At 41.3% G+C, this 61,271-nt stretch overlaps 3 long non-coding RNA genes across 3 annotated transcripts; 2 read left to right on the forward strand and 1 right to left on the reverse strand.

The window, feature by feature from the left end:
- Nucleotides 1-5,870: 5,870 nt before the first annotated feature.
- LOC121062127 lies at nucleotides 5,871-52,919 on the reverse strand. Its single transcript, XR_005815422.1, has 3 exons — nucleotides 52,827-52,919; nucleotides 6,779-6,938; nucleotides 5,871-6,130 (listed from the first exon to the last, which is right to left on the reverse strand). It is a non-coding gene; the product is annotated as an uncharacterized LOC121062127 (long non-coding RNA).
- LOC121062128 lies at nucleotides 8,766-14,470 on the forward strand. The gene is made up of 3 exons (XR_005815423.1): nucleotides 8,766-8,846; nucleotides 9,307-9,478; nucleotides 12,240-14,470. It is a non-coding gene; the product is annotated as an uncharacterized LOC121062128 (long non-coding RNA).
- LOC121062129 lies at nucleotides 47,746-51,780 on the forward strand. Its single transcript, XR_005815424.1, has 2 exons — nucleotides 47,746-48,543; nucleotides 51,528-51,780. It is a non-coding gene; the product is annotated as an uncharacterized LOC121062129 (long non-coding RNA).
- Nucleotides 52,920-61,271: the final 8,352 nt, after the last annotated feature.

The following is a 61,271-nucleotide window of genomic DNA, read 5'->3' on the forward strand; positions in this document are numbered from 1 at the left end:
GGATGGTGACTCCACCACGTCCCTGAGCAGCCTATTCCAATGCCTAACAACCTTTTCTGTAAAAGTTCTTCCTAATATCCAACCTAAACCTCCCCTGGCACAACTTTAGCCCATTCCCCCTTGTCCTGTCACCAGGCACTTGGGAGAATAGACCAACCCCCCCTCGCTACAATCTCCTTTAAGGTACCTGTAGAGTGCAATAAGGTTACCCCTGAGCCTCTCTCTCTCCAGATTGAACAATCCCAGCTCCCTCAGCCGCTCCTCGTAAGACTTGTTCTCCAGACCCCTCACCAGCTTCGTTGCACTTCTCTGGACTCGCTCGAGCACCTCCATGTCCTTCTCGTCGTGAGGGCCCAAAACTGAACACAGTACTCGAGGTGTGGCCTCCCCAGAGCGAGTACAGGGGGACAATCACTTCCCTAGACCTGCGGCCTCACTTTTTCTTATGCAAGCCAGATGCTGTTGTCCTTCTTGGCCACCTGAGCACCTGCTGGCTCACATTCAGCCAACTATCAACCAGTACTCCAGTCCTTCTCTGCCAGGCAGCTTTCTAACCACCCTCTCCCAGCCTGTAGCTCTGCTTGGGGTTGTTGTGCCCCAGGTGCAGGACCCGGCACTTGGCCTTGTTGAACTTCATACAGTTGGCCTCAGCCCATCAGTCCAGCCTATCCAGATCCTCCTGCAGAGCCTTCCTACCCTCGAGCAGATCGACACACGCACGTAACTTGGTGTCATCTGCAAACTTACTGAGGGTGCACCCTATCCCCTCATCCAGATCATCGATAAGATAGAGAGAGCTTTAAACTAGGCAAGAGGGGGACGGGGCTCAAAGAAGGCTTGTTGGAGCCGTGCCGGGGGAAACAATGGCTAGGCTGGGGAAGAAGGCGATGGCCCAGCTGAAGTGCATCTACACTAATGCACGCAGCATGGGTAACAACAGGAGGAGCTGGAAGCCATCGTGCAGCAGGAGGGCTACGACTTGTTTGCCATCACGGAGACGTGGTGGACCGCTCCCACGACTGGAGTGCTGCAATGCCTGGCTATCGGCTCTTCAGGAGGGACAGGCAGCACAGAAGGGGTGGTGGCGTGGCTCTCTACATTAGAGAATCTTTTGATGTTGTGGAACTCCAGGCTGGGAATGATGAGGTTGAATCCCTGTGGGTTAGGATCCGCGGGAAGGCCGGCAAGGCTAGCGTCCTGGTGGGGGTCTGTTATAGACCGCCGAACCAGGATGAGGAGACGGATGAGGAGTTTTATAGGCAACTGACAGAAGTTGCAAAATCATCGGCGCTTGTCCTCGTGGGGGACTTCAACTTCCCTATATCCTGGAAACACAACACGGCACAGAGAAAGCAGTCTAGGAGGTTTCTGGAGAGTGTGGGAGATAGCTTCCTGATGCAGCTGGTCAGTGAACCTACCAGGGGTGGTGCCCCGCTAGACCTTCTCTTCACAAACAGAGAAGGAGTGGTGGGAGATGTGGTGGTCGGAAACCATCTTGGACAGAGTGACCACGAAATGGTAGAGTTCTCTATTGTTGGCGAGGCCAGGAAGGGGACCAGTAAAACTGCTGTATTGGACTTCTGGAGGGCTGACTTTGAGCTGCTCAGGACGCTGGTTGGCCGAGTCCCTTGGGAGGCAGTTCTGAGGGCAGAGGAGTCCAGGAAGGCTGCGCGCTCCTCAAGAAGGAAATCTTAACGGCACAGGAGCAGTCCGTCCCCACGTGCCCAAAGACGAGCCGGCGTGGAAGAAGACCGGCCTGGCTCAACAGAGAGTTGCAGCTTATGCTTAGCAGGAAAAAGAGGGTTTATAATCTTTGGAAAAAAAGGGCAGGCCACTGAGGAGGACTACAAGGATGTAGCGAGGCTGTGCAGGGAGAAAATTAGAAAGGCCAAAGCTCATCTGGAGCTCAACCTGGCTACTGCCATTAAAGACAACAAAAAATCCTTTTACAAATATATCAATGCGAAACGGAGGACTAAGGAGATCTCCATCCTTTACTGGATGCGGGGGAAACCTGGTTACTAAGGATGAGGAAAAGGCTGAGGTGCTTAATGCCGCCTTTGCCTCAGTCTTTAGTGGCAATACCGGTTGTTCTCTGGACACCCAGTGCCCTGAGCTGGCGGAAGGGGATGGGGAGCAGGATGTGGCCTTCGCTATTCATGAGGAAATGGTTGGCGACCTGCTAAGGAGCTGGATGTGCGCAAGTCGATGGGGCCCGATGGGATGCACCCGAGGGTACTGAAAGAACTGGCAGAGGAGCTGGCCGAGCCGCTTTCCATCATTTATCAGCAGTCCTGGCTATCGGGGGAGGTCCAGTTGACTGGCGGCTAGCCAATGTGACACCCATCTATAAGAAGGGCCGGAGGGCAGACCCGGGGAACTATAGGCCTGTCAGTTTGACCTCAGTGCCAGGAAAGCTCATGGAGCAGATTATCTTGAGGGTCATCACGCTGCACTTGCAGGGCAAGCAGGCGATCAGGCCCAGTCAGCATGGGTTTACAAAAGGCAGGTCCTGCTTGACGAACCTGATCTCCTTCTATGACAAAGTGACGCGCTTGGTGGATGAGGGAAGGGCTGTGGATGTGGTTACCTTGACCTCAGTAAGGCTTTTGACACCGTTCCCCACAACATTCTCCTCAAGAAACTGGCTGCGCGGGGCTTGGACTGGCGTACGCTTCGCTGGGTTAGAAACTGGCTGGATAGCCGGGCCCAGAGAGTTGTGGTGAATGGAGTCAAATCTGGTTGGAGGCTGGTCACAAGTGGTGTCCCCCAGGGCTCGGTACTGGGGCCGGTCCTCTTTAATATCTTTATCGATGATCTGGATGAGGGCGTCCAATGCACCCTCAGTAAGTTTGCAGATGACACCAAGCTAAGTGCGTGTGTCGATCTGCTCGAGGGCAGGAAGGCTCTGCAGGAGGATCTGGATAGGCTGGAGCGATGGGCTGAGGTCAACTGTATGAAGTTCAACAAGGCCAAGTGCCGGGTCCTGCACCTGGGGCGCAACAACCCCAAGCAGAGTTACAGGCTGGGAGATGAGTGGTTGGAAAGCTGCCTGGCCGAGAAGGACCTGGGAGTATTGGTTGATAGTCGGCTGAATATGAGCCAGCAGTGTGCTCAGGTGGCCAAGAAGGCCAACAGCATCCTGGCCTGTATAAGAAGCAGTGTGGCCAGCAGGTCTAGGGAAGTGATTGTGCCCCTGTACTCGGCTCTGGTGAGGCCGCACCTCGAGTACTGTGTTCAGTTTTGGGCCCCTCGCTACAGGAAGGACATGGACGTGCTCGAGCGAGTACAGAGAAGGGCGACCAAGCTGGTGAGGGGTCTGGAGAACAAGTCTTACGAGGAGCGGATGAGGGAGCTGGGGTTGTTTAGCCTGGAGAAGAGGAGGCTCAGGGGCGACCTTATTGCTCTCTACAGTTACCTTAAAGGAGGCTGTAGTGAGGTGGGGATTGGTCTGTTCTCCCACGTGCCTGGTGACAAGACGAGGGGGAATGGGCTAAAGTTGCGACAGGGGAGTTTTAGGTTGGATGTTAGGAAGTACTTCTTTACCGAAAGGGTTATTAAGCATTGGAACGGGCTGCCCAGGGAGGTGGTGGAGTCACCATCCCTGGAGGTCTTTAAAAGACGTTTAGATGTAGAGCTTAGCGATATGGTTTAGTGGAGTGCTTAGTGTTAGGTCGGAGGTTGGACTCGATGATCTTGAGGTCTCTTCCAACCTAGAAATCTGTGTCTGTGTCTGTGTCTGATAAAGATATAGAAGAGAACTGGCCCCAGTACTGGCCCTGGGGGACTCCACTAGTGACTGGCCTCCAACTGGATTTAACTCCATTCACCATGACTCTTTGGGCCCAGCTACCCAGCCAGTTTCTAACCCAATGAAGCGTACGCCAGTCCAAGCCAAGAGCAGCCAGTTTCTTGAGGAGAATGCTGTGGGAAATGGTATAAAAAGCCTTACTGAAGTCAAGGTAGACCACGTCCACTGCCTTTCCCTCATCCACCAAGCGCATCACTTTGTCATAGAAGGAGATCAGGTTAGTCAAGCAGGGCCTGCCTTTCATAAACTCATGCTGACTGGGCCTGATCGCCTGGTTACCCTGCAAGTGCCACGTGATGACACTCAATACAATCGTCTCCATGAGCTTCCCTGGCACTGAGGTCAAACTAACAGGCCTATAGTTTCCCGGTTCAATCTTCCGGCCCTTCTTGTAGATGGGCGTCACATTTGCTAGCCACCAGTCGACTGAGACCTCCCCTGATAGCCAGGACTGCTGATAAATGATGGAAAGCGGCTTGGCCAGCTCTTCCGCCAGTTCTCTCAGTACCCCTGGGTGGATCCCATCTGGCCCCATCGACTTGCATACATCTAAGTGCTGTTGCAGGTTGCCAACCATTTCTTTGTGGATTGTGAGGGCCACATTCTGCTCCCCATCCCCTTCCACCAGCTCAGGGGACTGGGTATCCAGAGAACAACTGGTCTTGCCGCTGAAGACTGAGGCAAAGAAGGCATTAAGCACCTCAGCCTTTTCCTCATCTCTCATCACTAAGTTTCCCCCCCGCATCCAGTAAAGGATGGAGAGTCTCCTTAGTCCTCCTTTTCGTGTTAATGTATTTATAAAAACATTTTCTGTTGTCTTCAACAGCAGTAGCCAGACTGAACTCCAGATGAGCTTTGGCCTTTCTAATTTTGTCCCTACACATCCTTACAACAACCTTATAATCCTTCTGAGTGGCCTGCCCTCTTTTCCAAAGATCATAAACCCTCTTTTTTTTGCTAAGCTCTAGCCACAACTTTCTGTTCAGCCAGGCCGGTCTTCTTTCACACCAGCCCGTCTTTGGGCACATGGGGACAGACTGCTCCTGGGCCATTAAGATTTCCTTCTTGAGGAGTGCCCAGCCTTCCTGGACTCCTCTGCCCTTCAGAACTGCCTCCCAAGGGACTCTGCCAACCAGTGTCCTGAACAGCTCGAAGTCTGCCCTGCGGAAGTCTAAGACAGCATTTTCTGGTCCCCCTCCTGACTTCGCCAAGAATAGAGAACTCTACCATTTCGTGGTCACTCTGCCCAAGACAGCTCCCGACCAGCCCATCTCCCACCAGTCCCTCTCTGTTTGTGAACAGAAAGTCCAGCAGGGTACCTCCCCTGGTAGGCTCACTAACAAGTTGCAACAGGAAACTATCTTCCACACTCTCCAGAAACCTCCTAGGCTGCTTCCTTTGAGCTGTATTGCATGTCCAGGATATGTTTGGGAAGTTGAAGTCCCCCACGAGGACAAGAGCTGATGATTTCACAAATTTTGCCAGCTGCCTGTAGAATTCCTCATCCGTCTCCTCATCCTGGTTTGGCAGTCTGTAACAGACCCCCACCAGGATGCCTGCCTGTTGGCCTTCCCGCTGATCCTAACCCATAGGGACTCAATCTTATCATTCCCAGACAGCCTCGAGTTCCACAACATCAAGACACTCTCTAATATAGAGAGCCACACCACCACCCTTCTGTGCTGCCTGTCCCTTCTGAAGAGCCTTATGCCAGCCATTGCAGCACTCCAGTCATGGGAGTGGTCCCACCACTTTTCAGTGATGGCAACCAAGTCATAGCTAGCCTGCCGCACGATGGCCTCCAGCTCCTCCTGTTTGCTGCCCATGCTGCGTGCATTAGTGTAGATACACTTCAGCTGGGCGATTGCCTTCCCCCCCCTGCCCTGACATTGTTCTCCCTGGCACACCTCTAACAAGCCTTATTCCCTCCCTGTCCCCCTTCCTACCTAGTGTAAAGCCCTCTCAATGAGCCCTGCCAGCTCCTGCGCTAGTGTCTGTTTTCCCCTTCAAGACTTCTTTAGAAAGGGCAGGATTTGCTCTGAAGACTGCAATTAAGAACACTATATTATCACATATTTAATTCTATTGGAACATAAATGAGCTATAAAATTTAAAAAGCTTTAAGAAGTAAAACACTCTGCGGTTCTCAGGGCTTGCTGTTTCTACCCTGAATAGTCAATGTTTGCAGATTTGTCTTCATAGTCTTTAGCATTCATCAGCCATCCAGTCTTGCTAGAGAACTCCTTCTTCAGAAACTATTGTATGGGAAATCATCTGTCTCTTCATTTGTTATGCTCTGGGGTCAAGCCCCAATCCCTTCTGATATGAGGGTACAAAAGGGTTGTCAGAAAGTAAGGCTAGACAATTAGACACGCTCCCTTCCCTTCCCTTCCCTTCCCTTCCCTTCCCTTCCCTTCCCTTCCCCTTCCCTTCCCTTCCCTTCCCTTCCCTTCCCTTCCCTTCCCTTCCCTTCCCTTCCTTCCCTTCACCCTTCCCTTCCCTTCCCTTCCCTCCCTTCCCTTCCCTTCCCTTCCCTTCCCTTCCCTTCCCTTCCCTTCCCCCCTTCCCTTCCCTCCCCTCCCCTCCCCTTTCCTTTCCTCCCCTCCCCTCCCCTCCCCTCCCCTTCCCTCCCCTCCCCTCCCTCCCCCCTCCCCCTCTCTCTCCTCTCCTCTCCTCCTCTCCTCTCCTCTCCTCTCCTCTCCTCGAGCCTCCTCTCCTCTCTTCTCCTCTCCGCTTCTCTCCTCTCCTCGAGTCACATCTCCTCTCCTCTCCTCTCCTCTCCTCTCCTCTCCTCTCCTATCCATTTTTAAACAGCTTATTGAGTAATGTAGAGAAATAACCAATTGCCATCTTCCATGCCAAATTGTCCATAAGGATGATAGTCACTTGATCTATAAAATTTGTTGATAGAGACCTCACTTGGTTATAGGAGAGATTAAAAAACTAAACCCCATGCTGTTGCCATACCATGAGTGATATGAGAAAGAAACAACGGTTTTGTATTTGAGCTCTGCATCACTGCTGTAATTGCACAGAGTTGAGGGAACCCAAATCACAGATCAATGCACATCCATTGGTGACAAAGATGCTTGTCCTCCATTGGGATCTCGCAGGTCACAATGAGCCACTGAAGTCAGCAGAAGTAAATAGAGGCAGGGGCTTGTACTTCTGACATACAAACCTGTAGTCACTAAAGTAATTATTCATGCTCTCAACAGCTTGAGAAACCTGCTGTCATTGAAATGATATTGTAGTGAGTCAGAGCATGAAAGAGACCCTGAGTTTATTGTTCCCTACACCAGGGAATACACTCCTTGATATCAGTTCAACCCAACACCAGATCTGTGCTAACTGCAGAGCATCTGGTACTCATGTAGGTTTTTCCAGGCAGGATAATGGACTCTGAGGAATAACTGTAGATATTTCCAACACCTTTAGGTACCTCACTGTTTTACTCTGTCTATGGCAGAATTTGCTTTAGAAGAGTCCTGCCTGGGTGTAAAGTCACTGTGCAATTTCTGCAGGAGGAAAGGCAAGTAGAGGGATTAAATCTTAACAATAATGTGAGTTATAGCACTATGAAATGTGTGCTTCCACAGAGATGCCTGGAGAAGATAACTGCTCTGGGGAGATCTGAGGTGGAGACAATGCAGCTACGCTGAAAAAAACTCAACTAAACATTAGATGATATAGGATTGGAATATGAGAGTTCATCAAACCTATTCCACTGCATTGCTTCCCACCAGGCCAGACTCCTTCCAAGAGAGGATCTAGTTGAGAGCACACATGGAAGGGTATGGTAAGACAGTAGTTCCCTGGAGACCTGGTTAGTCCAGCTGCACTGGATGTTATACAGAAGCAGGTTAAAAATATGGCCCCTTCTCTAAGAAATCAGTCTAATTGGAAAAGAAGAGACAAGAGGTGGACAGAGACAGACACAATGAGCAAATACAGTGGTATCATGACCCCTAAAGAGAGAGAATTTGCAGCAGTCACACAAAAGAGCCACATGTTTTCACTGTTTTCTGTCAGGTGATTCATTACAGAGAAATGCTTGTGGAGCTAGAGGAAACTTGATGGCTTCTAAAAGCAGGCTAAATTAACATGGGAGTTAGTGTGAAAAAGTAACTTGACACAGGCTACTTTCAAACCTGCTGAAATTCTTTGGATTGATCAAATATTTTTGAAATAGAGTCAAATACTGTGTTTTTAGGAAATGAAAGAGACTGTATACACAAATGTCAAGACTTTTGAAAGCTTTAGATTCCTTATACTAAGGGAAGTAAAGCTATTGGGATCAGCAATATCTCAAAATCAACACACATGCTTTAATTGTGGCCATTTAAAATGTGGGATGAGAAACAGACAAACACAGTTACTGATGATGGAAGGAAGGCTGCTACGCTGTTTGTTATTTTCTTTCAGAGGTGAAATACACTTATAAAGTTGGTTTTTCATAAAGAGAATGATACAGGAGAACCTCCTACACCACTGTGGAAACAATCTGGTGCCATCATGCTCATGGAGGATATAATTTACCCTGAATTAGGATGTTGCTTTAGGTAGCTTGGTCCATAAAACAATATAGAGACCTTCCACCCCAGCCCCCCACCCCAGCAGCTTTGCAAATCCTTGTCTCTGAGCTTTTCAGATTTGTTGTGGTTTTGACTTCCTACAGTGGGTTGAACTTCAGTCTGGAACAGACAGAGCCCCTGAACCACAGAAGCTAGATAGCAAGCCATTTAGGGCTTCTGTGGCTTGATGACTCAGTACCCTGAAGTCAGTTTATCAGTGCAGCTCGGGCAGTCAACTTTTTTATGTAGTTTGTGTAAAACTATTCCCATAAGATCTTATAGAAAGCTGTGGTAAATTCTGGATTCCTGTTGGGAAACTAAGAGCAAACAAACCACACCTACTTTTACTAAGAAGATAGTTAGTATAAATTAAGTAACTCACTCACAGTCACAGAACTATAGCTGAGCAGAGCTGAGGTTGACAGATGGACTCTGGAAGCATTCTCCAGCTCTAAGCTGTGGTAAGTCTTAAATGCTGCCTTTGGTAAGAGTAGTAGGAGAGAAGATCATAGGTATAAACCTTCCTCAGCTAAGAATAGGTCTCTTTATCCAGGAGTGAAACAAATCTACAGCTTGAAGCTTTGTGGAAACATTGTTTGCTCTCTTTATTTTTTTTTTTTTTTTGAGTTGCTTTGGTACATCTCCTTGGAGAATATTTTTAAAACAAAAGGCTGTGTGTTTTTTATCACTTACTGAAAAGTTATCATTTATTTTTCACATGTAGATAGGGATTTTTCATATCCTGGACCAACACTGAGCTGCATGGATGCTTATTTCTCTCTATTGGCCTTAAAAAAGTATGTAGAAGGCCTAAGTCATACCTCAGCTTTTAGTTTGGGTGGCTGAACTAAGATGTTACTACAGTCTTACTTCTCATTTGTTTGTCTTTTTTTCTGCTTACATAAATTGTTAAATCTTCAGGGAAAACAGTCCTTGCAAAATGCTGAGCACATATGGCTGTTGTGGCTGGCCTTTGAATGGTTCAACAACCAAAAGCTTCAAACTTCAAATAATAGCCAACCCTCCTTGCTGTTGCAACTAGCAAATGTGAAGGGCAGGAAATATAATGACATGATTCAACTTAAAAGATTTGGTAATGATTCATTTCAATTCAAACTATCTTTTTAATTACAAATCAACTAGAATATCCTGTTGCAATGTCATTCTGAGCTGAAGCCTGGAATTATTTAAGAAGATCAAGTCAGACATCTCAACAGCTTAAAAAAAAATGTTATTATTCTAGCCCCTTCCTCTATGATCCCTTAAGAAAACCAATCTTCTAGTCCATGTGATTCACTCTTGATAAATCAGTATTTCCAATGGGAAATAAATTGGTTACTTGACAAATTCCCAACCAGTTCTAACAAGAACTGGCAAAGGTCACAGTCTGACAAAAACTTGCTTTCTGTTAAAGTATTTCCCCTTCCACTGAGGTATCTCTGGGCACCCATTCTTGCCTTTCACTTGTTCTTCCGTCTGCTGACATCAAAACCACCCTGAAGGAAACACCTGCCTGAGTTCCTCTGCTTGGGAAAGTCAGCAGAAACTTTCTCATGGTGTTACAGTGGAGTTTGGACAGGGAAACTTCTGAGTTCTTTTCATCAGTCCTTGGATTTCCTTGCCCTGCCCTGCTCTAGGGCCAAGGTCTTTTGTCAACCCATCTTAAGTTAAAATTTTTTGCAACATATCAGTAGCTGCCAGCAATGGAAACTCAATGTCTGTTATAACCCAAGGGACATCTTGTAAGGCTGGAAAGAAATTATCAAGAAAATGAGGTAAAACTTGCATAGTGGACATATCCATCAGTCTGTTATCCTCCATAAGGACCATCATAAAGTCAGGTCATTCTTGTGCTATATTCACGTAGGTACAGGATGAGACAGGCCCTGTTTCAATAATGTAGTTAACTATGGTGAAGATGAATGAGTAGTATCCCAGGAATTATTATAAATTTTCTCAAATGCACAACCACGGCAAATTGAGAGATTTCTACTGAAATTTGATGTAAGCTAGACAAGTTTTTTTTTTTTTTTTATTCATCCATTTGAAAATTTCTCCAGTCTTTGAGATTGTTGGACATACTTATTCTTCCCTGATTATGAGGGGGAAGTTGATTCACAGAAGAGGATAGGAATATAAGAGAGAACTGAAGTGAAGTGAGGAGAGGGATCATTTAGGTTATAGTCTGTATGTTTCTATGTGTTTATGTGTTATATGTTGCAGGAATTAACAGGTGACACTATCAGATACTGAAGTGAAACATAGGAAAGAATTTTTAGAGTATGCCAACAAATTATGGAACCTGGGGCTATGGGATATAGTGAAAGCTAGAATAACAAGTGACCTGATCCCCTTACGCTCTCAGATAGTCCTACACCTTCCTTCATTGCAGAAGCACAGTTCAGGTTCAAGAACAGGTGGTTTCCGGTATCATGACACTATGCATTTTGGGGAAAGCAACAGAAGAAGTTGATTTCTTTCTCAGTAACAGCTGTCACTAAGACGCAATAAAGAATGAAATTTTGGTTCTCAGATTGAGGGTCTTAAGGGACTGCATGTGTGTTACTTATACACCTCTATAGTAGGTGATTGGATGGAAGAAAAAGAGCCAAGCTTGTCCAACACAATGCATCCAAACAGCAGGCATTTCCAGTGCTGACTTCTCCATGGCTAGGAAGATGAACTGCAAGTCTTTCACATCTGCTACTGCTCAGCAGAAGAGCAATTTATCAGCTCTCTCTCCATCAGCTATGCTTTGACCTTGGTGATGACTTCCCAGATGGATATTTTGTCAGTTCAGGCTCTAGTACATACTTTCCTGGAGGCTTTTCTTCCATCTTTGTCCTCTTTACTAGAAGCCATGTCTTGTGTTTGACACAAGGAAAATTTCAATACTCTATATAAATTCTTTGATAATTTTGGCAGAAGAACTAATGATTCTTTTACATGTTTAAATTGAGAATATGCACAGCGTGACCCCTTGTAAAATCAGTTTTCCATTGAGCAGCTGAACTCTGAAGATAAAATTACCAGCTCAGGTTCAGCATCTTTGCTCTCTATTTGTCTTTCTCCAACCTTTCCTCCTCTCCCCCCCCCCCCCCCCCCCCCAACCCCCCCCCCCCCCCCCCCCTTCCTCTCTTAGTCTTTTAATTGTGTTCTTCTAGGTAAGTCTCATGGTTTCAGCAGTACTTCTCACTTAGTCATGAAAGGGTCAAGTTCTCTTCTAGTTCATGCTGATGAAATTCTTTGGAGGTCAGGGAGATGACACCAGATGTGATATCAGGTATGCTGGTATAAAAGGTGACCATAATGCTCTTTCCCAAGCTCAGTTTAGGCTCATGTCAGAGGCATGCTTTCTTCTTCAGCATCTCACTTCTATTCCATATGGCATATTTCCTATCTGAAAACAGCAATGCTTTTACAAGAGTAGATGGAAAAAGAATCTTTGAGGTTTAGTAATAAACTAGAACATGTCTGTCTTCTGAGGTGTTGGGATCATTGGAGAAGGGATATAGGTCCAGCTATTATCTAAGATTGGAAATTAATATTCTTTTTAAAACTTTTTATTAATCCAACTAGAAATTTATAGTTATTGATAAACCTCACTATAAATCAAAATTCTAGAAAATAAAGCATAGGATTAAATACTTCATTGTAGTGAAATGACTTAAAATATATTCTTCTTGCTCCTATTTTTCGATTGCTTTCATCGTATAAAATATTTTCTTAAAATTAGGTCACTGTCTAAGCACTTCAACTTGATAGAGTTCTTATGATGCATTCTGCTTATTAGCCTTTCATGATGTTGTGTATTCTGTACAATTTTAACTATGCATTTTTAACTTTTCTTCCAGACATACCATCTATTCAATCCCATTTTCTTAAGAGAAATCACCAAAAACTGCTAGAGAACTATCTTTCATCCAGTTTCTTTAGAGCTTCAGTCACCAATGCAAACAAACAGTTTTCAGGAAGGATGTGACAATACAGCACATGGACTGTAAAACAACCCAGAAAATAGACATATTGAAAGAACTCCAACAATTTTCAAATCTGTCTCAGAATTCCAGCATAAATTTTCCTGGAAAAATAGCAGTGCACTTACCATGACAGAAGAAGACAGATGTCACTTCACCTTATTTTGCATTCCTGTGGTCAGCACTTCTAATAACTGCAGTGACAACCCTAGAAAGCCTTAAATTCTGGGAGTTTTTCATCTCCTAAGTTCTTCAACTCTCTGAAGGCTGATGTCTTCTTGGTAACCCTGTAGGTTGGAGGTTGGTCATGTCATGTAGGAGCTACAAAGAATATCCTTCTGCAGGTTGACCTACACAGCCCAAATGTGGTGCGTAATGCTCAAACCCTTTGTGAAAGATTCAGATAATGACCTCTACTTCACATCCATCATTCAGTCATTACAACAATATATGCTGTAGTTAACACAAGAATCTTGTCGCTATTTGAAAATCACCTCAGTAATGTCAGCAAAGTACTGAATCACAGAATTGTGTGGGTTGGAAGGGACCTTAAAGACCACCTAATTCAAACCTCTCCCATGGGCAGGGACACCTCCCACTGGATGAGGTTGCCCAAAGCCCCATACAGTCTGTCCTTGAGGACTTCCAGCAATGGTGCATCCATAACTCCTCTGGGCAACCTGTTCCAGTGCCTCACAACCCTCATAGTAAAGAATTTTTTCCTAATGTCTAATCTGAATCTGCTTTCTTTTAGTGTGTAAATCCACTCTCCCTTGTCTATTGTTATACTCCCTGATAAAGGAGTCTCTCCCCATAAGGAATAGCTCATCGAAGTCATGGTATTTCTCCCATTTGTACTGGGAATAGAAAGTGGATTGTTTTCATGTCCAGATGCTATACCATCACTATTACCCTAATTGCTAGTCTCATCAAAAAGATCACAGTTGAATGGGGAATGAAATTGTTTCTGGCGGTTTGCTTGGCCATTTATGCATAGTAAAGGTGCTTTCCTACTCTTTTCTGAGGTCTACTTGACTGGAGAGAATAGGTATGAATTGTTCCCAAGATTGCTGAGATTCTTTTTAAAGATATATTTTAATATTCAGAAACAATATTGTATAACTTAAAGGTTGTGGAATTGCAGTAACTGCTATGTACATAGCTAGATAGGCAGAAATGAACAACCGTATTCTGCTGTCATTCCATATGATAAAGTCTGAAATTTTGGATGATCTAGAAATCACCTAAGTTGTAGTTTCCTCTCTAGTATTCTACACAGCAGAAGTCCTCTTTCCCAGATGATTTTACTGTTTAAGCCATGGATACCTTAGTCCTCTAGGTATGGTTTCTGAGGAAAAAAGGTACATGAACAAGGACTACAGTTCTAGGAACACTCCTTCATCAGCCCTGGTACATGTGAACAAGGATTTAATTCCAGTGTATCTCCTGCAAGTGATTCTGTGTTTAAAGACCTTTTTTTGCCTGTTGTTACAACCAAAGGGCAATGAAAAGGCAAAGAAAAATGACGAAGCCTTGCAGTTGACTCATTTCTTCTTCCAGAAACTAAGAACAGTGTAATAAACCAAAAGTGTATGATGTACAGCTGACACCAAGCAGCTTCATCTTCTGCTGTTCATCCTTTTATCTGACATCCTCAGCATTATGTACTTTAATTGTATCTGTCATTACGACACTTGAGATAAGAATGGGAACTCAAAAATCAGGGACTTTATGAAATCAAATAGCTAGACAAAGTGAGTGTGGCCCAGCAATCCCTGAAACCTTTCCAATAAGGAAAGCTTTTGACAGTAAACTGCTGGTTTTGTTTTAGGCATGAAAAAAGTCTTAAAGACTCTAAAATATGTCATTTTACTCCTACATATATTGATTTATCTGGTGATACTAGTTGGCACATTCTTCCTCCAAATCTGGTTATTAATAAAGAAAATTTTCAAAATTACAGGGGAAGCAATGCATGAAGGGTGAAGGTCCCAAAGGAAAGCAGCTGAGCTAAGTTTGTGTATCTAATTCCCTTATGGTCTTTTCAACTCATAAACAAAGAATTCGACAGGGATTCATTTAGACTATAGAAGAAAATAAAGTTTCTGCAAAAGGCTCATGCATTTGTGCATGAAATCCAGTCTCTTTATTCAGCCGGTGTTTGTGAGCAGTGGTGTAGAAGAAGGCACTCTTCATAAGGAAATCACAAAGTGAGCATTTAATGTTCACAAATTGTACCCAGAAACCTACATCTCAGGAGATGTAAAATATTTAGGGGAACCTATGTGGCAAATCTGTGAGATGAAATCATCTAATCTGACATTTTGCATAACGAAAGGCAGAGAATGCCACCTCATTATGCCTATATTAAGGCAAATAACTTGTGCTTGACCAAAGCATTTAAGCATTTCCAGCAAATCACTGATCTTAAGACTTTCAGCAAAAGATTCATCTAACTAAATATTGCCATCTGCAATATGTATTTCTACATCTTACCCTGGCCTCCCTTGAAAGTAATGGCTAAAAGTAACCATTTGTAGGGAAAAGCACATCTCATCCTACAGTAAACATTTAAAACAAATTAAAGAAAGAGTGTCTATTTCCTAACAGTGTCCATCTCAAGCCAATGGTAGTCTTTATAACAAGTCCAGCAAATTTTGGTTTGGGTGTAGTGTTTATGAATATCTATAATACAATAAAGCATCATTTGAAAAAAATGAAAACAAAAAACAGGTACATACAAGAATATAAATTAATATAATTAATCCTACTTATTCAAAAAAAGAAAAAAAAGTATTGCCAATACTTGCTTACTTTGCAGCTATTATTTTGTAAACTGACTTACAAAGCTCTTTCATGTTGGTTGAATTTGGGCATTTAAGTCAATGTGCCCTAAAAATGCTCCATAGTAACATTTAAATATAAGGGTTACGCTGGAGATGTAAGCTTTTTGAAAATTCCTGTGCCTACAACCTAAGATATTATTTCTTCTCAAACAAAAATAATAACATTCGTAGTCATATGCATGAGCTGGAGTTTACCTATGATATAACTGTTGTATAAAAATTACTGGAGAGATTTACACAGATCACTAATCCCTCACACATACTAATCTTTCCCTATGAAATTATAAGTCAGAAACATGGTTAAATTCCTGGATTTCTTTAAATTGTGGTTGCACAGGGAGGAGTTTAAATGCATAAGAAAGCCTTTCAAATGGTCTATTGAAGGACCAGGTGTGCAGCCTGGAAATTTCCTCTAAAAATATACCTAAAAGTGCGTGTGAAGAATTAGAATGTGGCTCTAGCTTTAGAAGGTTTTTTTTTTTTTTTTTTTTGTATAAGTAAGTTTTATTTCCCACAAATGATTTGATAGTTAAAATTCACATTTCATTTACAGACCAATAATACGTTATACTCACACACAGACACAGCCTGTCATTTTACATATGGGTTTTGTGAGGCTGCAATGGCAATAAAAGAAAACAACCCACAATCCACAGTTGTGGTGAAAAGGCGGCAGTGCTTCCTGCAAAGTTCCCTTTTGCCAAGTAGCACAGTCATGATGAGCAGTGCTCAGATTATGTTTTATCGATGGTTAATTTCCAATCTGGAAGTTCATTAACTTTGACTCATAGCATAAAAGGCCACGACCGATTATTATTCAGAAAAATCCTACTGTTTAGCCAAAGACCATACAGAGCAATCCCGTACTTGATGTGCTTGTGATAAATGTTCACATGACAAGGTTATTTGGTGTACAGCGGCTCGAGGGGTTGTCATAGCAACCTGAGCACAATGCCCATAAATCTGATGTGTAGTTATCCTTGCTGTTTATGCAAAAAAACACAGAGCCAACTCAAGCAGTTTAATTTATGGCATCGACTGTGTCCAAAAAAAAAAAAAAAAAAAAAAAGGAACAATAAAGGAATAATGAATTTAAGGTAATAGACTTCTTCTCTTTGGATTATATTCCTTCACAAGACAAGTACTCCAAAAGCTGAGACAACCTCTTCAAAGCCAAAAAGACTTTTAAGATAATCATTATGGTAGGAAGTGCAGGTCATCATTAATACTGAGCAAGAAAAAACAGAACTCTCCTGAAAAATCTCTGCTCAAGTGTATTGATTGTTTTTTTTTTTTAACTCATGCAAACAGCTGTCTGTAAGTGGGGAGTAAAAAAAAAAGCCAGAACCACAAACTCCCTCTTTTTTATTTTGTTTTTTTTTTTTCCAGAAATGATGAGGTGAAACCTTAGAACAACCTGTCTAGTAGGCTATGACAAAATGTCCTCTTTTTCTTACAAATGTCACCAGTTTAAGAAGAATCTCTTTCTCCACAGTTCTGTCCTATTCAAATACAGGATAAAAATGAAAGGAAAGGTAAAGAGTCTGCTCTTTTTTCATGGGTAAAAAAGGTTGGTCTGAAGACACACACAGGAGGAATAAGCTGAAGGCTGGAAGATTTTAAGGACCAATCCATCAAAACATTCAGTTTGGCCAAGTGGCTTAAGTTGTGTATCTCAGTCTCCCTATCTATATAGCAGGGATTTTCAGGAATATCATTAGCCTGTTCAGAAACAAATAATGCTTGGAAGAATGGATATTTTAGAGTAAAAACACTTGTTAGAGATTCGAATAGGAGCCCCTATTCGATTTTAGAGTAATAACATTTGCTAGAGATTCGAACAGGAGCCCCTGCGGTAAGGACACAAGATGCTTCAAAATACAGAGATGTCCTCAAAGTTTTCTAATGTGTAAAAGAAACAGGATTTTAACATATCACGCAAGGGTGATTGCAGCTATTTTCATCTACTGCTATTCTATGATTCCTTACTGCAGGAGAGAAAAACACCCTAGAAGTATAGATAAACTCAAAAGTGTAGTATAAATTACAAAAGGAGGAAAGAACGGCACAACCTTCTGAAGAGAAATGGGATGTCCCAACATCATCAGTTCTGGAAAGTGATTCATCCCAGTCTCAGAGTAGTACTCAATGTAGTCAGATGATCAGTCTCTAGAAAAGCATATTTCCTTCTGTTGGCATACAGGGATGCCAGGATGACTAATTCAAATTTAAATACAAGAAATCTAGAAAGAAGTAATTTAACCTAACCATAGGTGTCTACAGTGAAGGAGTTTACATGTCAGCTACATATCTAGTACCTCACTATGCTCAGGGAGACTTGGACAAGACAGTTAATGGGCATTAGGGCAAAATTAATTTCATCCTTGAGTTGACTCTTAACATTTGATTAGATGAATCACTTCCTAATTTCCATTTACTGCTTTGACTGGAGTTTTGCTGATGCTGGTTGAAGCCAGGATGGCTAGGTCATGCATAGACCCCTTTGTTGTGGACATTTATAGCCAGATAAAAGCTACCCCTCATGAAAAGCGTTTCCTTTCTCACCTCAGCAACACCTGTACCTCTCATATTCTTTCCTTGGGATAAATGCTTTCTCAAGGATTCCTTCTTCCAAAAAAATCATTTTGCAACACTGCCCTTTAAAATGCCAAGTAGCTGTGGTGCCATGTTTTTAGTGAAACAGGATGTTCCCACAGGGACTGTCAGCTTATACTGAGAAAACCTGTTATTTTGCTACTACCAACAACTTTCAGAGAGAGAACCACAAAGTCTTAGTGCATGTGGTCTCACACAGTGTAATAAAATGTGTCCCCAGGAATGCAGTCCAGTTTTGGTTAATTTTACACATCTGCCACATAAATGGCAACATCAAAATGTGTCATCCTGGGCTCCCTTTGTAGTCAATGGGATGAGGGTGGAAAAAGCACTTTTGGGGCACAATTCTTCTGAGTGTTTTGATAACTATTTCAGGACGAAATGAATCACATCCTGAAAGAACTCCACGGGGAGCCTGGAGTGACTAACACAGTGGTAAACACCTACATGACTGACACCGTCAAGAGACAATGTGCGCTGTGCCATAACAACATCGTGGAAGCTGAATGTGATATTTGCCTGTCCTTATAGTCTAATATCAGAGAAATAAAGTAAGGGATTGCTCGGTTCCAGGTAGGATTTATGTAACAGAGTACAGAGGTCAAGCTCTTGTATTTTTCTCTCGTGAGAAGCAGAAAAGACATTGCCTGAATCAGTGTGTTGTACACAGAGACTGTAGGACTTTGGCTGCTGCCTCTTTCTGAAGGCTTTCTTCTGAAACAAGTAGCAGCTATTTTGTTCTTCCATCTTTTCCTGCCTCTCAAAGGAAAAATAAATGCTTGGTAAGTGGCAGTGGGGACCCTTGAAGCCAGGGGAAGCAAGAAGAGAGCTGTGTGGTTTCTCACATCCTTTATTTCTGCATAGCAAAAAGGAGAATAACCCAGTTGTGTGACCTGAGGGAATTTGTTTGGAAAATAGCTCTGCTGTGAAACTGCCAGGTGGCCAGGCAGCTGGAAGGAGTTTTTGCAAGCCAGTGATACCAATTCATGTCACGGGGGCTGGGAGTGGAGCTTGCTTCACTCTCCTCTCTCGGTGCAGAGTTCTCACGTTTTAAACCCCGATGACTGGGAATGCTGGTACTTGCTGAATTTGTTCTCTCCGCTGGATCTGCAGAAGTGAAAGGTGAGCTAAAAGAGAAGCCCACAGGAGGCCACAGAGTGGAGATGTTAGCAAGAAACATCTTTCTTTCACTTTCTAGCCAAAACTGTTGGGTACATTGGTCCATATTTCATCATCAAAGGGTAGCTCAGAAAAAGCTACAGATGAAGGAAAGAAGCATGTTAAATTCAACGTGAGACATGTTAGAAAACTACCAGATGAATAAGAGAAGCATCTTAAAACAATAAAACACAGGAAGTCTGGACCAACAACACATACCACTGGAGTTCTCCAAGTTCCTGTTTGGTGATCTGAAAATATCAATGATTTATAGGTTTGACTCTTTTTTTTTTTTTTTTTTTTAGTAAGACTGTAAAGTTTATTACCTAACTTTAAGATAATTCTCAATAATTCTAGAAGGAAGCAAGCTAAGAACAAAAACCAGAGTTATTCTGCTCTACTGAAATGCAGGGGGGAATTAAAAAAAAATAAAAATTGGAGATGGCCAGCTTTCAATATTGTTTTCTTAAAGTAGCTGAAAAAAATGCAATCAGATGGCAGCTTCTCTCTCTCATCCACTTTTTCTTTTTTTTCTTCTTTTGTCTTTTTTTTTTTTTTTTAATGACCAACTGGTATATACTGAGAATGCAAGTCCACTGGTCTTTGGGACTGTGACGCAAATGTGAAACTGATGTTAGATGTAAAACTGAGGGAAAGCTCTGTTTTGGGCAAGCACTAGTGTTTGGAATAGTCAGACAACTCCGTGTAATCCCTTCCATTAGGGAGGATAGTTATAGCTTGGTTGATATCCTGATGACACCAAAGTCAAAGGAAATATAATTACTTTCAGTAGGACCGGATCTTTACTTCTTTATGCTTGGGTATATTCCTTCCAATCTGAAAAGCCTTCAACTACATGTTCTGCAAACTTGACTCCAGCTACAAGCACATGGATGGATTAACCTCTAGCAAGTCAAGCTGTCCTGACTTGCAAAAGCTGCAAACAGATGTCACAATCTCCAAAAGAGCTTTGGCTCAGCCCCAGGAATGGCCAATTTACCCCCTGGATGAATCAGGGGCAATTTTCCCATACATTTTGCTGCCTGCCTTTTAGAGGCCTGGCTGCATGTTTCTCACGCTCCCAGACATACAGACAGCAGATTTGTGCCCAGCTGCCACCGTGCAACCCGCTCAGGTTTATGCCTCAAGCTTTGCCTCTCTGCTCATGTGTTCATAGCCTCAGGGCTTGCTTTGACTGTGACTGAACTGCACCCTTCTCTGGGCTGGATTAAATTATTGCACACACACACACACGGAGGCAATGGAAAATACAGAGATTTTTTTTTTCCAGTTGTTCATTGAGCTGTGATGAGAATAGCTCAGGAAAGAGGCATTACGCAAAGTGCCATGGGCTTTTGAATGATCATAAATAGGAAAGCTTTCTGAACGATGCCACTGCTGTCAAAACAACACTCAGTACCAGCACCCTATTGTACAGCAGCACCATGATGAAGAATACAAATATATTGAATCATCTGGGTATTTTTTTGCAGCATTTTGATGTTACCCATCCGTATAATGACCAAGTCCAGTTTGTGAGTTAGTGATTATTACCTAAGTGAAAATGGCTTCAGGCACAACAGGGAAAGTCATGAAATGGAAAACAAACAAGCAAAGTAAAACTGAATATCTATCAACTGATCGATGAGGTGCATGTGTTTCTTCAAGAAAACAAAGGTGGGTTTAACTCTATAAATAAGAGTGAAACAAAATAAGAGAGCTTTGCAGAGGGTAGCTCTTGTAATACTTGTGCTGACCCCACGTGGCTCACCTCATTGCACAAGATCCAGAAGTGCTCCGTGCCCCTTCACTCCTACACAGACTTGCACTTGCCTCTGCAGGATGTACATCGTTTTGACAGTGACTTCTTATGGGCAAATGAATTCTTGCATCAGATGAGAAAGAAAGCGAGTGTTAAGCTCACACTAGCTCTCGTCTTTGCACTAGAAGCTGTACAGGATGACACCACTTCACACAGCAGGGGAATAGGATCACCAGCAAAACCCTCAATCAAAGCTGTGACAAAGTGACAGTCAAAAAAGACAGACATGAGCTGACTGCATCTTCGCAGCGAGGGCACTTCCTTAGCCTGAATCTGACAAGATAAAGTTAAACTACACCAAGCTGATTAATCTTAAAGAAGCTTATTATTATTATTATTATTATTATTTTAAATAAATGATGTCTTGGTCAAAGATGAGTAGTCCAGGAGGAAAAAGGTTTATAATATTTTACGTTCCATAATCTACCTTATCTGCTGTGTTTCCTAAATTATTACTTCGCCTGAAATAGTCAAATGAGTGTTGGTTACATAAGCCCCAGTTATGACGAGTGACACTCAGCTAGGTGGGGAAACGAAATGCGAGCCTACAACTTCCAGGCCATTAAAGCTAAACAGCTCAGCTTAATTTCTAACACTCAGAACCACTTACCAGTTCAAGAGCACTAAAAAAAAAATAAAAAAAATATATATCTATATCTATGTTAAAACTTCATTTTGAAGGAATCACAGTCTTCTTCTGCTTATCCTAACCTGGAATGGTCTGAACAAACTTCAGGACTCAATAAATGTGTCTCTCTGAAGACTGAAATAGATTAAAAAAAAAAATTACTCAGGTTTGATTATTACTATCCTGCTCAATACAAGTCTGAAAAATATGAATGATATTTCTTAATGTATGGAAATAAGCCCAGATGCAGCTTTTCTTTACAGGCATAAAGGTGGGCAGCATTGCTTGGTCCATCCTCGAGCTCTGTTGGATGAAGCATTAGGAAATGCACTGAAAGGAATAATATTGGACTGCTCTGTATATTCCTGGCCTCAGATGACTTTATGAGTCTTTTAACATCTGTAATTTAGACAGTACCTCAGTGATGCCTCTTTCAATCATATGTCAGCCTGAAGTCACAGGATGTTAGCATATAACCAGGATAAAACTTACCAAATGGCATTTAAGAATGTAAGAAGGAATTCTTACATGTCATGAAAGAAAGAGCAGTTCAGACACAACTGTGACATGACTCCTGCAATAACACCATATCGTTTCTAGAAAACCTTAGCTCCAAAAAGACTTAAGATTGTTCCTTAGACAGACTTAATAACCCTGCTGGTTCTGACCCTCAGGAACACACGGTGACAAAAGATCTGTCAGATATATTGGGCCACAGCCACTGAATGCCATAAAAATAAGCAGTAAAACCTTGAAATCGATAGAGAATTTTACAGGGAGTTGGTGTAAAGATTGTAAAATAGGAGTGATGTGTTCACCTACGTGTTGATGCTTTTTTAAGAGATGTGCTCTACCCTGCCTGCAGGTCTGTGGCTGCAATTAATGCTAATGGGAGTCACACACCAGCAAGTGTAGGAGGGGGTCAGGGAAAGGCTGAGGGACAGGAGAGCTCAGGTATCCTGAGCTGGATTTGGAACCGAGATGCAGAGGTGGAAATGGAGAGAAGTTTTTTTTCCATGTCTATGCCTGCGTATATGTTATCACATTTTGTTTAGTCATTAAAAAAACTGTTATGGCATATTTAGATATGCATTTTATACAATTGGTTTGGATGCATTGCACTAGACAGTAAATATATGCGATACAATAATTATATGATGAGCAGCTTTTATTTATATTTATATATGCATACATGACTTTTATTTTATATATTTATTTTTAATATATAAACATATTTTACATGTTTACCCTTTCATATCTATTGACACATCTTTTTAAATTTTTCTGTATGGGTACGAGTTTGTGTACAGGTCCAGCTCTTTTTAGCTGGTTCTTTTGGAGATGTCTTTGTGGAGGTGCATGCTCATTTGACACACAGGTTCATATTCTGATGCCCTCAGCTGGTGAGCAGTTCCACTGAACTTTGGGAACATGGGAAGGTTAAAAGTGTCCTTGAATTTGGTACTCTTCCAAATATTCCTCTGTAGACCTAAATGAGAAAGCCTGTTCTGCTATTACATCTGTAACATTTTTGTGAGCAGACTGGGGGCTTGGCAAAGACGCAGACCTCCGTGCTGACTCCAGAAAGTCACACTGTGGAGTCAGGGGACACCATCCCCTTATTGCACTGGATATTAGAGCAGGCTCTTTGTCCCACAGAATTAAAGGAAATTATTAACTTTATACCAGGTAATATAAAAGTCAGATCTATTCCAAAGATATGGAGTTAGAATAAATCTACAAAATGAACTCCTCTTTCATATGCAAAAATTATTCATCCCAGGTCAAAATTGCCTCTGCCTGGTCACAAAATGCCCATTTGAAGCATCAACTTGTTATCCCTTGCAAATACATTAATCAAGCAATGACACCACAATGGCCAATACTCCAAAAGAGAAGCCAAAGAAATGTGTCTGTCCATACTGAAGCAAAGACTGTACAGTTCAACTAACGAAGCAAATGAGGAAGAGCACTTCATCATCTAGCTAACACTGAACTGTGTTGTTGATCCTCTCTGCCCCTGCACAGCACAGCCTGTTGTGGGAAGCCATTGTGTCCTCTCCCATGGGGGGGAGGGGTGAATGATGTCCTCTGTGGCCTGCCTGTAAAGAGAGGAAAGCAGCACAGCAGTTTTCACTGAAGGAAAGGCACCTTCAGCTTTCTGACCAGTCCTGCACGGGGAGCCAGGATTGCTGCAGTGTTAAGTAGTAGTAATTAAAAATACCTTTCACTCTGTAGTCCCTTTAGAAATTACAAGTGCTCTGGAATTTTATGAAGAAGATTCAGGTCTGTGATGACTAAAATCTCTTTGTGGAAGGGACTGATTTCTTTTGATCTTTTTGCAATGCAACAGAGCAAAAAGATGCTTTGTGCTCACTGGAGGCATTTCAGTCCTTTAACAAAACCAGAGCCTGCAACATCTTGTCACCTGCAACTGCGTGTTTCTTGTTTTTGTTTCTGGTGACCTCTCTCAGTCCAAGGTTCTGTACAAACCATAGCTAGCACAGAGCTGGCTTATAGAGAAAACTCCCCGTGTTTCCTTTGTTTCAACGGATTTTGTTTATTTATTTATTTATCATTCCTTGCGTCCTCTTAAAGTCTTTCATGTCTTGCATCCCCTTAAGGTCCTTCACGTCAGAAGGACACAACATTGTACAAAGATCAAGTAAGTCAGAATTGTGGTCTCACCTTTGGATGGAGAGGAGCTGCTAGGTTTCTGTCTTACACATAAAAGGATCAGACACAGAGAAAGGTTATCCATAAAGATACAGCAGTAGTGGTGCTAGACCCCAAGTATCTTGGCTCCTCTGTTTTTGAGCAGAATGCAAGATCTGGCTTTAAAACACTCTCACCAAAGAAAAGTTAATAAATACTGCTGTACAAAGAGGTCTTCACCATTGTAAATGTCACCATTTTAAGCAGGCCATAGGTCTAAACTGCTTCCAGAACAAGAAAAAACACATATTGGTCAAAAAGTTCTGTAGGGTCTACCTAAAAATCCATTGTCTACAAGATGCATTCTTGTATGCTGATGGGATGGTCTATATGTCAAGAGCTGCACACACGCCTGCACACAACTCTTACTTCATTCAGTTACTGGATAGAATAAAAGATGCTTTTATTCAGTGGAAACATGAGCAGTCTAAAGGAAACTCTTTCCACTGAAGTATTTTTGGGCCTGGGATTACCATACAGGCTTTTGCTCAGATCTCTAAATGGATTCTCCCTGGGAAACAGGAGGTTACAAAAGCAGATGTCTGCTAGACACAATTGCCTATTTCCCCCCAAGTGGCAAAGTCACTCAATTTGCTGAGTGAGGAAACCACTACAGCACAGTACATAATATCTCAAGGCATTCGTTTCAGGGCACAGCATTCTTTCATTATCCACTCACAGCCTTCAACATTTCTTCAGACACACATTATTAAACCACAGCTAATTATTAAATATTTAACAAAGACTTTACAGTACATTGGCTACAGCTACCAAGGTAGAGGTAGGCAGAGCTACACAGATTGATTTCCCTGTGTCTCAAGCTCAGTATACATCAAACGGCACGGATTGTTTGAAATTTCAAATCACAAGGCTGAGTTTGGACCATTGGTAGTGCTCAAAAGGAAGTGATTTCTTTATCCCATTGATATTTTTATGTTACTAAAAAAAATTCAAGACAGAGACAAAATCTTGGAATCCTAAAAAAGTTCTTCAAAGTGAAAAATATATATATATCTGGTTTAATAAAAATAATTCTCTTGTAAGGGACTTCAACATTTAGAAGGTAAGATTCTTTCAAATGGAAATGCTTTCTTTTATTTTTTCTTTTTCTTTTTGTTAAATTTAAAAGAAAGTGCCTTGAAATTTTCAAGAAAAGAGGAAGAATTTAGTTAAAGTCTGTCTCATTCAGTGGTAAGTTTTGCTAGTGTGACTTTTCAAACTTGGGAGTTGGCAGCTTGGTGTTTACATTTCAGCTTTAAAGACCTTTGTTGGAATTCAATTTACTTGTCATGTAGAATAAATGTTGGGACTTCTATTTAATCCCTTCATAGATATTTCTCCACACAGATTAATGAATTTTAAAGCCATTATGATCATCTAGTCTGACCTCCTGCATAACATGAGTCATAAAATGTCACCCAGCAATTCTTGCATCAAGCCCAATCATCTGCGGTTGAGCTAAAGCTATCACACCATGTAGCATGACTTTCAGCATCTACAGAAGAGCCGAGCAGCAACACGAATCACAGCTTAGCAAAGCTGGTATTTATCACAGAGAGGGGTGATCACTGATTAGATTTGCTGAGTTCCCATGGACTAGAAGAAGCACAAAATTCACACTTGGATGTCTTAAAAAAAAAAAAAAAAAGAAAAAAAGAAAGAAAAAAAAAGAGGACTGCTGTGTTTATCCCATGTTTGCTGACCTCAGGATGTCTGGCATATGCTGCTAGTATTATTACAACAAGATTGCAGCCTGGTCCTCAAAATTTTGATTCACTTTCCAGAAATGTGGGCTGGCAACAATGATTAAGCATGACTGGCAAGACCCATGGCCCATAGCATGGCTCTTGTGGTGTTTGTTGAATAATTAGTACTGCCAGACTCGGCTGCCTGGAGTACAAGAAGGGAGCAGTCACCTGAAAGGTGTCAGAAGCTCTGGAAAACCCTTTTTCTCCCCACCCACCATTGTCATTTAGAGCAAAAAGATCCCCAGGGAAAGTTTATCTTGTGAAAAAACATCAAGGAAAAAGAAGGAGGAGGGGTTCAGAGGTGAGAAAAGAGAGTTAAATAGTTATTTCGACGGATTTTTTGTTTATTTTCTCCTTTCATTTTGACACTTTTTTTTTTAAATCTATCTATCTATCTATCTATCTATCTATCTATCTATCTATCTATTTATCTAATCTATGGTCATTTTGGCCATTATTTAAGAATTATAAAGCCAATACATATCAACAGTCACCATTTTACCTTTTCAAGATGCTGAGCAAATTTTACAGTAATTGCCCCTGACAAATATTACTAGTTGCCTTCTCTCCAAGAGCAGAATTGCTGCAGTGAGATGGCAGGGAGGGAGCACCATGTCTCCCAGTGCCCAGGGCCAGTCCAAGCTTTCCCACACATCACCTTCACATTGCAGAATCACATTGCGCAGACATCTTGTTCTTCTGTCAAGCACCTGCTGAAGGTACAAACCTGGTTTAACTGAGAGACTCCTAGGCCTTTTTTTCTTTTTAACAAGGCAGCCACAGAGGTGGGATTAGATACTGGGGATTTGTTTGTTTGATTGTTTGTTTGATTTTTGGTATAAAGTTGTTTGAGAATGTTTGACAGAGTAGCCATTCTGCAGAAAATGGGGAACAAAGCAGCATTTTCTCAGTTGGAATGTGATTGCTCCAGTTAAAATTCTGTCAGGGAAGTTTTATCAGAGCCAAAACATTTTTTGTAGTTGAAATGAGAATCTGATTATTTTGAATCAGTCTAAGCAGGGACTCAGATATTAGGTAGGTGCTGGTACCACAAGGGGATGGGTCTGTTGATGGATGTTTATGAAAATTCACCCAGACCTGATAGTTTTCTCTGAAATGCCTATAATTTCTTAGAGAAATTGTGAATGAATACGTTCCTTAGATTTTGAAAAATCCTTCAGAACAGTAATCCCGCTTCTCAGGAAGTTTTGTGTAGGCTCGACTGTCCATTCCTACATTCAGTGTTTCTCAGAACCACCACACGCTGCAGGCTTCAGCAAAGCAACATTATTTTGCCTCAAAGAAATTCCAGCACCATTTCTCTTAAGATCAATAGGAAGTGTGCCTGTGCATTAAAGGGGTTGCCTCAAACCCATTTTGATCAATGGAAAGACAACCACTGACCTTGGTGGGGTTAGATCATACCCTGGGTACAGTATAGGGATGTACAGATGGCAAAATCTGTTTGCAATGAAGTCAGTAGGAGCTGTGCTTTAGTATAGCCCAGTATTGATTCACTGGATGGCAAAATCATCAGATCAAATGTCCCTGTTCCCTATAAATTATCCAAAGCAGAGAAAAAAATGACCTCACTGGTAATTATGGGAAATGCACAGCACATTTTCTCAAAATTGGGCTCCCTTGGGATAGACTTTGAGGAAGACTGCATATTAGTTGCCCTTTGAATAAAGAGAGAGATAATTTTTCTATGATGTTCAGCAAGCAAGCAAGAAAAAACACAGAAAGAACCCAATAAAAATGTTTACAATTAGGGTGCTTAACAGTGTTTACTCAGGAAAAAAAATAAAATAAAATTAAACCTCTTCCTATTCCTTCCCTTCTTTGTTAACTGTATACAGAGCATTTCCTCTTTCTGTTTTCTCCTATATTCTGAAAATAATTAGGAAGACAAATTTGTAAATTGAAAGACTTTTTTTGGGTAAACTAATCCTAGAAGGAGACTAAATGATTGATTTTTGGGGGGGAGAGGACTGTATAAGTCATCAAGCATGCCTTGTTTCTCTCAGTAAGGCAGAGCCAAAAAAGAAGTGGGCTAGACTCAGATCTTGCATTAAGTGATATTTTAGATTTTTTTTTTTTAATGAAAAATTCCCATTTTACAGCTGCTGATCTGACTGCTGCAGAGAGTTGGAATAATTTCTGCCAACACTCACTGCCTAGTTTGGTTTGGGCGAGTCACACCTATAACAAGTGTTTTGGGGCTTGTATGTAACCTGCTGGCTCTTGTTAAACTGCATTTCATCCTTTGATGTATGTTAAACAATATTGCCAGTCCCCTTTACCACACAAATCATAAGGCTGACTAATAAAAATACAAAGATTGTGTATATAATAATGAGCTCCCAAAGGGTGGAAAGAAGACTCTTTCACACTGAGCTGCACACAGGCAAGTATTAATGCAGTTTGATTTGATCACTGGAAAATTGTGTCCTGTAATTACTAAGCAAACATGAGGTGGAATGACAGGGAAATGCAATGAAATGGGGCTTTGAGGTGGAAGATGAATTTTCAGAAAGTGCAGTTGGGAAGGAACACATACAAATCCAGTGCAACTGCCTTGAAGTACAAGGGACCCATTGATTTAAAAATGAATTGTATGCTCACTTAGTGCTGCAGGACCTGCATGGGGCAGTATAGACTAAGAATTATTGTGAAAGAGCTGGATTTGGGGCATGTAGGTTCTCATATAATAGGCACGAGTTTTGGAAAATATCAGCTTTTCTGAGTGGCTCACCTCAGGCATCCAAAATTAGTGAACTTTTTTTTTTTTTTTTTAATAAAAAAACCAATATTCAATTTCAATTTCAATAATCCATTTTCTGTATAATAAAAACACTGTCTCTCTTTGTTGGATGTTATGACGATTTATGAACTAGAAATTTGTTACAAATTCCCTAAACACATTCACATATAACAAGAGTTATATTAATATATTGATCTCAATCTTTAGATGATAATGTTCCACATTGTTATTCATTATTATTTGCAAATGCTGAAATACATTTGTAACGTAGAAAGTTGCTCACTCAAAATCATTCCATGGGCTAGTCATCACACTGTCAAACTCTTGGCTTCCCTGTGTCCCAGCCCAGGACTTACATCAGCAGCATAGTACCTACATGCAATACACAACTTTCCCTAGAAATGGAAACCCAAAATTGAATTATTCTGCAGACTTCCTTAGTGATACTTAAAAAATTCAAGCCAACCTTATAAGCTGTGTGTATTGCAACTTAGAAATGGAAGGATGTATTTGAATACCAGTAAATCTCATATTTCCTGTGTCCCCTGACAAAGAGAATGAAAAACTATGTTACAACATGTAAGGACAGCATGGGAAAGTTGATGCTTTCAGTCTTGTTTCATTTCCTGCATTTGAATACTTTAATATGGCAATAGGCATAGCTGGGCAGAAACATTAAGAGGAGTTTAATACAAGGCTGGTGTATTGGTAACGTGTACTGATGATAAAAGAGAGTGAGCACTGATCACCTTATCTTTTCAAATCCCACTCTGGAGGCCAAACCTATATGCTTGCAAATAGGTTCTCAAAGTTGCCATTAACAAGGAGAACTGCGTGCTCCTAGAAGCACTTGTGAACTCAGTACGAGTGTTACTAATGGATTAGTGTTCTGACTCAGCTTCTCCACACTCCTCCTTAATATACAGTAATTGCTTATGTTCAGAGCATTCGAGCGCTAGCCTAGCACATGCTGCCAAAGTCTCAAGAAGAGACAGAGTTGCAATAATGCTTCTTGAGAAGAGAAACGAACAATTAATTCTCAGCAAACAATAAAAATAGAAGAAAAATTAAAGATGTGGGGATCCTAATAACAATGATGTGGACTGGTGGTGCCTTTATTAGTCTCCTTTGTGTTCTTGCTTGAAACATTTATCATCAGTGAACTAGCTGATTATTCTCTTTTAATTACTTCATATGGAATAATTAAATAAAATGAAGACAATAATCTTTTATAGATGGTTATGAAGAGGAACATTTTTATCAGGGAACTGAATATAGATTTCTTTCCCCTCCCCCTTACCTCCCAAGGCTGTAGGAATCTAATGCATTCAGTGCTACAGCATAAAGAGAGCCCCTGAATTCTCTGAATTATTTATTTTTAATAGTTAACCATCATTTAAGAGCCTCACCTGGATGACCCATGATTGAAGATCAAGCCTCATTGAGCACAGTGTTTTGTTCTGATGAGACGTTTCCAGACAATTTCCTGTGTGTTATGTGAGAAGCTGGAAAAGCTGCAACCTGCTCATATTCAGAAGGGCCACAGAGCCTTGCTGAGATTTCCCAGACACCTGGAGCTGTTGATCTGCCCCTCTGCATAAGGCTGCATCTGCTCCGTGTTGAGTGCACAGGACAGGAGGATAGCAAGGCTCCTTTGAGGTTATCCCTAATGAGATGGCTTTCTCCATTGCAACAGCACACCATAGCTTCTTGCCTGCTCTGTGGTCACAGCTCAGACCCCAAATCTGGATGAGAATACACGACAGAGAGAAAGGGGCCAAGACTCTGGGATGAAAGTGTTCAAGAAATGGGGCAGGAGAAGGAGAAGAGTGAAGCTGGCTCTGAAAGCTGGTCTGGCTGCCAACAAATTTGGCCTTCCCTCACTGATGTGAGGTGAAGAGCATTTTTGATTGCATATTCTCACTTTGTCCTAGCTGAGTTCCCTTGCACAAGCAGAGATCTGTCAGGTTAAGAGGAAATAGAAGGATGTGGTCTATAAGCAGATGATGTACGGATTCAATTATGTTTCATGTCATTAGAGAAGACTATGAAATAAGTTGTAATCAAGATGAGTTTTTAAAATAATGATGGGTAATCCAGTCTGTATTGCAAGTTGAACTTGTGGCAACATTTAGGACAGAGGAAAAGAATTGTACAAGAGAACAGAAGGGATGGAATTAGTTCCTCTACATTTTAGGTATCTGAGCATGTCTCTACCTACAGTCAATACAGAAAATTAGTATTTCAAAGGAGGGGGGAATGCATCTCAAAAAATCCTGACATGGGGCATATGAATCATCCATTGTGTATACCCTTCCCATGTTCTGGGGTTGTTACAACTCAGACCACATCTTACAAGTGTCCTTGCAAAGCTGATGGTGAGGTGGTCAGCAAGCAGGTGGGTTGAGAATGATGGCCTATATTTCATACCACACAGCTCTGAATACCCACTAATGTTTTTTTCCTCTGTATTCCTGCTGAATTGGCAAAGAGGAGCAGACTGGCTGGCTCTCCTGTGGGGACTGCATCTCACTCCATTCATTTTTGGGAGCAGATGAAGGCACATAACTGTATACTAACTTCAGACACCTTCACTGGGTGGGATGAAGCAGCTAGTAGCTTTCCCTGAGGGCCTTTGTTTGACCCTTCTTCCCAATCTGCTGACTACAGTGTATCAAATTCTCTGACAAAAAACTCTCCAAGCGCCCTGTTTAGGGGAATACAACTGCTGCCCTGAAATACATTTGCTCCAGCAGGCAATGAGAAAGTGCCTGTGATGAACTGTGGCTTTTCTCAACCTTTTAGCAGTCTTGTCTCCTGTGTAATCACAATCCCAAATCACAATCTTTATATAAATTGCACTTAAAATTTAGTAATAAATGGGATTTTTTGAGAGGAAAGATGATCCTCTGGGTAAGGTGCTTTTAACTTCATGGTAGTCCTAAGAGTAAGGGAGTTCTGAATCTGGAAAAGCAATCATTATTAATAACACAGTTCTTATAATACTTTCCTTTTCAAGATTTGTTTACCCATCACCATTGTTTGATCATAAATATACCCATTTTACAGCTTAATGAAAAGAACTCTTTTACAGCTTGAACTGAGCAGATCTCAGGAATGTATTTCTTTCAGAGGGGCCTGTGCTATTGAGTGTCTAATCTGGGCTGTGTCAACCTGCAACACCGAACACACAGATGCTCAAGATCAGTCAATATTGTTGTTGTTTCTTAAATTAGTTCGCGGTCACACAGAAACATTTAACCCACCAGTGCTTCCCCCTAGCCACTTGCCCTAGTCCCAGGACAACACTGTCGCCCTGTGGTCCGAGTCTTGGCTCACCCTCTAGTCTAGTTGAACAGCAAACCATCTCAGAAAATTTGTTTCTCACAGGGCTTCCAGCGTCATAACATACTACAGGAAAAGGCCATCATTTTGACTGTGCTTTACAGATGTCAAATCCTTCACAGGACTCAGTTTAAACTTCAGGCTCAGTGTCAAAAATAATACAAAAAACTGGCTGTAATAACCTCCTGAAGTTAGCTTGCAATAAATTACAACAAAACAAAACAAAACAAAAAAACCCACCCCACATTTTAAAAGAATTTTGACTCTCTGCCTAGATATATATTTTTTCACTCCTTGCTTGGAAACTTAAAGAAGGGAACAATTAATGAAAACCAATTGCTGAAAAAGACATGGTTTTCAGATCATGTTTGTTTTCATATCTTAGAGTAGCCTGCTGTTTCTTAACATAGTTTTAATTCATAAGGAAAGCCCAAGACAAATTAGAAATGTAGATCAGATGTGGAAAGATATAAAATTATTTTTGTTTTGAGCCCATATTATTGACTACCCTTGTGTATGCCTCATTTTTTTTCTCATTGATCACTCTAATGGTTCAGTATTTTTATAGCATGCATCATTATAATTAAAGGAGTGTATATTTTTATGGATGAAATGCCCTTCTTGCAGCTATTGCCAGAGACTGTAAGTAAAATGCAAATTGCATGCAGACTTCTGGAATGGTAAGAAAAATTGGTTTGTTTTCCTCCTTCAGCATACTACAACTTTCACTTTTGCACCTTTTTCTTCCTCAGGTGCAACAGAAAAGAAAAGGTCTGTTATGCCAGATTTTGTGGGATTTTGGAGTTTAATAGAAGCAGGAGATATGAGCCCAGGTATCTTGCTTACATTTGCAAAATGGGAAAAATATCACAACATAAAGATGATTATGCAACACAAAACTTCCAGATTACAAACAGGTAGAACTCTCAGTCCACTCCCAAGACTGGAAATTTGTCCAGTGATAAAGATTTGACTGTGAAATTCACTCAACCAACAGTATCAATGGCAATATTGCTTCTTAAATGGCCTGTTTCCAAATGCAGTCTTACCTGTTCTGCCTCTAACTGATGCCTCTCCATCCCGTTTTACCATCCTGGGTACTCTGGAGATGAGAGGACTCAGATGCTTTATCATTTACCAGGGGAGCAGGAGGCAAGGGGGCTTTGTTGCACTGGATTTGTCTTAGTAAACAAGGTTGGAGCTCTGTCTTCTACAAATAGACTCCATTACCCTTTGATAGGGATTGTTCCCGGTAGGATGGACTTTGTCTTTCTGCTGAAGTCTGCCTCTGGCTATATTACATGGGTTTGGATCCCTCTTAGCTCTCTTATTTCCTGGACTTCAGTATCACCATAGACTATATGTCTCGTCCAGACTTTTAGTCTTGTTTTGTTTTTTCTCCTTTCTGCTGCCTGTTTTTAAGCATTGTTCATAATTAGATGTTTCAGTCTAAACTCAGTTTAGCTTCTGTGAAGCTACTCCACATTTGTGTTATATATGCGTATACCAACACACCAATCCTTAAGTAGTTTGCTTGAACTTTCAATAAAAAACGAGTCCAACTTTTAGCCAGAATATCTGTGTCAGATCGGTCAGTGCCTCTTATGGGATTACTATGCGACACTCAAGATGGAAGGTTTTCAGAGTAAACAGTGAATTAATTATTCTATCTTTATCCCTAGAAAAAGAAGGTGCTAGTCTCTTTAAGTCAAAGACCTTGGATCCCCTACCAGAAATGCTTGTGTTTTTCAAGTTCTATCTATACAAGAAACATGAGACACAGTGTGTAAAATACATCAAATTTTGCCAATTTTTTTCATTTGTCAGTGTGAAAAAGTAACTCTGTGCGAGAACTAATTGCTGCCAGAAACTCACTTTATGGAAGTGATCAAAATGAGTAATTCTTTGAGTCTAATGGATTTGCTTCAAAAGGGAAGCAAAATGAGCCAAGAAAGAAGCACGTAGAGAGTTTTCCAAGGATTTAAGGTTAAATAAGACACCATCTTTCAGAAGTGTAATGAATGACAAGTAAGAAATCAAGACCTTCAGCCACAGGAAAAAGTCACACTTTTACTGTAAGGGAGGAAGCTTAAAAGAAAGTGTCATAACGGAAGTGAACCAATACTTTTTTAGTGCATGTAACAGAGTCATTTTTTAACCCCCAACACTGAACAACCCATGTGAAATCAGAGCAATTATTGCTAAAAGGAAGATGACAGTTTTGTGTGATAATTTTCCCAGATTAAAATTATTTTTTAAATGATATTTAAATGATTTATAAAGGGTGAATCAAATGGTGGTGTATTTTAGAATGCTGGTTGCTGGAGGGTGAGGAAAAGCCAGGTATATTTAATCACACCATCCCATAAACTCCTGCTCTGCACTCTGCAGAGTATCTGCCTCCCCTGCCGTCCTAAAACATGACCTGAAACAAGAAGAGAGTTGCAGTTTTGCATGACTGAACAAGGAGAGAACAGGAAGAAGGGGAACAAAGGTGTAAAACCTATTTTACCTCTTCTGAGGCATTGGTCATATGATTAAAGCGAGCAGTGGTGGGTTTGTCCACCTGATGCTTGCCCACGGTGTGAGTTGAGCATGTAACTTCCACTTCTCTTTTTTCCATATTCCCTGTTCAGGCTGACCATTCTTCAGGACAGACAGTATCTAACCATGTACATGGTCAGTGTCTAATACAGTGTGTGATCAATCCTGATCAGGACATAGCCAGGTGTCAGTGCAGCCAGTACTTTGGACTCTCAGAGGAATCACCCAGTTGTGCTACAGAAGCAAAACAATGCAACGGCTTTTCCAAATTCATTGTTTTGTGACGTTCTCATAACAAGCAACTTGCTGGTTTCAGGTAGTCTCTTATGGTCACCTGAGGAGCGAGGATTATGAACAAATACCATTGCAAAGGGAGAAAGTGATGCTGAGGTCGGAAAACAATGGAATAAAAAAGGCACTGTGTGTCCAGAATCCCAAGCATAATGAATCAGAAAATGGAAAACCATTAAGAAACAATAAGTCTTTGAAAGAAGAGAGATGGGATTCAGCAGATCTGGGGCAAAGAAATAGTTTCTACATCAGCCCAGTTGTCCAGTCAGTTGGAGGTACATTGCACAGTTTCTTCACCACCTGCTGTTGTGAAGCATACAGAACTTTTCCTTACTCCACCTTCCTCATATTTAATGTCTTGTATAAGCCCACTAAATCCAATGAACTTATATCATAGTAAAAATGTATTTGTAGTAAATTCTACTCAGTCTAATAACTCTGTCACTGAGCTTGCAAACCCTTTATTTATGGATTTCACTTTCTTGACTGGTGCAGATGTTTGGGTTAAGTAACTTTACATCACAAAAATCTCACTGTCAGACATTTGGTTATTCCTACAGTTTAACATCAAAAGTTTGAGGCAAAAGATAAACAATTCAGATAAAAATAATTGTACCACTTAAAAACCCATGCTTAAATATACAATCTTGATGCAGTAAACAACAAAGGAGATGTATCTGCTCTTTACTCCTTTTCCCCATAGGGATGAGGATGTCTTTTAAATCTGCAGAATCCACACAACATGTGACAAGAAATGCCAGCCCACCAGCATGAAAAGAGAGATATGTCTTATCCATTTAAAAAAAAAAAAAAAAAAGACAAGAAATATAATGTTCAGGAGAGTTACAGGAATGAATTTAAAGGAGTTTCAGGTCCAAAATTCCTCCTTGTGCACTGGTTTATGTGCCCTGCAGATCTCTACATCACCAGATACCAGATGTGGTTGTGCAGTGCTTTGCAGCATTTTATAGCCAAGTCATTGGCATCACCATTGACATGTCTAGAAATAGCATTTTATCACTTTCCTTTGCTGGATCACCTTCAAGAGTCACTTGAACGTGTTCTACCAGATGAATTATTCACTTTTGCAGGGACTGTGGGAGTTCTTGGTGCTGTGATCTCAAGATTTCTGCTCCTTGCACACAGTCATTTTATCTCCTGGTGGCTGAAGTGCCTTTTGTCTAGTCCAGTTTAATAGGATCAGCTTGGAAATATTGAGGAGAAATGTAATGGCTTGAGGTGTGCAGAAGGGAAGACTAAGTGACCAAATAATCCTGTTTGGATATTGGCTCTACAAAACTAACAGAACAAAGCAGATAAATTTATTTTTAACAGTAAGAGAAGTTCTGTCTGTTCACCTGGGAAAATCTGTTCCTGCCTGACACAGCAATCCTTTTTCTGCATGGCTCGAATTTGGATGGCACTAATCAAGCTCTTATGGTGAACCATTTGAACACAAATGAAGTTTAAAGATATTGTAATGTCTCATTTCAAGATGGATCCTTATGATTAGAAGAATAAATTATCCCAAGCATCCCTACATGCTGCAAGTTTATCATGCCTGTTTAACATGTCTGAAGAGATTTCACAGTGCAGATATTTTGCAGCTTCTCTTTTCATCTCAAAGAGAAACAATTACAATATGCTCATGTTCCTGCCATCCAATTACTTCTGCTTTTCTTTCCTCTGTGATTTGCTGATACTATGGGCTGGAGAAGCTCTAGGGGAAAACGGGGAGTTGATTTTTAATCAGCCATTTAGGATTTTGGTTGCAATGACCATAGTTTCCTGGGCTAACACAAAGCTAAGCTAAGCCCAAGCACGAGGCTCACTGGGGTTAGGAAAGCAGAATGTGAAACCGAGGATGAAATCATTGATTTGCTAAGACTCTCAGACAATGGTGGGGGCTACCCTCACTAAAGGAGAGGAAATCAGAGCTGCCTCTTCACTCCTCAGTCTCTGGGAGTGTTTCTTTATTTCTGGTTGAAATCATTGTACTGAAGAGGTGCAACAGTGAGACAAGAATACAGGTCTTTGCTGGGGTCTTTTCTCTCACATACAGCAGCAAAGTACATTTCCACCGCAGCCACGCTGCTGACCCCTTATGCATTTTGGAAATCCAGCCAGAGTCACAGAGGAGCATGATGGAGCAAGAGTCGCTGAACATCCCCCTTCTTAACTCAGGGAAGGGAACTCCTGGGCTCCATGTGGAGCAGGCACTGCAGGACCACCTGCACAGTTAGGCTGGGGACAGTGAACACACAAGCTGATGCTCCCTCACTATTTCTACCACCTAGGTACTGGGACAGCCTGATTGGGAGGGCTGGCTTGGACCTGAGTAGTCTGTCTTCAAGCAGTGCAGCACAACTGTCTGAAAGCATCTGATGTGCACTGTCAGTCCTGGCTTGGACACAGCCCTAAAGTCAGCATGTGTGCACCCCTAAGCACAGGGCTTTGATGTTGTCCTGGAAACATTACATTTTCTCACCTGGTTTCAGATCCATTCTTGAGTCTAATTCTCCACAGACATGAGTTGCACTACAGGGGTAAGGGTATTTCCTCTATTTATTTTTAATTTACCTACCATTTATTTTAACATATGAGCACCAGTTCTCATATTACTGCATAGTGTAAGGAGAAGGAATGATCAGCTTTTCTTGTACCATTCATCATCTTAAATAGGCCAATTAAGCTCAAGTAATTATCCGTCTTTCCAAGTTAAATAATCCAAGTCTTTGCAGCTTCTCATATGGAAAGTCCATCCTGCCTCTAACCCATTGAAAATTATATGGTGCTGATTTTAAACATGGCCACTTGTAACACGTGTATTTATGTCTGTATCTACTGATGCTATGCTTGTCAGCTAACTAAACATATGTAACACAGAAAACACCACTCCGGCATTTTGTTCGCACATCCACTAATGAAGGCATGGTGAAGTTCTGGGTTGTAAAAGCAATTTGTATATTCTGAAGATAGTCTGGCACCTTCCAGAGGGCTCGGAGCTAAGGATGCTTACAAAATTGTGAGCATATTTTACTCCTTGACCTCTAGAGACAGGGTGCTCTTTGGCTATGTCTACACTATCCTGTTCCCCTGCCAGAGACTCCCATTGCACTGATGCAGCCTCAGATAGAGGAAACTTCAATTATTTCTGCAGTCCAAATAATGTCTAGGGTCCCCAGCTGAGATCAAGGCTCCATTGTGCTCGTGATGGCATAAACATGTATTTACAGACAGTCCCTGCCCTAAAGGGCTTATAGTCTAAATAGAAGAGACAGATAAAGAGTGGGAGAGAAAATAAATGTGGAATGACTTGCACAGCTGCTGGGACAGCTGCTTTGGGTGGGAGCTGGGAACAGGACCCAGTTTGGAAGGGCTCAGGCCAGTGCTTTCACTACTGGGCTGTCTTGCTTGGCTGAGCCTTTGCCACGAAAGGCTCTTGTGGAAGCTGATGTTTTAATCACCACATCTTGAAAGCACTTGGTCAGGGAAAGCTTTGGGAACAGCGAAGTTAAGATGCAGAGTTACTTGACAACTTGGCACCCTTGCATTGCACCAGCTGCTGTTGTGGTAGAGGCAGTGCAATGATTTCAGAGATGACCAGGTGCGGGAAAAGCCATGCTGAAAGAAATGTGGGCACAGGTAACTGATTTACATTAGAAGCTCAGAATTCATGTCACATGAAGCTTTGGTGAGCTGAGCAAATGGGCACTGAAAACTCATTTAGCACCAAAGTTAAATAGGTCTTTGACCAAAAACCTTAAGAATGCTTAAATTTGAACACAGATTTCATTGCCTCTTTCCACTCCAGTATGAAAGCTCTCTGGTCCTGTGTGTTGCAGACTAATAAAAGAAAGGAAAAGGAGTGAAGTCTGTAAGCCAGGAGGTCTCAGTGCTAGGGACATGCACAACTTCACTCCCTGTAGTCTTTCCCTGTCAGATTAACGTCTCTGCTGTGAGCTGGTGAAAGCATCTGGACAGTCTGTGGCTGGTTCACACTGGATATTCAGGTAATGGTTTCTGTTCACCACTGTGAGCTGTTTGTGCCTCCCATGCAGTTTTGTAAGCACTGGTGAAATCTTACTCTTCTTCAAAGCTGGTAAGTGTGATCAGATTTCATACTTATGAATATGTTGCTTGTCCATATAAGCACCATCCTACTTGCTTTGCCCATGACAGACTGACAGTGAAGGATTTAAGGCAGCTGTGCCCAGTTCCCTGTGCCCCAGGAAGACCCCCTAATGTGGGCCTCTCTGCTGGGCAGACCAGACCTGCCAGGGTGCTACCACACATCTGGTCCTTCACAGGGCTGCCTGGTGCTCTCCATCACTCCTCATTTGAGGTGTTTTTGCTGACTGACTGAATTTCTGAGGGACAGAGCAGTGCAGCAGCTGCAAGCTTTGCTGTGATCTCTGCAGAAGATTCCCTCTTGTGAGACTCTTTTCCACCCTCTTGCTCGCAGTTACTTCAAGAGACAGACTCCTCCCTCCCACTCCCTTTGAGATGGAAATGACTGATCCAGCTCCTACTTGTTTTTATTTTTTATTTATTTATTTATTTTTTCCAATAGATAGGAAGCTCTTCTGCTTGTGTGCACTGCCTGGTCTCTGCTTCATGCTCTCCCACCACGAGCACCCACCAGCAAGCCAGGTGGCCTCATGGCATTAGCACTTGCCACTTCATCACCAGTGGCACAGGAGGAACATCTTCCACGCACAGCAGTACTTACTATCCAGTGGGTATACAGCCAATTAAGATAGTAGATTTATAATAATAAACACATAAAATTTTACAACCTTATACTCCTATAGATAGACACATATTTATTAGATTTGGAGACCATTTTCCTCAGAACCTTCCTGCTACATCCCTCAGTTTTCTCTCAGTGTATTTCTCTCCACTTTAAACCATAATCAAAAAGTCTCTTGCAACGCTTTTCTCAGTCTGGGCAAGACTTCTATATAAACAGCCCTGGGTGAAAGTGGTGAAAACCTTATGGAGGTATCCCTGACATTTGACTTTTAGGATGCTTTTAAATTAAGTTAGCATGCATGTCTTTTTTCATGTCGAGTTTGATCTAATGACCTAGGTACACCAGGAAATGTGTTTATCACCTCTAGCCACAGATGTACCTTCTACAGTCACAGAAAAGGACACTTTTTAAAGGTGATTTAGTCAACCTTAGATCTGATCTGTCCTTATGCTTGGTAGCAAAAGTTATGTGAAATAATGACAGCTTTGGGAAGGATCCTGCCATGCTAGCTTTGTCCCGTTGCTGCTATACTACAGGGCCCTCTCTTAGCAGAAACAATGTGAAAACCCTCAGAAGCCAGAATCCTTCCAGCGTAGTTGTGAAAACCTCATTGAACAGCATATCTGTGTCTACAGTAGGATTTTGTTGGCAAAGATTCATTGGCTGGGTACATCTGAATTTTTTTTGTGCTCTTAGCCAAAGAAGCTATGCCAGCAACGTCTCATAGCATAGACTTCACCACAGTAGTCCATTATAAATGCACTCACAGAGGCACACAGAATGGTCATTAAAAAAGATGTTCCCCAGTTCTCCGCTAAGTTCTTGTTGGCCACTGATACGTAGCAAAGTTAAAAATAAATAAATGAACCAATCTGCCAGCTACTTAATGTGAGTCAACAGCTGTCTCTTTGTGCTAGTAGGAACTCCAATCAGAGGTCATGATGCAAATTAATTTTAGCAACACCCAGCATTCTCCCTGATGAATATGATTCTTTGGGTCAATCCTGGGTCATGTAAGAGTCAAGAGAAAGTGCTTTCGTTTTTTTCTTGGGACCAACTCACTGCAAAGCTACTCCTTGCCAGAATAATGTGACCTCTTCACAGAACAAGATACTTTCCCTGGGTTAATCATTTAAAGATTTAATTCTCAGCTTATAAAAATAGTTCACACCGTAACAGAGAGTATTTTCAGGGTTTATTCTCTTCCTCTTTTTAAACTGATTTTCAATTCACTGTTACTCAATGTCACTTCTGCTATTCATGGAGCACGGCCAAGTGAAACCGGGACCTGCTATGCTGCTGATTTACACTATAGAACCATTATTAGCTGAGTACTGCATTGGCATTCCAGGCATTCCAGCATTCAGCTAGTCTCCTGTGTATTTATTCATCCAAAATAATGACAGGGCCGGTGAAAGATGCCAGAGTGACAGCCCTGTGGACCGAAGAGTTCCTTCACAAAGTGGTGGAATAGGAATGGCAGAGCCAATGTGAAGCACCCCCTCCCCATGCCTCCTGCATGTTCCTTGGTCCTAATCTGAAGTCTGTCTACGCCTTGTGGAGTTAAAGTCCAAGGCAGAGCACTCTCCAGGCTTGGTTAGTTTTTGATGAGATGTGCAATTTCTGCTGTTGTTGTCAGTGGTCTTTCATCATTCTCAGGCTAAAGAGTTCCCTAGCACAAATATACTCATCAAATGGCCCTATTTTCTTGATTCACTAGGACAAACACATGCAAAAAAAAAAAAAAACACACAAAAACAAACAAACAAACAAACAAACAAAAACCCCAACAACCTCCAGATGATTCAGAGCCCTAGGTCTACTTATCAAGAGTGACCTGGACATGTAATTCACAACTCCAAGTCACTGCTAGGGTAGATCTGAAGTCTCTAAATGTTGCAACAGCTTGACTCAGCACCCAGAGCACATTGTTCATTCTTCTTTCAGGCCTTTCACTCCCATTACTTTGTAAGGAGGAAGCGTCGTGATAGATGGTTGACATTATGAAAAATGTGTTCTCAGATAGGAGGGAGTATAGCAGGGAGGCAATTAAAATGTCCCATTGTGCTAAGTGCTGTGCAAACACTGAAACAATGGTCTCTGACTCGGGGATCTCACCACTGAGACACTGCAGACAAGAGCAGACATTCACACCACCTATTATAGACTATTTGGTGTATCCATTTTAGATGTGAGTCATGGGCTCAGTTTTCTGCATCACCAAGAGATAGGTGCTTCCGGGGAGTGACTCAGAGCATCTAAGTTAGACGGCAAAAACTTACATGGTATTAACTTCCCGGCCAGTAAATGGAGGACAGTGAGGGCCAATAACCACCTCTGCCTAATGGACTGGTCTCCCTAAGCTCTCTCTGTTGCCAACAGGAGAGGAAAGACTTCTGCACATGAGGAAATTCAGACTGTCCAAGCTGAACTCTCCCTCCTCCTGATGGAAACCATTTCTCTTTACTGACAACAGAGGGGGAGTCTGGGGATAGTAAGTTCATTAGGCTAAAATAAGCTCGCATAACACCCTTGCAGCTAGCAGAAAAAGCAGCACACAGCTGCCTAACTTTGTCAAGTTGCCCACTAAATTTATTAATGGATATAAATTGGCCAAAAAATTGTGTGTGTGGTGGGGAGAATCCATTTACAGGAAACCTAAAATCTTTCCACATTTCAGCCAAACATACTCAAGAACAATAATGAAAAACACCCATCCCTTCAATAAATTTGACATCTCTTCTCAGGCAGCACTGTAATTTACATGTAAAGCAGGACACTGTGAAGCCCCAGCCACCTCAGTCCTGGGCTCGTTAAACATGAAGCCAATATGCTCCTTTGGTCTGACCGTGGGGCAGGTGCCCATGCAGCAGATTTCCCAAGCTGTGTGTAAAGTCCCTGCTCTCCCAGGACACACACCTTAGAGGAAGGCAGTTCCTCTTGCCTACAGAAGCTGGAAGAATCCACAGGGGTCTGCAGGAATCACCTCCCAGTACTCAAGGGCAGGTTACAAACCACCATGGAGTTTTCTCTGATGCCATGCATAACACTGGGCTAACAGCAACTACCTGTTTCCTATCAGCTTTATTCAACTGATGCTTTCAGAACACTTAGAGATGCTCAGATTAAGTGTGCTAATGGAAGAGCAAAGTGCTCGAAAAGCACACAGTGGGATCACCACCATGTGCTTCCCTCCGGCTCCCTGTCCCCTCCCCGCGAGCCACCCTGAACGGATGCGGCTCCACCACGACCTTCCACAGCAGTGCTGTGGCAGCCTCTTTCTTCACGGGGGCACTTGGGCTGACAATGCGAAGCTCCTTTTTCCCACATAATTGAAAGGAATTTCTGATTATGCGCAGGATGTCAGCAGTACGAGGAGCTTGGATGCCTTCCAGCCACAGCCGGATCCAACGACAGTGCTGCGATTTCTCCTTTTTTGGCACTCTACTTGTGAACTTTCTGCTCCCTTCTGGGAGTGATTTCTCAAGATAATACGCTGCTGCTCCAGCTTCTCTCTGATGGCCTAGATTTATAGCTTCTGTAAGGCGTGAGAGGGGAAGGGGTGTGGGAGAGGCAGGGAGGATGAAAGCAGAGAGGGAAATTATTTTTTGGTTGGGGTTTTATTATTTTGGTCCCACTCTGCTGCAGTGACTGTCTCCAGGCTTTGCACAAAAATAGTCTGTCATTTCCATCTCTATAACGCTCTTTACTGCCTACAGTGAAAGGTTGAAAGTACACACGTGTTTTTTTGGCCTCTCTTTAGTCCAACCCCAGTGAATATGCAGTACAGAGCTAGCACTGTATTTATCTTTGACCTTTTCACCATCTCTTGCATCTGCTAACTGAAAAGAGCTAGAGATGTCCCCAGCCTCCTCTCCCACAGAGCAGATGATACTGGTGACTTGATTTACTTTATCTCCATCCATCCTGACTTGCCTCAAATCTTTCCAAATGTCTAATTTATCTAAAGCATTCATTGCGCTAGCTACACTGGGGAAAAACAAAACAACTGCCCCAAAACCCCAGCCACTGATTTTCAGGGAGAAATATATAAAACTTCCAGATGCTGTGATCAGAAATTTAGTAATGCCATAATTAACTAGGACAAAAATTTTTCTCTCTGGATGTGCTAAAGAGCTGAATATCCTCTTTCCCCAGTGACTTGTCTATTGAAGATGTTTCTACAATATCAGATCTGTATTATCCAAGGATTTCAGCCACCTCTCATAGCACCCCCAGGAAGCTGGGACAGTGTTGCCATCCCCATTTCACAGATAGGGCACTGAGGCACTGAACATATCTAAGGCAGGCCAGCTGAGTTAGCTTTTGAATATACCTCTTCCTCCCTACTGCTTATAAAGGGAGCTCACTGACATTTTATAGGATTACATCTCTAATCCTGTACGGCTAAAAGCAGCTGGGATGAATACTGCTCTTTGAGACTCGGCAAGGTCACCCAGGAAGCACAGAGCAGAGCAGTGAAATGAGCCTTTGTATTTTACAAATGACCTGGTGAATAACATGTGCACCCCCTTTTGAGGTGTTAGTCCCTTAAATGTTTTGATGGCATTGCTGGGAAAGGCAGGGGGTGCCGAGCAGCTCCCAGAGTTCGTCTTGGGCCACTTTTCAGCCTTGGTGTCTTGCTGGCTGCCCTGGGGACAACAAAGCAATCCTGCGGTGCCCACTGGCTTTAGCTACCAGGGCATTTTGGTTCTTCAGCCTCTGTGTAGAAAGGGAAATAGAGCTGAGAAATCTGCCTGTGCTCTGCTTCACATTTCTCTTTATCTAGGATAGTCAAATCGCCAGCGCTGAGTGCTCTTTTTTAGGGGTCATGGCTCAAATCCTCCCTCTCTGATGACAATTTGTCTGGAGACTGATGTGAAAAATCTGCAATTTGTCTTGTTCCTATTTATCTTTTGCTGTTTGCACCTGCAGGAATCCTAAACTTCCCTACACTATAAGGTTTTTAAAATTGCATCTGGGAATCTCAGGTAAGCTGATTCCAGGTACTGAGGCCTAAGGAAAGTTTTTGTTTATGGTGGGATGTAAAATCAAATGGTACTGGAAACTAGACCATAGTGCTTTTTTTTGTGAGGAACATGGAAAAGCGTAAAGCATCCTAAAGACCGGGACTGGTGAATGTTTGCTCAGCTCTTTCCTGATGCTTTGAATATTTCAGGAAAACAAAACAAAACAAAACAAAACAAAACACAAATGCTTTACCTGCAACGATACACCCTAATTAGGCATCACCAAGAATTAGAGCACACTTTTATTCTGAGCAGAAATGAAGTTGACCACTTGGTGCTCCCTGAGCCTGGGTACCAGGGCAAAGGCTGTGATTGAAAAGACCTTATGCACAATCAGTCAGGGGAGTCAAACGCCTCCTCAGCGAGGATTGGTCCAGAATGACGGGAAGCCTATCGCTTCCCCTCAGAAATCAGAGTGACAAAGGCATGCCGACTGGTTGAGGAAATTATATTTTATTCAACTTATCAGCATGTGAAAGATAACGGAAATGAGCTGCAGAAGCGAGCCCCAATCTCTTCTGTGATGGCAATCGCACGGGGGTAGGAGAAATACGGCAGTGGACTGAGTGCCCACAACTGTTGGCAGGTTCCACACCACTGCAGGTTTCCTACATGGATTTGCAGGGTCTGTCTGGGATGGCACAGCTGTCCCCATGCCCGGCAAACTGCAAGCAGGGCGCGACTCAGGCAGTGCACATCCACAGCTGTCAGTCAGTCTGGGAAAACAAGTCACAAAGCCTGGATTAGGCAAATCACATGGTGTTCAATGTGCTGCTGGCCTCTACATTTCCTCATCTACATTTCCTCATCTAAAAAATGAGGTTACCAGCAGTGTCTGGTAGCAGACAAGGGATGTGAAGGTGAATAGCAAATGTTGCGGCATGCTCAGACTCCCTGGCCATGGAGATTTTCCAAGCCATGGTCAGCCCCTGCTGCCCGCTGGCTTTGTGAAGGGCAGGTTGTACCCACCAGGCTCCAGCGGACAAACATCCCCCTCTCATCTGCAGACTTCTCCGTTGGTGATTTTGCATTCAGGGTGCTCTGTGCATCAATGCAGGCAACAAGAGAGCAAAGATAACCTGTCTGTGAAGCCACAAGACAATTCTGTCTGCATCAATGCCTTTGCCATCCAGGAGCATCCCTTTCTCTTCCCCTAAGTAAGGAGAGACCACACACCTGAAGTGCTAAAACCAAAAGTCAGACTCAAGCTTAGTGTGGTCAGAGACAGAATATTTACTAGCCTGGTAGTATACTTTGTACCGGCAAGTAATTCCAATAAAAAGTGTTTTTGATGTATGCAATACTTATTGGCATATGCATGAAAACATGTGGTGGGATCCGGGGGCATAATAAAATTGCCGCGCAGTTAAAGCCTGCAGAAGAGCATCTGGGGGAGGGGACGGGTGCAGGGTAAGGGTGCCCACTTTAACCACTTCCCTGCTAAACCCTGCTGCGTCAGGCCCACAGAGAGGGCTTTTTAAACATGAATTTCAAGGCCCCTGGACTAATGGTGCTTCCCAAAAGCACAGCTTTCCTCCGCTGCCCTGCAGGCAAGGCACACCCCACCCAGGGAACGACATCGCCAGTGGTTTATCGCCAGACCTGATTTGGTTTAACAAGCCTGGCTTGATACTCCAGCTGCTTATAGACTAGGAAGTCCTTGTGATTACATGGACAGCATTCATAAAATTAAATGCATCTTACAAATTGTAAACAGGAAAATATCAGCATAATTGTATTTACTCCACACCAGTGCAGATTTGATTCCAGTACAACTCCCTGAGAAAAGGAAGGTGGAGGCTGCATTCTTTCTGTAGTCTATTTGGGACATCCTTGATGTTCATGACCCTCCTATTCTTCTTTCAGTGCCTTTTAAAAATATTTTCTTCCTCCTTGATTCTTTGGTTCTTGAGACAGGTCTCTGTATCCCTTTTGAAGGCTATGTTCAAGTCTTTTTTTTTTTTCTCCATGCAAATTACTCTTCTAATTATTTTGTATGTTTGAAGAGGGGAAAAAAATCTAACGTCTTGATGTCTAGCTTACAAGAACATGATTAAGAGTTCTCCTTATTTGTATATTTATACAGCTTTGGAGCATTTATGGTTTGTAACAAAGAAGTTTAGAATTGCCCTAGAGAAAGGTGATGGAGGGGGAACACATCAAAGTTTTCTTGCTGTCTCCATAAGCTAGCCCGTCATTAAAATCATAAGAAATAGCAACTTTGCTCCTCTATTGAGTTTGCTAGGAGATGTAATTGTTAAAGAAGCGATGAGGCAGAAGGGAAATGCACTCATTTTACCCTGTGCAGAGTTATTTGAAGAGCTTGGAGATCCTGGGGCGTATGTGGTACCAACATCAGTACATAAGCCCATGAGAGGGGCCTTCCTTCATTTAGGAACTCCTTCAGCTGATAAACATCATCACTCCAGATTAGACTATATACAGTCCTCTGCCTTCCCTAAGCAGGAGTCATTGCTAACAACCCTATGTTAGATGAAGTAGCCTCAGGGTTCTTTATATTTAACATCAAAGCAGGGCAAAACAAATGCAATTACAGCCCAATAATGAAATTTGTATCTGTTGTAAATGTCCTTAGCTACATAGCAGAAAATCCAGATACAGATGAGCTAAAAACAGCTCCAAAATGAGTGGTGAGGGAAAGTTGCAATTTCTTTTTAATTTATGGGGAAAGAGATAGCAGACAGTATATAAACCTCACAAAATATTTACTTTTTGTTTAAGCTGTGGAGTAAAAATAACTTTCCATTCATCATGTGAAAGGCTGTACAGTGTGAGGCTGCTCTCAGCCTCCAGCAACGTGATGTTTTCCAGTTCAGAGGCAGGGAAAGGGGAAGATTGCTCTGGGGGCCAGGTAATTTCTTATCACTCAAAATCTTCAGTGCTGTGCCTCAGACTAATGGGCAATGAATGCTCCTTGTAAAGACCTAACGCCAGACCACTCTTTGTTGAGACAAGATAACACTTAACCAACCTCAGAAAAGCAGTGGGAGTGGGGAAGTGACTCTACTCCTCCTTAGACACTGGCACTTGTTAATTAGCATTTCCTGTTAGCGCTAATGACAGTGGGTCTCTGCCTTTCGTTCTCAGGATGAAAAGGAACCAGAGGAATAAACAGGCAAAGCCTTTTCAAGTTTCTCCAAATGAGTCTTCTCCAAACGAGTGCCCAGGGCTTTAGTTACTGAGGCACTGCACAGCTCCTCCATCCCAGCTTTGGAAATCATCCCTTGCCCTCCTAACAGAATCTCAAAGCAAGAGCCCAAGAAGCAGTCATGCCATTTCCTAATCAGTCAAGTGTGGTGGGCAGCTAGAAAATTAGCAATAAATGCAGCCAAATGCAAAAAATAAATTAAAAAATAATCTCTGTCACTTTGGACGAGTCTCCTGTTCTCTGGGTCAGGACCGATGGTATTTCCCCAAGGGATTTTATACACTATGCACATTTTTTGTACCTTAAGTATACTTATTTTAATATATGAGTTGCTTCCTCTGTCCTCTGTGCAGTGTCAGTTATTTTAATTTAATGGCCAGGCTTCAGTTCCTTTGCGTTTATTGAGTAATGCTGCAATTTCAAGGCTTTTTACAGCAGAAGATGTGAATACAAGTGAAGACATTAATGTGAATAACCAGATCAGAGCACGTCCCTGAGACCACTGGACCAAAAATACGTTTTTTTTAGTTAAAAATATTAAATGCTCTTGAACAAAAGTCATCTGAGGTGTAATTCCACTCATGTCCATCAAGCCTTTCATCAGGGAGAGCTGGACTATGAAGTTTCCCCTAGACAAGACAGAATGTGCAGTAGGACCACTGAGCTCCCCATGGAGAAAACGTCAAGAGTTCTTACTCTCACTGATCTTGTGGGTCTGCAGACTGCCTGAATCACAAGTGCGTGTCATGGTAAGACAGCTATTTAAATCTTCTTCAGAAATGGCTAAATGTATTTTAAATAACACCCTGCACAAATAAGAAAGTATATTTCACTGAGGTGGGTTGCATCATCTCAGCTCTCTGAAGATTAAGGTTTCCTGCTTGTTTATGCCACTTGCCAAGGACATGTTTTATTGCCTTTGTGTTACTGTATGTCAGTCAGGAATAAATCTCTGCAGAGCTTCTATCTCGCTCTTCAGCCACACGTAACCTCATTTATATTCAACAAACTTTCCTTGCCTTCTCTCTCCCTCTCCTCCCGCCCCCTCTTCCTTCAGACAAGGCATTTCAATGAATCGGTGCGGGCACCATTTAGGACTGAAATGAAGATCTCTATTCAGAGGCTGAACAAATTCTCACCAGCTTCCTTAGACGTAGGGCTAAGCTCCTCGGTTCCCTTCACCCTTTTGTCTGCAAGTTTTTTGGGGCCAGACTGCCAAGTTCAAGCGAGCCTCCAATCTCTTCTCTTTCACAGGCCTCCTGATTAGTGGCTTTCTTTTTCCAAGACTATAGATACAATTATTAGAAATTCCTTTTTTTGTGAACACATTGAATGAAGGTATGAATGGCGATGCTAAGGCGAAGTAAGTGAGAAGCTTAATATAACATTGGCTTCTGTAGTTAATTAGATTTGGGTGGCTTCAGAGGAGCAGCTGTATTTTTTTTTTTTTTTTAATTGAAGTTACATAAAGGGCTATTCAAGATATTTTGGGTGGGGAGGGGAGACTGTACAAAATAAAGAAGCTGTGAGATGGGTTCTGGAAATACACCCTCTCTCTCTCTTCCTTTTTGGGAAACAGTTGTGGAGAGAGTAAAAAGAAAAAAAAAAAAAAGGAAAAAAACAGGCCCATCATCAAAGGGGATAACAGAATCACTGGTGCTTCTGCTAATACTCTGTGTCTGAGACATAGTAAGCAGGACGCATATTCAAAAAGGAAGATTGCTTTTGATTTTTTTTTTTTTTTTTTTAATTCAGAGATAATCTGAAATGCAGAAATCTGAAATGCATTCCTTTGCATATCCAGAATACTAGATATCAAACTTTAAATGGACATTGCCAAGATAAAGATCACATTCAGCATTTAAAACATTTCACAGAGAGAATAAAAACAAAAAAAAAAGCCTATCTGCCTGAAATCTTCAAGTTGCTAAAAGGAGGTATGGGTTTTGAAATCCAAGTGACGTTGTAGCAGTTACGCTCTTTGTTTATTCTTCACCATGCCTGGTGAAGGAAATGAGACTGGTCAGCTCTGGCTGCTGTTTCATGTCATGCCAGCTTTCTGCTCTTGCACCACACACACTGCAGCTGCCTCTGCAATCCCAGCCCTATGCAGAATCTCCATCTTAATTGAATTTTTAAATACATAAAGAGATGCCCAGTAGCATTAGATTTTGCAAGCATTTTTTTTTTTTTTTTTTTTTCCTTTTACACTATCTACATGTTGATCCCAAGACACTTCAGGGAAGTGACTCTCTTTCATCAAGGGTATTTCAGGAGCTAAATCCTCAACTCATGCAGACAGAGTCATTTCCACTGGCTGCAGTCATGCTGATTTTGTCTCAGCTAAGCATGTAAACCAGGGCTATGGGAGAGGGTGACCGTCAACTCTAGTGACACCAACACACTGCGCTGCTTTCAGGGCAGTGACTGCACGATCACATTGACTATATCACTAAATCAGTCAGTGTATTTTAGCCTTCTCACTTGGGTTATCAGTAGGGTGAATCAGGCAGGAGAATTCTACACTTCGTACTCCAACATATATTTACAGAGTTGGAAGGATGAGAAAACAAATACAAATGGAATTCAGCCATTTGCCACTATCAAAATTTTTGCAGTTCAGCAAGAAATGCCACTTGCAAAATCCCTGTTTCTTCAGTTTGAATCCTATGATATTTAATAGCACATGTATGCTCTCAAAAATATTTTTCTTTTAAAGAGAGGCAGTAGCCTGGGCTTTAGCCCTCTAACTACTTTTTTTTTTTTTTTTTTGAAAAACTGTAGGACAGCATCTCAAAAGTCTACAGTCCTTTAGCAATAATCAACTGATGTGTTGGGATGACAGCAATTTGTTAACATAACCTGCCAATCTTATTTCTTTCTCTTTCTCATCTGTTTGGAGTAGAAATAGAAGTTCTTATGAACTTTAAATTACCAAAAAAAAAAAAAAAACCAAAACAACAACAAACAAACAAAAAAAAACAAACAAAAATACAAACAACAAACAGACAAACAATAAGATTATTTTCTCAAAACGTCTGCAATGATTTGATTAGGAAAAAAATATCAGAATGGCATGAGGCTTTGAATTTTTATTTTTTTAGTTAAAAAATGTTATGGAAATGTTGAAATGAAAAAAAATGCTTTACACTGAAATAAGAAAACATTTAATAAAACATTTCAGACTTCTGAGTGATTTTTGTCAAATTAGTCAACACATTTTTTAAACATTGTGAAAACAGGAAAAAAAAGTGTGAAAATTTTTCCAGCTACTTCATATTGGATTCAAATACACCAACCTTTTGTCAGTTCAGAGCAGTGTAAATATCATCTTTTTTTATGACACTTGTGTAGAAAAAATAAAATAGAAGAAAAAGCTTGATCTACCCTGTAGATTTAACAGTTGGAAAAAAGGTATAGGTGCCTAGACTAACAATGAACAGTGATGGTGTGTTTGCAAGAATCAGGGAGCAGACTTTTGGGTTCAAGGCTGAGTAAAGGAGTTAAGAGGAAGAAAAGATTGCCAGAAAATATGTGCGGTATCCTTCTCAGGAGACAGGGTGGCAGTACCAGAGAATGAAGTTTGTGGCATTTGGTTTCTGGTCTGGAGACCAGCTTCCAGTTACTAAAGCAAGCTAGCCACCTCCAGCATAGACATGATGCAAAGATGCCTTTTTTTTCTTTTTTCTTTTTTTTTCTTTTTGTTTTTATTTTTTTTCTTTTTTCTTTACAGTAAACATCCTAGCTTGATTACTGAAGGCTCCAAGCTTTATGAAGTCTGAAAAGCAGAATAAATTATCCTGCCTGGAGTTCGTCACTACCACAACTAAGCTGCTTCCACTACCCAAGATAAACCCTTTTTAACTAGAATAGTTACCTCTAAATTTTTGTACAGTTCTACCAAAAGAAAGCATTTCTTAGTTTGCTGTTAACCTTTGCCTTTCTATTATCAGCGCTCTCAGAATAAAGGTACGTGTTCATTCTAAGGGAGTGTTTGCTGCTGGGAAGAGGAGAAAAGAGAGAAAAAGGTGTTGAATATGGTTATTGGGAACCAAATGGATTACCCATATGCAAGGTTTGTGTCTAAAAACATGGAAGAACTTAAAATATTGGCATGTAAAATAAACCATTTATTCCTCATTTATAAGAAATAGAAACATGGCAGAAAAGCTGTCATTAGAAGGTTCAGAAAGATACTGAGAAATAAGCAAAAGTCAGCACTGATGAACAAAAGGAAATGGGTGGTGGGAGCAGTAAGGTTTATTAATAGATTATTGAAAAAGTCACCAGCAATTTTTTCCTGCACCTTCATAGATAAGCTCAGTAGCAGTTCTGGTCCAAATATCTGTGCCTTGAATTTAAATTCATTCTTTAAATATTTGTATAGTGACTTAAAAATTCCCTTTCTGTAAATATTCCCAACAGGATAGGGTGGGATATTGAAATGTTTGCACACAAAAGGTGTAGTCACTGTGAAAGCAAATCCATTAAAAAAGTGTTGAGTAAATATTCAGAGGAAATGAGAATAAAACGAGTGAAAACAGCTTTAAGAGGGTTTGGAAAAGAGGCAGGTGAAGTCATTGTGATAGTGCCATGTCAGATTAGTGCTCTGAAAAGACTGTAGGGTTCAAAGTAGTTAAGACATTATTTCCTCTTGCAATAAAACAAGTATTATTTTTACTCACATTAATCAGTAGACTTGTAAACCCATTAGAGAACATAGCCCATGTATAATAGGAAGAAGAAAAATCAATGTAGAATGGTAAACTAGTAACAATGAGTGAAACTAAACGAGTTTCTGCGATTTCCTACCTTTTCAAATTGCATTACTTATTAGAATAAACCCTTCAGGGAGCTTGCTGTACACCTGACTGAAATACTGTAGAACAAATTGGTAACTAAACAGGGCATCAAAATAAAAGAGTAACTCAATAATATAATCCTTTATCCAGAAGTCCTAACTACTAATCTGACTCTATCACTCGGCTGTCTGATTTGATAACTTTTTCTAAGTGTATTCAGATTCAATTACCTCGATTGGAGAGTTACATGGCACTCAGCTGGAAGTAACTTTACTGCAGTCAGGGAACTGCAGTCTCAGGAAGCAGCTGCCTGGCTCCTAGACATCAAGTTGCCAAGAGCTTGTGGTCAGAAGATGGCGAAGAAGGAATCTGGTGGGTTTCAAAAATGCCTAGGAAGTGTTCAAACTAATTATTATCCATGACCTCCAGGAACTTGTGTCTAGATCAGGAGAGTATTTAAAACAGAAGGAAGGACTTGAAGGAGCCTTCATGAAACAGCTGTGGTTGTTGGGGCTACCAAAACTTGTTGCGTTGTCTAGATGTAAGAAAGGTTGGGTTTTGTTGGTGTTAAAATTATGGAAGCACGCAGAAGCTGCAACCAGGAAGAAGGCTTCAGATCATGGAAAGTGTAAGGTTCTTATTAGCCTCTTTGCTCTGAAGCATTGCAGTGAAGTGCTGGAGATAGCAGCTTGATGGAAAGTAGAAAGGTACAGTCACATCCAGAAAGGATCTTAAGTTGCCTCATGCGAGTGTCTACACTTAAGTAGGGAATATTTTGGAACTAGGAGATATTTAAAATGTCACTAACATTATAAAATCACAAATCAACCTATGAAACTAAGTAACCTAGCCAAAAAAGAAAGGGGGGGGGGGGGGGGGGGGAGGGAGAGGGGCAGAAACGGTTTGCTGACGATTACACAAGAATCAGAACTGTTAGGAGAAACCAGCTCCTCCGAGCCTTTAGCTTCTTCCCTACTATATCTCCACTGCTGAATCCCTTTGGAAGTCTCTTTAAAACAGAGGAGAAAAAATGACCTAGTGGTCCTTGCACGAAAATAATAAGTGAATTTCAAGTGTTTCAACAAGCTCTGCCTTCTACTGTTGGCTTGCTTAAAGGGCAGTGGAAATAAATCATTCAGCAACCAGGCAAATTCTTGTGTCATATATCTGCTGTCCGTACCTTCACATTCATGTAGAAATTTTACATCTGCGAGCCTGTATGTTGCAAGAACTCATGAATGAATAAACCTCTACCCACATACACATACACAAAGCTGTTTAAAGAGAATGCCATTTGGCAGATATCTGCAGTTTTAAAGAATTAAGAACATTTTTCTGCAGCATGAGAAAAGGGTGAAGAATAGAAATAGATTTCATCTGTGTCACATTGTTATCTTGGAATTTAAATAGTTGTGTGTCCTCTTGTTTCTATTAGATCAGAAATTTTTCCATTGTGATTGTATTAAGAAAGTCTCCTTTACCAAACAAAACGTACTTTGGGTGTGTTAAGTAACAATGAAATCCAGTGGCTGTGGTTGCAAACATTCATTTTGAGTTAAATGGATGGTTCCCTTCAAATCTAGGTTTGTTGATTGTTCTCAGCACAGAGCTGGCTAATGCTTTCTGTCTATCCCTAATACTTTTGAGATGATTTTCTGTCTTGTGTTCCAAAAAGTAGTCAGAAGGGAATAATTCCTGCTCCTGACACTGTAAACATGATCCATAACTCTGCGGGTGAGTCACGGGCTCACAACATGACCATGATTCTGTATGAAGAACAGGTTTGAGAAAGCGAATCTTATATTTGCTGATTGCTCATCACATTTGTCTGAGAAAAAACATTACACACAGCTTCTGCACAACAAGAAAGACAGACAGAGCCAGGATGTGCAATAGTGGGGTTGGGAGGGAATCCCGATCATTTAGCCCTCTCCATAGCATGGCCTGTGCAGAAGCAGAAAAGGTAAAAAGAAGATTTTACTTCCAGGAGCAGTTCAGTGTTGATCAGCCTGTGAACAGCCAAGGGATTTCTTATGAAAGATATAAAGGGAAGAAAATAAAGCTTTCTCTCCAAAATCATGTTGTCTATGTTGTGGTGGGAAAGACCCATGTCATACACAGAAACCGGAATAACAGCAGCTCCAGCAAACAAACAGGCAAAATAACAGATGTTTGAGCAAAACTGAGACAAAAGTTTTCATTGACTTCCTACATATTGCTGCCATGTGTCATGGGAATAACAAATTCCTGGAGGAATTATGAACATGGCAAGATCTTTGGGAGATATGAAATCTCTCATTAGACCAACAGACGCTTTGGAAAATATAGACAAGTTTTGGGGGTGCACACGCCCTTCTTAAGGTCTGAAACAGAAACAGTAGCATTCAAAGCTAAAACAAGTATGGGAAAAAAATAAATAAAAGCCTGAGTTTCACAGAATCAGAGATCATGGAATGGTCTGTGTTGGAAGGGACCTTAAAGATGATTTTATTACAATCTTCCCTGGCTGTATGCACACCTCCCACCAGACCAGGTTGCTCAAAGATCTGTCCAGCCTGGCCTTGAACACTTCCAGGGATGGGGCATCCCATCCAACTTCTCTGGGCAACCTTTTCCAATGCCTCACCACCCTCATGGTCAAGAATTTTTTCCTTATATCTAATCTAAATCCACCTTCTTTTAGTTTAAAGCCATTCCCCCTAGTCCTGTCACTGTGCTCCCTGACAAAGAGTCCCTCCCCAGCCTTCCTGTAGCCCCCTTTATGTACTGGCAGGCTGCTATAAGGTCTCCCCTGAGCCTTCTCTTCTCCAGGCTGAACATCCCCAACTCCCTCAGACTGTCCTCATAGAAGAGTTGCTCCAGCCCTCTGATCATCCTCATGGCCCTCCTCTGGACTTGCTCTAATATTTCCATGTCCTTTTTGTGCTGGGGGCCCCCGAGCTGAACACAGGGCTCCGCGTGGGGTCTCATGAGAGCAGAGCAGAAGGGGAGAATCTCCCCCCCCTCACCCTGCTCGGCGTGCTGCTTTTGGTGTAGCCCAGGACACGTCTGACTTTCTGGGCTGCAAGTGCACATTGTCATTTAAGTAAGATATTAATAAGACAGATTTGCTAAAAGAGGAGGTAGAATCCATCCAAGAAATGCAGGTTAGAAAAACAGAAATATAATGCTTGAATGTTTTCATCCTACTGTGCTTGCTTCCATTCAGAATGAATATTCTCATTTGTACAATTTCCTTTGGAATTGCTGCTTCTGTCTCAGACCTAAAACAAGACTGTGTGCTCTAAATGCATAGTTTTTCCAACTGTATTCCTTGTTCTGAAAAAGGATGTTATCATTCTCCCTGCAAACTATGTCTTGCTAATCACCTTAAACTGCTGTGGCTTATGACAAAAACTGTTTCCTGATTTGAATGAAAGAAGGGACAATGTTTTGACTGTACTGAAGATCCAACCAGTGAAAATGTGACCTGTTGTTGGACCACTCTGATGAATCAGCAAAATATATGCAGGGAGGTCTGTGCACATCATAATGGAGGGACAACTTCATCAGTGCTTGGTCACCCAATACTGCTTCTTATGTTCAAGGTAAATAAGCTAATAAAAATACATAGGACAGAATGCCTCCATGCCCTGGTCTGTAATATTTTCTAGATGAAAAATGTATAAAATTTAGCAGAATGACGTTGATGCAAGCAACACTAACCAACTTACAAGAATTGACTTGTATAATGTTGGGTCTAACATATGAATACAAATAAAGAAAACTAGTCTTTTCCACATCTTCTTTCCAGAGGATTAGGAGTTGAAAGTGGATCTCCTCACTGCCTCTCCCTTCCAAAACCAAATATCTAAAAATGAGAGGAGAGAGCCTACAACAACTGCCAGAGATGAAAAAATATTGCTAGGAAAGTGTGAAAGTAGGAAAGTTTTTTCAGAGAGAAAAAAAAAAAAGACATTAGTTGGGAGAAATCACCTTTGCTTTTGCTTTTGCTTTTGGATTATGGATTTTTAACCGACCCAAATAAATGCAATACTTAGAAAGCCTAGATGTGATAATGATGGTTCTGACACCAAAAAGGGAAGGACACCAACAACTCATCTTCAAAGAAACCTCTTTCATTGTACCATTATACTAAAGCAATAGGTATGGGATTAGACTAAACTAAAGACGGAAAATCCTTTGAAGATTGCCCTATTGCACTTACAGTGCAGAGCTGCTGCATTTTTTTTTCTTTCTTTCTTTTTTTTTTCTTTTTTTTTTTTTTTCTGCTTTTTACTGGGAGAACCAAAGCTTTCTCTAATAGAGTTACCTTTGGAGTCTATTCCAGGTTTTGAATGAGGTTTTCATTAGGATTTTCCTTCCTAATATTGAGCATAATATTTTCCATTGCTTAATTTCATCCTATTATATCTAATTACACTCCCCTGAGCAATGTGAAACTATTCTTATTCCTCTCTTCAACTACTTACAGACAATTATCTTGTTACCTACCTCTATTTGCCAAGTTAGAGTTATTTAGTTGTTTTAACCTTCTGTTCCATTAATTTGACTTTCCTGTTATCCAAAGGCTATCCAGTACCTTACTTAACAGGGAAGAAAGAATTGGAATGACTCATATTACTGTAAGCATAATGGCTTAGGTTTGCAAAATATTTGTCTCTTTGCAATTATAATCACAAGTATTCCATCACATTTGAAACTCCCAGATCCTAGCATTCTGCGGATGATTATCAAAAATATTTGACCTTTTAATAGAATGCTGTTGCTGAGTATTGAATTCAGGGCTTTCTTCTTCTATCACATGAGGGAAAATACAAAATAGCTATCATTGTTCCATGCTGGTGATGTCATCTAAAGATTTTTGACCAGGACTTTGGAATATCAATCAAGGAAGAGACTATCTGAGGTTAAGCGTATGATCAGACTTCTGTAACTCTAAATATTTGTGGCACAGCTTCTAGATTACTGACTTACAAGCATTTCTGAAGTTCTCCCAAAGGGAACATTTTACACAAGAGAAGGAATAATAATTTAGTAGATTCATTGTGAAATAAATCATTAAGTTTTAAGACAATATAAATGTTCTTTTCCATACAGCTCCATGTTTTTAACAATAACAAAACCCTGGTCAATTAGTCTTTAACTCATCTCACTGAAAGTCAGCCCTGTAGAAGAGGGAAGCATGCAGACTAATATAGTCCCTCCACAGTTATCTCTAGGTAGTGATGCCTTTCACCTATCTTTGGTATTTATCTTGGTGTATAACATGCTCCTTAAACATATTTTCAAGATCTCCCAGTAACTGTAGAGCAGAAAATACTTTAGACACAAACAGCTTTGGAAACAACTCACCAGACTGTGACACTTACAAATGATATTTCATAATTAGTGGCATTAACGAAACATGTTTTTCTACCAGTATGGGTGTGCTTATTCTCCTAGCCCTCTCCTTTCCCTCACTTAGTATCCTCTGTGATGAAAAGCTGCAATACCTTCAGTCCCCCCTGACATCCCACAGCTATCACACAGCCTGTGTGGTACCAGAGGTGTGCCATGGGAAACTAGGTACTCAGACTGGAGTGATACCTGCTCACACCACAGGATTTTTCTCTCTGTGGCCGTTGGATCTCTTTCCTCTACCCACCTGCCAATTTCATACACCTTTCAGGAGCTTAGGATCATCAGGATATTACAAGAGAGGTATACACCCATCTTCAGATCTGACTGAAATAGGCCAAAAGATCCCAGAGTTATTAAGTGGAGAACACAGATGGACAAATGATAGCATTATCACAGAAGTCTTTTTTTTTTTTTTTTCTTCTCTCTCTTCAAAAACTCAGCTAAAGAAAAAAAAAACCTAACCCTTTAAAATAAATTAAATCATAACTTTTTTTTTTTTTTTTTTTAATCGGGGACTTGCTATCACTTTCCCCCTTGCTGCCATGAAAATCATGAAAATTGGGAAACTGGGAATCCAATTACAAAGGCTAGATAAAAGGGAATGATAATAAAGAATTTTAATTGGATGGAAATAGTTGAATGCATGTTCACTAGATACATGCTTCAAAAGCCCTAGCACTAGAAGTGTACAGGCAGAGGTCATTGTAGAAAGGGATATAAGGTGGCTTAAACACAGAAATAGCAAGCCACGGCTCTGGTTTTCAATCAATAGGGCCAGCGAGAGCTGCTGGACCTCTTGTGCAATTGATTACTTCGCGAGGCAGTAAATAGTGATACTGACATTCAGAATGTGACCAAAACAAAATTGCTCATCTCTTTTGTCAGCTTTATTTAGTGTGAAAACCCTGAGCAGCAGGTACCAAGGGTTTGGTAACCTTTCATTTTCAGGGCTTTCTATGAGGAAAAGGACATGTTGTTTACAGCTCTATTCTAAAAAGCTGCTGATGTATTTATTACTATTATCATTACTATTATTTTTATTATTCTTTGTGTAAATTGCTGCAGCAGAGAAAAAGGAGATAGTCTGTTCTTTCATGTAAGCAGCGTGACACGAAGTCCTATTGACACTTGAAATTAGAAAAGTCCAGGTTGTTTGGCTTCAAATATATAATTTGAACTTTGCTGCGGACAAAGTTCCTGCTAAGCCTCACAAGCAGCAGTCATTTAAGCCCTGCTAAGGTAAACTAACCTATTTTACATGCAAGAAGAATCAAAATTTAAATGCAGCTGAGCCTGGACATTCCTCAGAACAGTTTGATAAACTTTATCTTGTGGTTTCTCCTGACCTATGGGATGCTGGCATTCAAATCTTAGTGTAAACCCAATGGCAAAATTTTCACTGATTTCAAAGATGCCAGGATATCACTTGTAGGTCTTTTTTCAAATTGCCTTGTTCATCCCCTGTGAATGCAGGACCATGCCACTTGCTATATTCTTCTACAATTGAGGCTGAGGCATGTGGTTTTAATGTCTTTGAGAGAACAGCCCAGCATCTGACAAGTCTTTGGAGCTAGGATATATACCTTGAATTAAATTTCTTCACTGCTGGGCTCTGTTTGTGGGAAAACTATTTACCTTCTAAATGATGCACTTTCTCAGACCTGTCACTGTAAAGAAGATCCACACCTGACTCTATAGGTTCTGTTAATGGACTTGAAGAAGTTTTATTGGAAGGACTGCAGGAGAACAGAAACAGGCATGCCAAATTTGATGGTCCATCCAGTGAAGTAGTTGATGCTAGATCTTCCAAGAAAAGGATATAAACATGCCCGTAATGGCTACTATTTCTGCCCACAGCAGAAATGTCCTCCTTATCCATATGTCTGCAATACAGACACTAGATTCTCCTTTTACAATGGAGATATGGAGCTTCTTCCTGTCCTTCCCTCTCTGAACATCCCTTCAGGAAGGACACACAACACTGCTTGCATGTACTGATGAAGACACAGCTTTAAAAACAGAGAGGTTGGAAGCACCCAAGGCTCTGAAAAGACGGCATTTCAGGTATTTATAACCAGTAAGATGTTGCTTTTTGTAAATCCAAGACTTTGGGGTTTACTCAAATTAACCTGCAGTGGTAGCTCTTGACCCCACAAAACCACTGATGTATTATGTTTAGCTACTGCCTCACTCTTTGGAGTAGATGACAGTTAAAGGCATGCAATATTTTGCTCTGTAAAGCAAAAATCAAAACTGTGATGTAAGTGTACAAAATTTCAGACAATTTTCTGAAATTCAAGCTTATAAAGGAACCTACAAATTTGTACCAGAGGGGTTAAAGATGAAAAAAATAATTACATCTCTATATCTATCTCTCATTTATATCTGTGTTTATATCTATATCTTCTCTGTCAAAATTTCCAATCCTCTCCTTTGCTGCTCTAAGCCTACTTATAATACCTTGGACACAAATTTTATACAGACCTTAGTATTTTTGAGTAAAATTTTCATAGAATTATAGAATTGTTCAGGTTGGAAAAGACCTCTAAGACCATCTAGTCCAACCTTTAACCTAGTACTAAAGTCCACCACTAAACCATGATACTAAGTTCTCAATCTACATGTTTCTTGAGGACCTCCACAGATGATGACTCAAGCACTTTCCTGGGCAGCCTTTTCCAATGCCACACAACTCTTTCAGTAAAGAAATTTCTCCTAATAACCAACCTAAACCTCCCCTACCATAACTTGAGGCAATTTCCCCTCGTCTTATCTTTAGTCCTCTTATAATTATTTTAAATTACCTTGATTGGCTGACCTGTATGGAAACGTATTGACATCTGTGCCTCTTTCAGCAGCACTGTGACTTTCAGTACAGTGCAGAAGTGACCTTCTCCACCCTAAAGGTCATTCCAATTCACAAGCTCTTCAAGCTCTTTCCCTTTCCTGCACCTAATTACAGACACTATTGCCACCACCCCTAAAGACCAGCAAACCCTCTTTCTGGGAGCCAGCTATAAGTGTTACACAAATATATATAACTGCCCAATTCTTTTCTTGCCCTGCCCATGTTACAGATCTATGTACTAGTAACTTCTGTTAATATATACACCCTGCTTATCATCAAGGAATCAGGCACAGTCTGTCTGAAAACAACCCTGATTATAAGGCAGCAATAACAGATGGCAGCAAGTAAGTCAAAGAACATTATACATGTCATTTGCCAAAAGAATTTTCTTACAGCTTGTGGACACTGAATTGACATAGAATTA

This window comes from Cygnus olor, chromosome Z (assembly GCF_009769625.2).
Source record: "Cygnus olor isolate bCygOlo1 chromosome Z, bCygOlo1.pri.v2, whole genome shotgun sequence".
Taxonomy (NCBI): Eukaryota; Metazoa; Chordata; class Aves; order Anseriformes; family Anatidae; genus Cygnus; species Cygnus olor.